The sequence below is a fragment of the Amblyomma americanum genome, chromosome 4, assembly GCF_052857255.1.
Source record: "Amblyomma americanum isolate KBUSLIRL-KWMA chromosome 4, ASM5285725v1, whole genome shotgun sequence".
Classification (NCBI taxonomy): Eukaryota; Metazoa; Arthropoda; class Arachnida; order Ixodida; family Ixodidae; genus Amblyomma; species Amblyomma americanum.
Genome location: NC_135500.1, coordinates 102,308,455 through 102,380,543, shown reverse-complemented (window position 1 = coordinate 102,380,543; position 72,089 = coordinate 102,308,455). Strand labels below are relative to the sequence as shown.

The following is a 72,089-nucleotide window of genomic DNA, read 5'->3' as shown; positions in this document are numbered from 1 at the left end:
AACTGGCTCGAAGCTACCAGCAATGCCTCAACGCCCCCGCCCACACTGGTGGACCCCCTTGACTGGGAGCTACAGGCCCTGCGAGAGGAGGATAGTCGTCTTACCTCTCTCATAAAGACCCCCACCTCTACCCCTCTACCGCTTCCGCCAATAGTCCCTCGCACGCAACCCACACTGCTACCTCAAACACCCACTGAAAACAGAACAATCGGACTCCCAAACCCCCCCTCACTCCCACCCAAGAAAAAACGCACAACAGAGCAACCACCGGTCACCCAAACTTACCTTCAATTCCAAGAGGCACGCATGGATGCTAAACTCGCCGAAATGAGCACGCGTCTAGAGACAAAATTTAATCACCTCGTCGACCACCTGTCCCAATGCTTCGAGCAACAAATTGAAGCGGCATTTACGCGCACGGTGCATACCATTGAGATGAGCCTCGCACGGTACGACACCTGCCTCCAAACAATTGAGCAGGTCCTTCCCTCGCTGCTCCTACCAATCCCCCCATCAATCCCGCCCACCTACCACGCAGAACCCCCTACCCAACCCACCTACCCTCACTCCACCCAAGCCACAGCATGGCGGGGCGACCACCTAATTCCTTATCAATTCTGCAATGGAACTGCCGCCGCTTCCGTGGCAAACGCGCACCCCTCCAACTCCTCCTCTCCATACTTCCCACGCCCCACATCCTCCTCCTTCAGGACACACATGCCCCTGCAACACTTCCCAGCTACACATCCGCTCACTCGGACGCAACGAATACACCCAGGGCTTCCACACTCATACATCGCTCCATTAAACACCAAACGCATCAAATCACCTCCTGCGTGATCACAGAAATCATACAAGAAGCACACTCCACACCATCTATTTTTATTGAAAATATTTATCACACACCGTCTCATGCGATGGCTTCTTTGGAAACGCTACTGCGCGATCTCCATCGTATTGCAGGCAAGCATCCATTGATTATCCGAGGGGACTTCAACAGTCAGCATACTGACTGGGGCTACCGCACCACCACGGGACGAGGAAGGCGACTCTGGTCCTTGGTTCAACAGCTCCGCCTCACAACACACAACTTTAACACTCCCACGAGAATTAGCAGCAGCAGTGTCAGTGCGGACACCAGCCAGGACTTCACACTGAGCCACAACCTTGCGGTTATTACGTGGAACACAACACATCACACAATAGGGAGTGATCATTACATCATCTCCGTTACAGTACCGTACAAAGAACGACCCTTCACCTAACACACAAACTCACCAACTGGGATGCGGTCCGCGCCGCACGGGCGGCCCTTCCTGACGCCCCAATTACAGACATCGACCAGTGGGTGGCATCACTCATGAGCGATGTCTCCGCACATACTCGAACGCTTGACACCACACCAGATACACCCACCCTCGACACTCGCGTGGTCCACCTATGGAAGGCCCACCATAGCATCCTAGAGCGCTGGAAAGGGCAAAAGCTCAATCGGACTCTTAAATTTAAAAGAGGCTAGCCGCACTGCAAACACAAATTACTGAGCACTCTGAGGAGCTCTGCCGATCCCACTGGGGACAGATTTGCGACAGTATGGCTGGCAATCTGTCCTCCAAACGCAGCTGGCAACTCCTCCGTCACTTAATGGACCCCACGAAATCCCCAAAAACCACACAAAACCACGTCACACGCCTTATACACAGGACCGACGTTTCTCCCGACGCACTCATCGACATACATAGGAACACACATACAACTCCCGGTACCTCGAACCCCCTGCCACTTATACCGGCACCCCGAATGCCAATCGCGGCGCGGAGATTATAGAAGCAGAAGTCAGAACGGCCTTCCTGACTCTCCGCTCTAACTCCACTCCAGGAGTTGACCGTATCTCATATAGCATGCTCCGCAATTTGGACATCAGTCGGTTGCCCAGCTCACGGGGTGTTTCAACACATGCTGGCAGGAGGGCACCTTTCCGTAATCCTGGCGTCACGCAAAAACGTATTCATACCCAAGCCCCACAAACCCTTTACACCTGCAAAGTTTCGTCCCATCTCACTAACATCATGACTGGGCAAGCTTTTGGAGCAAGTCGCACTCGCCCGACTCACCCAACACATGAGGGAGCAAGACCTCTATCCGCACAGCATGGTGGGCTTCCGTCCCCACCTGTCGGCTCAGGGCGCCATGCTCCAGCTCACACAGGATATTTTTGACCCCTCATACCGGACCACACAAAAGCTTTCCTCGCCTTGGATCTCTCCAAGGCCTTTGATCGCCTAGACCATAAAGCGATCATGGCGGCGCTCTCCCGCTTGAACATAGGTGAACGTATGTACCCCTATATTCAAGGATGCCTTACTAATCGCACGGCCGAAATTCACTTCTGTCCCCACACATCCCATCCATACACCCTTAGTGGGGTTGGCACCCCCCTGGGATCTGTCCTCTCCCCTTTCCTCTTCAATGTCACACTCATCCCTATTGCCCTGAAGCTACAAACTATCCCTCACCTTCAGCATACACTCTATGCTGATGATATCACTCTATGGACCACCCATGGCAGTGATGGAGACATGGAGAATACTCTGCAGCCGGCAGCTACCCTCATCCAAACATATGCGCAGAGTATCGTACTCTCATGCTCTCCGTAGAAGTCGGGGCTCCTCATACTCCGCACCACAACCCTAAACTGCACCACAGCCCACATAACTGTGGAACTGGAAAACCGGTACATCCCGGAGGTACACACTCTCCGGGTACAGGGCCTCCACATCCAGGACAACAAGAAAAACACTCTCATCATCCAGAAACTCAACCAGACAGCCTATGTCGTGTCATTCATGTCTTCGTCCTCAGCCGCTTTCTCTTCACGCTCCCCTACCTGAAACTCCAGGCCACAGAAATCTCCGCCCTGGATGCCATGATCCGAACAGCATTTATTACAGCACTACACCTACCCCTAAATACCTCAACCGAAAAACTCCTCCAGCTAGGCTTACACAACACGATAGGTGAGCTTATCGAGGCCCGCCGACAGGCAAAATACATGCGTCTCGCGAAAAACACCACCGGCAGACACATCCTACACACCCTCGGCATCAGGATACCAGCCATGGATCCCACACAGCTCCCACCTTTACCACGAACTACTTAATAAACCTCTCCCTAAAAACATGCACCCCACCTGCCACGAACCCCGCCGCAGAGCTCGCGCACGGGCGCTCCACAAAAATTATGGCATGAAACCGGATGCCGTTTGGGTGGATGCCGCATGCACAGGCGAGGACGCGGTTGTAACCATGACGAAATCCTCCCTGCAACCGATTGCTACCCTTCACATATTCCCACTGCCACTTCAGAGGAGGCTGAAGAGGCCGCGATTGCCCTAGCCATCACGCGCACGGAGGCCCGGTATATACTATCGGACTCTAAAACTGCCATACTAAACCTCGCCAGCGGGAGAGTTCACGTCCCTGCATTTCGCATATTGACATCCCTCGCCGTACACCCGCTCCGCAACATGGAGCTCATATGGGTGTCTGCCCACTCTGGGAATCCCGGAAACGAGGCTGCCAACGCTTTAGTCCGAGGTTCTCTCAACCGGGCAACGGCGGCCTCCGATCGGGGGTTCTTACGGGAGCGCATGCATTCCTGCAGTGAACTGACGCAGGCCTGCAAAGCCGAGCGAAGGCTGTACCCCCCCCTCCCCCCCCCCCCCCCCAAATCCCTTCCTCGACAATTATCATCAGACACTTTGGAGGCGGCTCCAAACACGCACCTCACCCCCCCCCCCCCCCTTATATACGCTCGTGCTATCACCAAGTCCACACAAACCCCTCTGCCACCACCCCAAAGCCACTCTCGATCATTTCCTTTTACTCTTCCCGGCGGATCCTCCCACGCGGGGCCTGGAGCACTTTACCACTTGTGAGGCTTGGGACATCCTACTGCGGTCTGAGGACCCGGCCAAGCAAGCCATCGCCACAGGCCGAGCTGCCAGCGTCATGACCCTCCAGGACATGAACGTTTGAGTGCAGTGGGGCAGTGCGGAGGCCCAAGGATCTGTGTGTCTTAAACTCCCCTGTATTTAATAAAGTTTACACCACCAGCCGCGCCGGAATGGAACAGATAAAGGAGGGAGTAAAAGAAAATTGGAAGTGAGAGGTGCCGTATTGGAGGGCTCCGGGATAATTTCGACCACCTGGGTTTCTTTAATGTGCACTGACATCCAACAGCACACGTTAAAGATCCCCAGGTGGTCGAAATTATTCCGCAGGGTAAGGTACATGTTTAGAGCCGCCTCCAAAGTGTGCGATGGTAACTGTCGAGGGAGGAATGAGGTGGAGGGTAGGGACGAGTCTCGGCTTTGCAGGCCTGCGTTTGTTCACTGAATGAATGCATGCGCTCCCGTGAAACTCTAGACCGTGAGAACCCTAGAAGCCACTAAATGTCGAAGCATGATGAGTGAGAGCTAAGGCACTTAAAACCAGTGCACGTGTGAAAGCAGATGTTTACGCTAGTTGGCTCATGGTTTTGCTTTGCGGGGTCGTGTTTTGCTTTGCGGGGTCGGTGTTAGACTAAGGTAGAACTCTGATCGAGGTTAAGCGGATATATGTTCGCGCTGCAGATCGAAGTTGATGAAGACGACTGTGTGCATCAATTTAACTCCGGCCAAACGCCAAAAAAAGGCGTTTGGCCAGAGTTACCTCGTTTTTTAACCAAAAAACGAGGTAAAGAAGAAGAAGAGGAGGTGTGACGTGGCCTATCAACCCTGTCTTCGGGGCAGCGGCTAAGTACCTGGCGGTGTTGCGCTAGCTTCCTAAATTCTCCTTCTTTTTGTCTGGGCCTGCTTGCTCCTGTTCTGGGGTGATCGGGCGCGGGACGAGAGCTTAATGTCTACTTCTCCCGGCCAGGGGTTTTCCCCTTGGTCGGCACCTCTTCCTCAAGACCAGCTGCCAATTGATCTCTTTTTCCGCAGTGGTGTTTCGAGCATTCCGGTCGCATCGGAAGGCACTATATGACTGAACAACCCGGAGGCATTGCAGGCGGCCCTTCAGTCCACATCGAAGCACTTTATGTACATTACCGATGTCCGGTAGTTCAGCAGGGGTGGTATTTTGTGCAGGTGGCCGGATAAAGACTTTATTGAAGACCTGCTAAAGTGCACGACCTTCGCCAAACACCCGGTGAGCGCATTCATTCCGCCTCATCTAGCATGTTCCAAGGGCGTCGACTCTCGATTGAGCCCTGCGGAAACGCTTGAGAACCTCTCGCCTGCAGGAGTGATTGCTGTCCATCGATGCAGCAGGATGGTTGACGGAGTAAAAATTCCTACGGAGTCCGTCATTGCCACATTTCCAGGAATATTTTGCCCGTCAGAGATTAAGGTGTCCTTTGGTTTTTCGAGTAGATGCCTTCAACTCTCGGCCCCTTCAATGTCCTAACTGCTGGCGATTTGGCCACAGCGGCAAAGCCTGCAAATCGGCCTTACGCTGCTGTGCCTGTGGGGAACGTCATTGCAGAGATGAATGTTCTGAACAGCAAGAGAAATGTCGTTTGTGTAACTGTGCTCACCCTGCTGATTCACCTGACTTTCCTGCACGAGCACATAAAGTTCAGGTGCTCGAGGTTATGGACAAGCGCAGATGCACGCGGAGAGAGGCTTTTGCCGCAGTCAAGGAGAGAGCCTCAGGCTACTCTAGTGTGGCCGCCAAATGCCCACCCATAATGGATTCTAGTTGGTCCCAGGCTATTACAACGGCAGTTGAGAAAGCTGTGGCAAATGCAATGGATCGCATTATGGAAACCGTGTCCACGAGCATTTCGCAGGTCATAGCTGCTCAGATGACCAATCTTCTGTAGGCGTCCACCGCTCCGCTCTTGTCTTCTTTGGCTTTGGAAGCTACCCCTCCTTCTGCAGTAATCGATTCCGATCCAGAGGGCCAAAAACAATGTGAGCAACAAAATACCTCTCAGGCCTCTCCTTCGACCAGCATTATGGACGCATCCTCTATGGACTTTATGGATATGGAGACTGATTTCCGCGCCCAGAAACGAAGTGGGTCTCCTCTGAATATTGCAGGCCCATCATGCACCTAGTCAAATGCAAATAAAAGTGACGCAAGTCAAAATGCTAAGACCAGGATTCTAGAGAAGGCAGTCGCAGCTGCGGCACTCCCGCCAAGATAGGGTTCTTAAGTGTACTTCAGTGGAATTGTCGATCTATATTCTCAGCTTTAACAGATTTAAATTGCCTATGCAATCAGCTTCTACCAGATTTAGTTGCTTTACAGGAAACATGGCTAACTTCAAATTTCAATTATCATCTCAAGAATTACCGTCCGTTCTGGCTTGACCGGTCATCACGAGGAGGAGGGTTGTTAGTGCTCATCACAACAAAGGTTTGCCACAGGGTATGCATTTCTTTTTAATACGCGGACAATGAATGTGAAATCTTGCGGTGGACCTCAGTGTCCCAGGTCAACAGCCCTTTACGGTAGCTAATGCATATTTCCCGTCTGGTGTCGTGACACTCGGCCCCTTGACTCACTCATGTCTAGTAGCCGATCTCAGGTTCTATTACTTGGAGACTTCAATTCGCACCATGGGACGTGGGGGTTTAAAACAGACAGCTTCGGTTCTAGACTATTTGATTGGGCTTCTGACAACAACTTGATTTGCAACAATTCCGGATTGCCTACGTTTGTTCGGAGCCAAGGCCGCTCTGCCTTGGATTTCACTTTTTCCTACCCAGGAGTATCTCTCTCAAACGTCGCTGAACACCTGAACCGCGCCATGAGGGAACGGATAAAGGAGAGAGTAAAAGAAGAAAGGGATAGAGAGGTGCCGTAGTGGAGGGCCCCGGTATAATTTCGACCACCTGTGGATCCTAAACGTGCACTGACATTGCACTGCACACAGGCCTACGGTCAAGATAACGCTTGATCGAGGTGGGACGTTCACTTCTTCCAGCAGAACACTCAGGGCAACGTGAAATTCCCCAGTTTTCATCGAAGCGATGGCTTTGTGCGTCGAAAGCGTGATCTGCTTGGATCAGAGATCGATGATCGCCTGATGCTCAATAAGAAAATCCATACCCAAGATCACTTCGCGGGAGCATTGCGGCAGCACAACAAAGGTGGCAGGATAGGTATGCCCTTTGACAGTCACTCGCGCTGTGCATCGTCCTGATGGCGTAATGAGGTGGCCCCCTGCGGAGCGAATTTGTGGGCCGTCCCAAGCCGTTGTGACTTTTCTCAGCTGCGCAGCAAATGTTCCATTAATCACCGAGTAATCGGCTCCTGTGTCGACTAGAGCCGTAACTTTCCGGCCGTCGACAGTCACTTCTAAGTCGGAGGTCCTGGCTCTTGCATTGCCTGTCGCTCTCGGCGTCGGGTCACGACTTCGTCGAGTATGCGGATCATGGGTCGGGCGTGTGGTCGAAACTTTTCTGGGTGGCGGCTTCGTTTTGAAGGCAGTTTGCGTCATGCTCGGGGTTGACATTTTGTGCGGCGTCGGTGCAGCGAGTGTAGGTTCTTCATGCGGCGTCGCGGTTGCAGCGTCTTCATGTGACGTGGTCGGTGGAGGATCTTCGGTGTTTCGCTCGTGAGCAACCTCACCTCCTGAGCAACCTCACCTCCAGCATGCCCGCGAGGCGACGGAGAAGCAACACCTCAATGTCCCCACGTGGGAGACCCAAAGCCCCGTCGGCGAAAGCTCTGCAGGACTTTTAAATAAATTGGTGGCAAACAGCGCAACGACGCGGACAGAGTGGAAGAAAATACAGGACAAGCGCTGACTCACAACTGAAATTTATTTAAGGAAAGCAGTACATTTTATAGACAAAGTGGCCAACTTATCAGCTGGTACCTAGACAAAAGCCAAGTTTCTACGTGGCATCGAGGTATGCAACCTCACTGTCATATAATGAAATAGATGGCTTACTGACACATAACCTTGTTTTTTTCTTCATTTGATATGCTTCCATAATCTCACGTGTTAATCGGGACGGGTGTTGTGAGTCAGCGCTTGTCCTGTATTTTCTTCCACTCTGTCCGCGTCGTTGCGCTGTTTGCCACCAATATGTACCACCAACTCACCCGTTTGGCTATTGTGTTTAAATAAAGTTACCAAACAACTAATCGTTCACTACGGCACCTCTTCCTTTCTTCTCTTAGTCCCTCCTTTATCGCTTCTCATATAGCGCGGTCCAATTCTCAGCCAATATGCGAGACAGATATTGCACCATTCCCCCAAAATCAATTTTTAATTACCAATTTACACCAACGCCGAAACGTACAGCACATGAAAGCGAGGCGGTTCCCACTCAGCGACGACGCAGTTTTGCGCCTTTCCTTTCGCAAAAATGAACTGCCTCTGCAAAGTGGTCAGCGCCAATGAACCCAATGAACGGCGGCGGATCAGTTACATTGGTTTATTGACGAAACAAAACGCAACGGAAACTGTTTCACATATCTCGGTGGACAGCAGAACCACGCCCTAAGGAAAGGAACAATGGAGTTTTTTTGATGAAAAGAAATGCCACAGTAGTCTCACATATCTCGGTGGGCAACTGAGCCGCGCCGTAAGGAAAGGCATAAAGGAGGGCGGGAGAGAAGAAATGAAGAAAGAGGAAATAATAATAATAATAATAATTGGTTTTGGGGGGAAAGGAAATGGCGCAGTATCTGTCTCATATATCGTTGGACACCTGAACCGAATGAAGAAACAGGAAATCGAAAATTTAACATTGAATTTTGAGGAAAGCACTGCGCGGCGCAGCGGTGCAGCACCTGTGGCTCGGTACTAGTGGCGCGTGCCTTTTGTTACTAGGGGCCCTTACCCAAAATGCGCCGCTGACTAGCCTAGTGTAGCTTTCGCTACAAAAACGAGTAAACCCGCGAAAGCATGAGTGGTTGGCTCTTGGTCTTGCTTTGCTGGGTCGTCGGCACGTCTGGCAGCGATGTTAGGCTGAGGTTAAGCTATGAACGACGTTAAGCTGATGTGATCTGTTTGCGCCGCAGATCGAACTTTAGCAAGCCGGCTACGTGCAGAGCACAGGGCGAGAGTGTGCTGCACTTTAACCCTGGCCAATCCCCCGCCGTGGATATGTGCAACTAAGCCTGAGGTTATCATCACCATCTTGAGGCGTGATCGGCTGCGGCGATAGCATAGTGCTTTGGTGCAGTGCCCAGCGAAGCTGATCTGTTCGCGCCGCCGCCGATTCGAAACCCAGCCGCGGCAAAATATTTTTCTGCACCGTCAACCCGCCGTTTACCCGCCGCGGTGGCTCAGCGGTTAGTGCGCTCGGCTATTGATCCGGAGTTCTTAGGTTCGAACCCGACCGCGGCGGCTGCGTTTTTATGGAGGAAAAACGCTTAGGTGCTCGTGCTGTGCGATGCCAGTGCACGTTAAAGATCCCCCAGGTAACGAAATGAGACAGATACTGCGCCATTTCCTTTCCCCAAAACCAATTATTATTATGCAGTATCTGTCTCATATATCGTCGGACACCTGAACCGCGCCGTAAGAGAACGGATAAAGGGGGAGTGAAGGAAGAAAGAGGCGCCGTAGTGGAGGGCTCCGGAATGATATCGACCACCTGGGGATCTTTAACGTGCACTGACATCGCACAGCACACGGGCGCCGCGGCGACTGCGTTTTTATGGAGGAAAAACGGCAAGGTGCCCGTGCCATTTCCTTTCCCCAGAAACAAATTGTATATTATGCAGCGTCAAGGCCACAGACTCCAAAAGATTCGTGGTTGGGTTTGGACCCTTTGAAACAGTGCTTTCGGAGTAAAAAGACACTTTAAAATCGCTTTGTTTTTATGCACATCATTGCATACCAATATTTTTAAATCAAGCCCTAACGTGAAAGCAGGTATTGCTATAAAAGCCAGAACAGCAATTCTTCTACAGCTCGTTGATATTCCATGAAACACGCTTAGGAGCACTGGTTTTGTGTCTGATTGTTTAAAAAATTTTCGCAACAATATCTGGCCATGCTAAATCGGCGAGAAATAATTTTATTACGCAGCAATCGCGAATGAAGCATTTAGCCAAGTTTCATATTAAATGAATATTCACTCAAGCTCATAAGAACCAGGTTTCGTTTTTGACATCTTGGTTCCAGAAACACCCGTTCATTTCGCAGCCACGTGGAAATGTTAATTATGAGAAAATGCTCTCTCAATTCTCGGTGGGCACCTCAACCACACCGTGAGGCAGGTTATGAAGGAACAAATAATGGCTGCTGGTCGCTTAGCTCTGGTTAACCCTGGTCGAAATAATATTAATAATAATTGGTTTTGGGGGAAAGGAAATGGCGCAGTATCTGTCTCATATATCGTTGGACACCTGAACCGCGCCGTAAGGGAAGGGATAAAGGAGGGAGTGAAAGAAGAAAGGAAGAATGAGGTCCCGTAGTGGAGGGCTCCGGAATAATTTCGACCACCTGGGGATCTTTAAAGTGCACTGACATCGCACAGCACACGGGCGCCTTAGCGTTTTGCCTCCATAAAAACGCAGCCGCCGCGGTCGGGTTCGAACCCGGGAACTCCGGATCAGTAGTCGAGCGCCCGAACCACTGAGCCACCGCGAAAGCGAAAAGCTGTTTTTCCCTGGCTACGCTTGTGGGCGAGCGACTGGCGGTATCCACTGCAGGCGTCGCATCGAACACACCTAGTGTTAGGCTGAACGCATCACTGACTGACTAATGTTGCTGAAAGGAAGTAGAAAAAGGAAAGAGTATGGGCCTGCATACTGGCACAAGCCGATCCACGCTAACTGCCCCGTGCTGAAAGTAGGAGACTTAAAGGATATGAGTGAAAGATAGATAGAAAAGTCGCCGCGTGCTAATAGGCCCATAGGGCTCGGGCCGATCCCGGAGGCAGTGCAATACCGGGCCGACCGGTGCCAGAGTGCGTCTAGCACTCCATCATATTACAAAAATAAGTTTAATACCTTGAGTCCAAGGGCCAGCAGCAGATATTAAACCAAGTATAGGTATTGGCACGAAGTATCTGGTATTGGTATCAGGTATTGATATTGGGCTCGGTCAGTACTTGGGAGGGAGACCACCGTAACGCATCAAAGCGCACCTGCCTTTTTATGCAGAACCCACTTAGATGCCCTGCGCATGCGATTCTAGCGGGAGCTTTCCCGCTCCGCTCGGTCAATGCTCCGCTCGGCCAATTAATATGAATTACTGAACATGTTAAATCGTCCACCATTTTTTGTACACCTTCCCATCTGTTGGATTATGCAGTTAGCTTTGTCCATAACAAAAAGGAAATATACTTTGTTTATCTTAGTCGGTGGCCCGGGTTAAAAAATTAATGTGGATTAGCTCAGCTAATCCAGGATATACAAAGCAAAAGATGTCGGCGTTCACTTTGTTTATTAGCGTTGGCGTTCACAATGTTGACGGCGATGAATTTGATCAAAGGAATGGCGCACAACTGGCTGCCTGGATATATGCGGACGCCTCATTCGTGCTTTGATACATGTGCCGGTGTTGAGAAAGAGATGTGGCTTGAATGCATTAGCGTTGACAGCGTCGTGACTGACATGCTGCACTGCAGCAATAGGTAGGCCGCAGCGTTGATTTTGTGATCAATCTCTCGCTATCAGCCATTAACTGCATGCCACCTCCCAGGGCGGCAGTGTGGGTGCGCTGCTTATCCAGTGTTCACAGCGCAATCAAATCATGCTTCTGCAGTTGGACTCCAACGCCATATACATGAAAGTCAGATTGTCTCCAATGTCCCACACAGCTGGTTGTGTCCCTTTCTTTTCATGAAAATGAACGGCGTTTGCGAGCTTGCCAACGCCAATGAACTCGATGAGCGCCGTCGGGTCACTTGTTTTGTTTGGTTTTTGAGGAAAGGAAATGCCATTGTAACCGTCTCTCATATCTCGGTGGACACCCAAACCAAGCCGTAAAGGAAGAGATAAAGGAGGGAAGGAAAGAAGAAAGAGAAAACTGAAAATTGAAATTTGGACTTTGAGGAAAGGCGCGGCACTGCGCAGCGGCGGAACACCTGTGGCTAGGTGCATACGCAGTAGTGACGAGGTATTGAGAGAGAAAGAAATATCCGCGATTGGGCGCGCGTTTTGACGTCATGTGACCCCTCGGAACAACGCCACGGCGAAATCGCATGTTCGCGGCCAGTAAAGCTTTCGCTTTAAAATCCACCAGTGTTCTTTTTTTAACTGCGAAAAATTTGAGCGAACTGCGTAGATTTCATTTGAAGATGTGTAAACAAGATAGCGTGTATGCTGGTGAGTAATTGCTTACGCACACACACACACACACGCAGACAGACAGACACCGCTCACCTACAGGGTAGGACGAGCGGCTAGCGCGAGCTGATTCGTGCACTGGTGGTGCAGGCGCATGCATTGTGAGCTTACGGCGGTTGATCTTTTTTCTGGCAGCGGCACATTGGCCTCAGGTCATTTCAAAAACGTGCACCCGAGTGTAATTTTGCGGGCGGTTGTTTTGTCATTGATTACTGAACTAAGGTATATATTACGCTATCTGATAGGTTCTGCAGTTTTTTAGGGGTCTAGACTTTTTCATTGCATGTCAGCACTGAACAGTTTGCGCCATATACCGTTTATGTTCAGGACGATAGAACGATCTTTGCAAAAGCTCCCTAGTGGCAAATTTTGAGACTTGACCTGCCGGTTGGCTTTTGCCCGTTTTGCAGCGATACGTTGGAAGACATGTAGACGGCAACAAGTATGATCCCGGCAGAAATATGGACTGCACAGATGTCACCGATGCCAGACAAGCTTTCTGAGATGGCGAGGCAGATAAGCGTGGCTGGCACAGAATTTGCGCAGCAGATATCGACCACACGCGATAACAGTTCCCGGAATCTGTGTCCTGACCACGCATGTGTAGCCGATGATCTCGGAGGGGGGGGGGGGGGGGGGGGGGGTGAGAGGGTGACCGCGCGGCCCACCCGATGACGAGACGGCTGCGAGTGCTGAGTCAATAGACCGTTTTAGTTTCACGTATGTACGCAGAAGCCTCACGTAGGTAGATCTCTTACGGCTGACCGGTGCGCATGCGCTGAACGCAAAGGGTCTACGTGAGTCTCACGGACGTACGTGAGATTCGGATTCTTACGTTACGGTCTTTGCGTTGCTTGCGTACGTGGCGTTGACAACATGGCGGCGCCATGCCCTCCCGCTTCGCAGCGATAACAGCTTCTTCGGTAATCGCTCGATGCGATATCGTGTTTGATACTGTTGTATCCGCCTTCAATATGCCAATTCTTACCCTCGCATAAAGTTTCGAGCGAGAAACAGCTTTTCTTTTCCAGATATAAAGGCGATTTGCCAGCTCTGAAGCATAACGAAGCAGCTCTCCGACGCTATGGTGGCTAGAATTTTTTGAGGTATGTAAAGCGGCTGCCTGAAGCTGCCGCCCCCCCAAAACGCACCAATGCCACGCGGGGGCGCTGAAGACATGGGCGCCGTCAGAGCGGGCAGCCAGAAGCGAGTCACCGGAGCATCGCGCGCAGCAAGAAAGCATCGCTCGGGCTGATTTTTGCTTTCCGAAGCAGGTAAAGTTAAGGTGCATGAGCCACAAGATGCGTCATTTCTGCTGCGAGCTTTGAGAATGCCACCAACAGCAAAAGAAAAAAAAAGACCCAGCCCTGGTGCTTCGTGCCTAAGTTTTACTGCTTATAGTACGCGTTCACTTTTTTTAAAGGAGTAAATCAAAAGGAAGACGAAAGAAAGGAAAAACCGTTAAGCCAAGCGTTCCTTAGCGGGCTTATCATGCTGTTGCGTAAGTACGTGGATGAACAACTGAAAACAAGTGTTCTTCCAGAAACGCGTCTTTTTCTCACTCTGCTGTTTGTGCGGGGAAGGGCCCTCGTCACACCTCTATGCTTCATGAGCTGCACTTCTTGGAAGCGTCTCGATCTTTGAAAACGGAATTCTCGTCGCATGAAATTGCAACGCATGTAACAACTCCACGGGGCGGAAAATTTTTCCGGAGCCCTCCACTAAATTTTACATTGCTTTTCGGGCTCGGCAAGTAAAAACCCATTATATCTTTCAAGGTATGAACGTGTATGCGACCCAATGTAGCCTTCACATATAATGGTCTAAAGAGAGGAAGAAAAGCCTCCAACGGTGTTCGAATATGTTCAAATTTTTCGCAGAGTAGCAGCGCAAATCTGCATGGTTTGTATAGAGCATTTGGGCTTCAAATTCAAGCGCTTGCGAGGCAAATCTAGTCGCGGTTGTTATCCACTGCTACTCGACGTGTGTGCATTAACGAACTCGATCGCAGGAGGCAAGAAAAGGTGCTGACACAAAACACTCGTGTTTCAGTTCATATAGACACCGTAGAGAAGGACTCCGGAAATTTCATCCACCTGCGGTTCTTTAACGTCGACTGGCATTGCACAGTACAGGGGCCTATTGAATTTTGCCTTCATCCAAATTCGACCGCCGCGGCCGGAATCGAACCCTCGTCTTTCGAGTCAGCAGCTGAGTATCACAACCACGGAGCCACCATGGCGGCTGCTGACGCAGAACAAAAATACCACACATTAATGAGGAAGCCCAGCTGAAAGCAAAATAATTTACTAAAACTCAAAAGAAAAAGCAGCGGGAGCGATCGCTCTAGCGGCGCGGAAAAAGAAGGGATGGGGATGAGCAAATTTTTGGCACTCCTTTTCGTGATACAAACGAACAACCCAGCGCGCCGTTCGAGCGCCTTCTTCAAAAGCGTGTGTACGTATGCGCAGCAGCTCTTCATGCCAGCCAGCTTCAGTTCCCTTTCAATCAAACCTTCGCAGGTATTCTGCTGAAGAAACAAAAAAAAAAACGAAATGATTCCAGAAACTGTTTATCGTCTGCAGCGCAAGAAAGTGGTTCTGCTTGGTGAATATTTCTTCTGAACGCGGAGCTCATAACTGCATCGTGAACACAAACCACCATCGGGGAGCCATTTTTCACCATCAGCGGCATCCCAAAAGCACTGCACAGCGCGCAAATCACGCATTTAAACGCGGTCCTCACGCTTTCCATCGTGCATGATCAGCGACCGCGCTACAGTGAACTAGAATTACTTTCTAAACTTTCTATCTAGTTCACTGTAACCGCGCAGCGGAGCCTTTAGCATCAGCGCCCCTGGCGACATCGGTGAGCAGCGGTGCCACTTCCGGCAAGGGAAACGCGCCGCGCTTTTCCAGCTTCAATACTCCCTCCTCTATCCCTTCCCTTACGGCCCGGTTCCGGTGTTCAACGTTATATGAGACAGATACTGCGCTATTTTCCCCAAATCCAAATATTATTATTATTGTTAAACGTTAAGGCGCCCGTGTGCTATCCGATGTCAGTGCACGTTCAAGATCCCCAGGCAGTCAAAATTATGCCGGAGCCCTCTCCTACGCCACCACTTTCTTCATTTCTTCTTTCACTGCCTCCTTTATTCCTTCGCTTACAGCGCGGTTCAGGTGTTCGCCAATATATATGAGACAAATATGGCGCGATTTCCTTACCCAAAAAGTAATTTTCATTTTCTATTTACCATTGCTAACCGCCTCACGCCGAGTTTGAGGTGTCCACTGAGAAGTGAGACAGCCTTTTCTCATGAACCATATTTCCACGAGACTTCAAAATGAACGTGTGTCTGAAACCATGGTGTCAGACGTGAAGACTGGTTCATATGCTCTTGAGCGAATGTTGAATTAGAGACTTTGCTTAATGATTCAATGCAGGTTGCTGAGAAGTAAAATTGTTGCTCGCTGTTTTAGCACGGCAACATATTTTTTCTGTTGTTTTTGAAACAAGCGGGCACAAATGGAGGGCTCCTAAGCGTATTTCATGGAATATCAACCACCTGCTACAGCATCGTGCCTCTGTGGCTTTTACAGTAATACCTGCTTTCATGTGAGGCCTTAATTCATGGCCGTAAAGAACGCAATCCCCGCTGTCTTGTTGGAGCTTCACCCATCGCCTTAATGAATTTTAGCCGATGATTGTTCTTTATACGCCGACGTTCGTGTGAGTAATTCGATTACGCAAGGTATTTTTGCCGAAAGCTCAGTTTCCGTGGTCTGAACCTACCCTAGAATCCTGCGGCGTCTGCAACCTTGAATGTGCAGCAATAGATTTTGCTGCGGCAGCGTGAACACATCAGCTTCGCTGGGAACTGCACGGGAGCACTATGCTATTGCCGCAGCCGATCTCGCCTCATAATAAAGATGATGACCTCAGACTTAGTGGCACATACTCTCGACGGGCGTTTGGACGGGGTTAAACTGCATTGTACAAAGTCGTCTTCATCAACTTCGATCTGCCGCGCGAACATATCAGATTAGGTTAACCTCGATCAGAGCTTAACTTTGGTCCAACGCCGCCGTCATACGTGCCGACGACCCCGCAAAGCAAAGCATAAGCCAACTAGGGTAAACATATGCTTTCGCACGTGTTCTGGTTTTAAGAGTGTTAGCTCGCACTCATCACGTTTTGAGACTTAGTGGGGTCTGCTACCACCCTTGATCACAGCGCCATCGGTGGCAGCAACTACTTATCACGTTTCGATATTTCTTGAGGTCTCCTTCCTTCCCTTCTTCTCTCAGTTCATCATATATTCCTACCTTTACGGCGCGGTTCGGATGCCCACTGAGATTTGTTAGGCAGTTACTGCGTATTTTAAAACCAATTTTCATTTTCCTTTTTTTAATTTCGACCACTCGGTAATCGAACAAACCTTTTTCGAGACTTTTGCAAAATTTCTGCCTTCAGGAACTCCATCTTGTCTACTGTAGGATGTGGCTGCTATAGAGCGAACGTATAAAGCGCAGGTATATAGGTTGCATCTGGCTGTACAAATAGGCTGCAAAGCGACAAAACTTTTATTCCTGTAGTCCACCTTGCTACCCTCTCAAGCTGATTTAGTAGACGGCGCAGTTTTCTTTTTTTTTCGGCGGGCGCTCGAAGCGAGCGGACGTGTTTTTTAGCTCTCTGCTCCTTCGGACGCTGGGTCTAAGGCTTCGCGGCGCTGCGGGGTCTCCCCATGGAGGCCACAGACACCTTGAACGAGTGAAGGCCTGTGTTAGGCGGTGACAATGAGCAACGCAGGGCAGGCCGCTCCCGCTCACGATCACGGAGCCGAACGCCATCCAGAGCAAGGTCGTCCAGCACCACTCGTCGAATGCAGGCCGAGATCGCTGATCTGCGGGACACGGTGAGGTGCCTGACGGCGGCCCTCATCACCACCTCGGAGAACCTCGAGTCCGTCATCGGGACCTTGGACGTGTCGCCGGCGGACTCACGCGTTCTAGCCTTGAGGGACACCATGGCGCTCGCTCACCAGACGCAAAACTCCATGGCGGCTCTCTCCCCGCCATTTCTGGCCACTCCTGCGCTTCCTGCCGCCATTGCTACACCTGGGGAACCACCTGTGATGCCCTCTCCCCCTGGTGCTGCAGCTGCGGGCTCACAGCGGACAGCTGCAGCCGAGGAGAGCATGTGCACCCCGATGTACGCGTCTGTTCTCTGAAAACGGCGTCGCTCAACGGGGTCCGAGGAGGTGAGGGGCTCGGAAACCAAAAGGGACATCGCGGTGGCAAAGCGGGAAGCACGAAGCCCCCAACCGTCACTGTTCCCTCTCCCTACACACTCGTAGGAGCAGGGACTTCCCAGCACGAGCCCCATGGAGCCCACCCCCAGCCTGCTGCTGATGCTGCTGGGGCGACGGCGTCCGGAAGAAAACCGGGTGCGACCTCATCAAATCCCACCGTACGAGATCAGGCTGCGGCTGGGGCTTCGTATGCTGGCAGCGAGCGCGCCCAACTCCGCGGCGCGCCGCAGCAATGTGCCTCAGACAGCGGCGACGCTGATGCTGGGGCCAGCCTGATCCCGTGGCGCATTATCACTAGCAAGGCGCAGCGGCGTCGGAGAGGTGCCCTAGAGGGAGCCGCGACTGCCGTGGAGGTCCCGTCCAGATTGGTGCGGACGGTGCTGTTTCGGCCGGCGAACCGGGCCACCGCCTTCACCAGGGAACAGGGCTGGGAGTTGGCCGAGGAGATCGCATCCCGCCCGGGCGTCCTCGCCGTCCGAGTAAACATGCGGTGGCATGTGGTGGCAGTGGACGCGAGGAGCAGCAATGCTCTCCAGGCCCTGCTAGCCACAGCCGTCATCCGCGGAGAGCAAGTCTGCGCCAAGGAGCCTCCTCCTCGGAACCAAAGCTCCGGCCTGGTCTTCGGTGTGGACGGGCGCAGGACGGCGGAGGAGCTGCTATCCGCGGCGGAGTCAACGGTACCGATGGTGTCAGCGTCTCTGTCGGGCAGCACACTCGCTCTCCGTTTTGTGGCGCCGACAGCCCCGGCGTTCATCACCATATTCAAGCGCAGGCTCGCGGTCCACCCCTGCCTTCCCCGGCCGCTCCAGTGAGCAAAGTGCGCCAGCTTGGGGCATGCCACTGAGATGTGTCGTGCTCCTGCTCGATGCACGCGCTGCGGCGGGCCGCACGAGCCTGGTACCTGCGTGAGCAAGCCCCGCTGCATTAACCGCGGGGGGCGGCACGAAGCCATTGACCCAGCGTGCCCGCACTGGCAGCGAGAGCGTACGTCACGTGGCCACTTTAATGGCCACATCCATGGTACCGATGTCCAGGCGGGTTGTCCGAGGCGTCGCCCAGGCCAAAACAGCGGCCCCAGTCCAGCAACATCAGCATACGCCGGGAGCGCTTTCTAATGCGCAGGTCGTCTGGGGGCCACCCCAGCAGCAGCAGCCATCCAAGCAACGGCAGCGCCGGCAGCGGCAGCGGCGATCCGGTTGCCATCGCGCAGAGCGACGGGCGCGACGGACTGACAGAGCCGCCGACAGGACTGTCTACAACCGCTTGGACGCAGCAGCGCGCCGCCCCGCCAACAAGCTATACCGCCGGCAGTGGGCTTCACTATGCCAAAGGATGGAGGAAGATGTCAGCTCGCGGAGGCTGTTTGACACCCTGCGGCGCATCACCGAACCACAGGCAAACCGTCAACCGCTGGCCGCCCTCGCAATCGCTACCCTCACAAGCTAAGTTCGTAGACGGCGCAGTTTTCTGTATGACACAGCTGTAAGGATTCCGACTGCGTAACTTTCTAGCAATGCGGGGCATGATTTTTATGGTGTTATATGCAGCTATGCACTGATCAGCGCAAAAGGTAACATTAAACTCAGGGGAACAGAGGTTGCGTCCTTGCATTTAGCCCTGTATCAGTAGGTTACATTCTGCCGTCGTGCTTTCAGTGCAACATTTTTAACACCAATCTGTAGCCCCAGGGAGCAGTTTACTACCCGTGTAAACGTAAAATATAGCTCTCTTACTAGTACGTTGTGAGCAGTCGTGAACGTAATCCTTCGTCGCAGCTACCGTACTCTTCACTATTCGTAACCACAGTGACACGCTGAACATTACGAAGCATTTCCCACATAGGGTCACTAGTGTTTGCCCTGACAAATAAAAACTGACTGAGCGTTGTACGCGCCCCATCTCCCCTCTTTCAGACGGTCTTCTCTCAGGACCACATGATAAAATGGCCACTGGTGGAAAATTCGTTTATTTACGAACATTCGAATAGTTCACTTTCATATAATAGAAGGTTTTAACTTTACTCCCAGTGCTACGGCAAAGACCAAGGCGCAATAAAATAGTAAAGCCTACCTGGTGCATCCATCTCTCAACTGATTTACACCAACAGGTGTGCCAGTTAACGCTGCTACCCATATAAATTACTCCTAGGCACCACCTAAAAAGCTGGAGTGAAAGCCACCCGTGGGCGGGGCACGATGCAAACGGCATCGTCATTGATGCCACACTTGAAATACTGTCATCATATTTTGGACTCAAGTCACAAAGTTTCCCTTAGGTATCAGTTACACCTGACAGGAAGGTACGTTGACGCCACGCCACTGGTTACAGCCAACGCAGCGATAGCCCAGCAATCCGGCAGTCCGGCGGTGCACGACATACGTGTAACATGCATCTGGTTCTTTTTCACTAGGCTGAAGACGGTATCTCAGAAGGAGCGTAAAGACGGACTACGGAAGCGCACGACGAGTTTCATCGTCCGGTCAACCAATCAGCAGAGGCGATTCTCAATACGTCACACCCATGGAAAAGTTATAAGCAGCGACGAGGCAGACAACAGATGCAGTCCGGCGGTGCACGACATACGTGTAACATGCATCTGGTTCTTTTTCACTAGGCTGAAGACGGTATCTCGGAAGGAGCGTAAAGACGGACTACGGAAGCGCACGACGAGTTTCATCGTCCGGTCAACCAATCAGCAGAGGCGATTCTCAATACGTCACACCCATGGAAAAGTTATAAGCAGCGACGAGGCAGACAACAGATGCAGTCCGGCGGTGCACGACATACGTGTAACATGCATCTGGTTCTTTTTCACTAGGTAAGAACCCGGACATTTTCAAACGGTGCATTTTCCTCAGTTGTATTTTCCATACCGCTGGACTGCCTCTTTACGTGTGTGAAAAGATGTCGAAAGTTGATTGTTTGGCGTGGATGAAACCTTTATCTCCTGAGCAAGGAAGAATGCAATGTTCCGAGTGTACAAACCAATACCATGTAGGGAAATGCTTAGGCGTCACAAAAACCGCATTCAAGGCAATGAAATTTGAAGAAATAGCAGACTGGATTTGTTCTACGTGCCGAGTGCACAGCGATAGACAGTATTCAGCGGAAAAAGCAGACAAGAGTGCTAAAAAGGGACAGCATATCAGATCTGAGGTTCTTAAGGAAATACGAAAACTTGCCGAAGCAGTCAAAGTGATAACTGATAAGGTGAATGCGATAGAGAAGGTTCTAGAAATGCAGGCACTAAAGGCCGACACACTGGAAACTAAACTAGATACGGCAGTGGAAACGACTAAAGAAATTGAGAGGTCTGTAGATTACATTTCAAAGCAGTACGACGAAATGCTGCAGAAAGTAGACGATCAGAGCAAGACAATCGAAGGAATGCAAGACAAGATTGGGGGCTTGGAAACCATGATATCGGAGCGAGAGACCGTGATTAAGGAGCTACAGCTGGCAGTCGATCGAACAGAACAGTATTCCAGACGAAACAACATTGAAATACAAGGCATTCCAAAACAGGATCTGATGGCACGTATTCAATTGTATTGTGATGTCCCTGCGTCCTCTTGCCCATCTCGTAAAGCAGCTGCTTGCCCTCGGGTCCCTGGCTGCACATGTTCAGCACTGGCAAGTTGGTGCCCACTTTTCGCCCTCAAGGCTGGCCTGCTATGGTGGGGTCGTCGTCCGAAAGCATGCAGGCGATGAAATGCAGTAGCTGCGTGTGAGGGTGGACGTATTTACCTGCGCCCGTCTGGACCTCGTTGACGTAGCATTCTGTGGGCAGTGCTGATACGTGAAAATGACGGTACCGTTCACGACTTTCATCTGGGTAGTGCCGAACGGCAAAAGGTCGAGGGTGATGTAGTCTTCCAGGCTGTCGTAAGTGGGACGCAGTTGATTCAGGATGAAACTGTGACAACCCTCGCAGAGACCTTCGTAAAAAAGCGTTATTTTGGCACGAGCTCCTCCTCCTGTTGGTCAATTGAGTGGATTGGGCGGAGAGAATGCGCAAGCGAGGACGACGGCTGCAGAGATGGCCAAGAGATGCAACTACTGCATTACTGCTGTGTTGATAACCCTGCGGAGGACAAACGCTGACTTGGTGACCGTACGTTCCGACGGTTGACGAATGGTCTGAAACGCATTGTTCAGCTTGGCTGATAATGACGTTGGCTATCGGTGCTGATGCTTAAGGTGGACACGTTGTCAGGCCGTTTTTTTTTTTTGATAAGATGGAGTGTTCTCCCAGAGAAGAAAAGAGGCATTGAACCACTTATCTTCTTTGCGCTATATGTTAAGAATATTTGTTACTCCCAAGATATTTTTTCAATTCTATTTTGTTTTTTGCTCATAATGAGATCATTAAATTCTGCGCCACTAAAGCGTCACTGCACTTATACGTGGCACAGGCGGTCTTTGATATTTGGCTGCAGAAAACATAGTCTGACATAACGCCTGATAATTAGAAAAATATACTACAAGCACCTTTAGGCTGCGATTACTTGCACAGAAAAGAATAGTTTAATTTGCCTAAAAAAGACAGTATACGCAACAAGTCCTTCCGACAGAGCTGTGACCCAGCCCTGGATTTACCTATAAAGACAAAGAAAATTATGTAAGATTCAGCGTATCTTCTTTCTTCTCTAAGCATAAAAATAAAGCAGCTGTTGATACCACTAGGCTAGCGCAAAACAAAACATTCATATTTTACAGGTACCGTATAATCTTAATAATTAGAGGCCTAACGGCTTCAGTAGTCAAACGTGAAGGTTATACAAGGAAAGTACCGTAAAAGCGTAATTTCTCGAACATTTCTAAATGAAGACAACAATCTTTTAGACACTCTCAATGCAAATTATCTTCAAAATTTGCTCGACGTTTGAAACGATGGCACAATAGTGTATTCGACCTAAAAATGTGAGGTATTCTGTTCCCGACTGTTTTCTGTAATTATCACCCATTTTTTTTTGTTTTAGCTGTTAATGTTGCTGTAGCAGTAGTGCTTATATAGTAAAATGTAATATATTTATCGCTTTTATGACAAGGTACCTAATTTTTAGCCAATTCTTTTTGACATCATTTCTGGTGTATTGATCGTTTCACAGATTTTTAACACATTAAAAAAAAAAAACAGGTTTTAATTGTTTCCTCACTATGGCGATACAAAACCGATATAATGTTGTACGATACTTAGCACCGATTTTCTTAGTGCACTCTACTCTTTTTTCGTTATCAGTTGTCTATTAACGGCTTGCATTTATTGGTTTCAACCATGAAATAAATGGCAATGAAAATAATAATGATAATATTAATAGTATTGCCACAACATATTGTGATAAATACAGACTGAGGCATGTAAAGCCAAGAGGAGGCTTGCAGGAGTAAGCCCGGCAACAACGGCGAGCGAAAAGTAAAGCAACTTATTAGGTCTTGAAGGCAGGGTTCCGAAACTAACATTTTAAAGTATAACAATTTGTTCATATAAACATCCAAATGACGGAAGGGCAGAATGTTAAAAGAGTTTACTTGAGGGGGAAAGGAATGTTCATAAGCGGTACTTGTCAACATGCTTTTTAAAAGAACATCTACCTGAACGTGTCACCGTTGCGAATGATAATAATCGAATAACGTTGTTTTGATATTGAGGAAAGTAAAAGTGCAGTTGCTGCCTGAATCTCGGGGGAACTAGAACCGCGTCGGGAGGAAAGGGATGCGGAATATAGTGAAGTGCACATCAGGTTTCGTTTTTCAAGGGGGCGATCGGCTGCTTTGACTTGAGATTGCTGGTCGGCTTTTGATATTCTAGATTTGGCCGATTAAATAAACTTCATCGCCATAGGGATTTACGATTAAACGTTGCAATTCTGATTTGCTGAGATTGCTGGGCTATCGCTGCGTTGGCTGTAACCAGTGGCGTGGCGTCAACGTACCTTCCTGTCAGGTGTAACTGATACCTAAGGGAAGCTTTTGTGACTTGAGTCCAATCCAAAATATGATGACAGTATTTCAAGTGTGGCATCAATGACGATGCCGTTTGCATCGTGCCCCGCCCACGGGTGGCTGTCACTCCAGCTTTTTAGGTGGTGCCTAGGAGTAATTTATATGGGTAGCAGCGTTAACTGGCACACCTGTTGGTGTAAATCAGTTGAGAGATGGATGCACCGGTAGGCTTTACTATTTTATTGCGCCTTGGTCTTTGCCGTAGCACTGGGAGTAGCCCATCTGTCAAAAGAAAACCTGAACGACGCCATTGCATCAGTGTCAAGTTAAACCATTCTGCTATTTGAAAATGAACTATTCGAATGTTCGTAAATAGGCGAATTTGCAACCAGTGGCCATTTTATCATGTGGTCTTGAGAGAAGACCTACTGAAAGAGAGGAGATGCGGCGCGTACAACGCTCAGTCAGTTTTTATTTGTCAGGGCAAACACTAGTGACCCTATGTGGGAAATGCTTCGTAATGTTCAGCGTGTCACTGTGGCTACGAATAGTGAAGAGTACGGTAGCTGCGACGAAGGATTACGTTCACGACTGCTCACAACGTACTAGTAAGAGAGCTATATTTTACGTTTACACGGGTAGTAAACTGCTCCCTGGGGCTACAGATTGGTGTTAAAAATGTTGCACTGAAAGCACGACGGCAGAATGTAACCTACTGATACAGGGCTAAATGCAAGGACGCAACCTCTGTTCCCCTGAGTTTAATGTTACCTTTTGCGCTGATCAGTGCATAGCTGCATATAACACCATAAAAATCATGCCCCGCATTGCTAGAAAGTTACGCAGTCGGAATCCTTACAGCTGTGTCATACAGAAAACTGCGCCGTCTACGAACTTAGCTTGTGAGGGTATCGATTGCGAGGGCGGCCAGCGGTTGACGGTTTGCCTGTGGTTCTGTGATGCGCCGCAGGGTGTCAAACAGCCTCCGCGAGCTGACATCTTCCTCCATCCTTTGGCATAGTGAAGCCAACTGCCGGTGGTATAGCTTGTTGGCGGGGCGGCGCGCTGCTGCGTCCAAGCGGTTGTAGACAGTCCTGTCGGCGGCTCTGTCAGTCCGTCGCGCCCGTCGCTCTGCGCGATGGCAACCGGATCGCCGCTGCCAGCGCTGCCGTTGCTTGGATGGCTGCTGCTGCTGGGGTGGCCCCCAGACGACCTGCGCATTAGAAAGCGCTCCCTGCGTATGCTGATGTTGCTGGGCTGGGGCCGCTGTTTTGGCCTGGGCGACGCCTCGGACAACCCGCCTGGACATCGCTACCATGTGGCCATTAAAGTGGCCACGTGACGTACGCTCTCGCTGCCAGTGCGGGCACGCTTGGTCAATGGCTGCGTGCCGCCCCCCGCAGTTAATGCAGCGGGGCTTGCTCGCGCAGGTACCAGGCTCGTGCGGCCCGCCGCAGCGCGTGCATCGGGCAGGAGAATGACACACCTCAGTGGCATGCCCCAGGCTGGCGCACTTGGCACACTGGAGTGGCCGGGGACGGCAGGGGCGGATCGCGAGCCTGCGCTTGAATATGGTGATGAACGCCGGGGGTGTCGGCGCCGCAAAACGGAGAGCGAGTGCGCTGCCCGACAGAGACGCTGACACCATCGGTACCGTTGACTCCGCCGCGGATAGCAGCTCCGCCGCCGTCCTGCGCCCGTCCACACCGAAGACCAGGCCGGAGCTTTGGTTCTGAGGAGGAGGCTCCTTGGCGCAGACTTGCTCTCCGCGGATGACGGCTGTGGCTAGCAGGGCCTGGAGAGCATTGCTGCTCCCCGCGTCCACTGCCACCACATTCCGCCGCATGTTTACCCGGACGGCGAGGACGCCCGGGCGGGATCCGATCTCCTCGGCCAACTCCCAGCCCTGTTCCCTGGTGAAGGCGGTGCCCCGGTTCGCCGGCCGAAACAGCACCGTCCCCACCAATCTGGACGGGACCTCCACGGCAGCCGCGGCTCCCTCTAGGGCACCTCTCCGACGCCGCTGCGCCTTGGTAGTGATAATACGCCACGGGACCAGGCTGACCCCAGCATCAGCGTCGCAGCTTTCTGTGGCACATTGCTGCGGCGCGCCGCGGAGTTGGGCGCGCTCGCTGCCAGCATACGAAGCCCCAGCCGCAGCCTGATCTCGTGCGGCGGAATTTGATGAGGTCGCATCCGGTTTTCTTCCGGACGCCGTCGCCCCAGCAGCATTAGCAGCAGGCTGGGGGTGGGCTCCATGGGGCTCGTGCTGAGAAGTCCCTGCTCCTACGAGTGTGTAGGGAGAGGGAACAGTGACGGTGGGGGGCTTCGTGCTTCCCGCTTTGCCACCGCGATGTCCCTTTTGGTTTCCGAGCCCCTCACCTCCTCGGACCCCGTTGAGAGTCGCCGTTTTCTGAGAACAGACTCGTACATCGGGGTGCACATGCTCTCCTCGGCTGCAGCTGTCCGCTGTGAGCCCGCAGCAGCAGCATCAGGGGGAACCGCATCAAAAGCGGTTCCCCAGGTGTAGGAATGGCGGCAGGAAGCGCAGGGGTGGCCAGAAATGGCGGGGAGGGAGCCGCCATGGAGTTTTGCGTCTGGTGAGCGAGCGCCACGGCGTCCCTCAAGGCTATAACGCGCGGGTCCGCCGTCGACACGTACAAGGTCCCGATGACGGACTCGAGGTTCTCCGAGGTGGTGATGAGCGCCGCCGTCAGGCACCTCACCGTGTCCCGCAGATCAGCGATCTCGGCCTGCATTCGCCGAGTGGTGCTGGACGACCTTGCTCTGGATGGCGTTCGTCTCCGTGATCGTGAGTGGAAGCGGCCTGCCCTGCGTTGCTCATTGTCACCGCCTAACACAGGCCTTCACTCGTTCAAGGTGTCTGTGGCCTCCATGGGGAGACCCCGCAGCGCCGCGAAGCCTTAGGCCCAGCGTCCGAAGGAGCAGAGAGCTAAAAGAGACGTCCTCTCGCTTCGAGCGCCCGCCGAAAAAAAAAGAAAACTGCGCCGTCTACTAACTCAGCTTGAGAGGGTAGCAAGGTGGACTACAGGAATAAAAGTTTTGTCGCTTTGCAGCCTATTTGTACAGCCAGATGCAACGTATATACCTGCGCTTTATACGTTCGCTCTATAGCAGCCACATCCTACAGTAGACAAGATAGAGTTTCTGAGGGCAGAAATTTTGCAAAAGTCTCGAAAAAAGTTTGTTCGATTACCGAGTGGTCGAAATTAAAAAAAGGAAAATGAAAATTGGTTTTAAAATACTCAGTAACTGTCTAACATATCTCAGTGGGCACCCGAACCGCACAGTAAAGGTAGGAATATATGATGAACTGAGAGAAGAAGGGAAGGAAGGAGACCTCAAGAAATATCGAAACGTGATAAGTAGTTGCTGCCACCGATGGCGCTGTGATCAAGGGTGGTAGCAGACCCCACTAAATCTCAAAACGTGATGAGTGCGAGGTAGGTAGGTAAACTCTTTTATTGCGCCCAAAAACAGGGGACCAATCAAAGGACCGGTTGCGCTGACTTAGAGGAGGTCGGCGGGGATCCTTTGGGATGCCGCGGCCTCCACCGCGCGCTGGATAAGCCAGCGTTGGTCTGCTGGCTCGGAAGTACACAGGAGAGACTCCCACGTCTCTGGGGTGTTTGCGTTGTCTGTGTTGTAATGTGTACAAGTCCACACCATGTGTATGAGTGTGGCCGGAGTTGAGCAGTGTTTACACATGGAGGCTATCTGTTCCGGAAAGATCCTGCTGTATAAGAGGGGGTGTGGGAAGCTGCCAGTTTGTAGTTTGCGCCATTGGACGGCCTCGCGTCTTGTTAGATCGCGGTGTGCGGGAGGATATGTGCACCTTTCGAGTCGGTAGTGCTGGAGTATGTCCGTGTAAGTGGTGAGTAGAGAAGCGCGTGGGATATTAGTGTCAGCGGAAGCAGGGTGGCTGATCATACTCTCGGCTCGGCAGCTGAGATCTCGAGCGAGAGTGTGTGCCTGGGCGTTTCCGCTGAGCGACTCGTGGGCTGGAGCCCAAAGAAGTAAGCGAGATGTGGAAGAGGGTGCTGTAGAACGTAGAATGTGTAACGCCTGGCAAGAGATACGGCCAGCATCGTAATTGCGAATAGCCTGTTGAGAGTCACTGATGACGACTTTGGTAATAGGGTCGGCTAGCGCGAGCGCAATGGCAACCTCCTCAGCTGCGGTGACTGTTTCTGCATTGCGAATGCTGCAGGCTGTGTACCAGCTGCGCTGAGGGGCGAGAGCTACCGCCACCATCGCTGGCCTCGATGGATGGTGAGAGGCGTCCGTATACGTGACGTCCGGACGTCCGCTGAAGCGTTTCTCGAACTGACGAGCCCGGTCGGCCCGTCTCTCGGCGTGGTGTTCCGGGTGCATCCGTTTGGGAATGGGAGGAATGTGGAGATTTAGGCGATATTCCGATGTAAGTTCAGCGTAACTTGGGGCCGATCTCGACGGGGAGATCCCAACTTGCTGCAGTACCGCTCGGCCAGCGTGTGTGAGTGAGAGCCGCTCATACTGGGCGGTGAGGGTTGCTTCGATCAGTCGCTCACGGTATTGGAGATTCCGAGAGCCATGAGCTTATGGGTAGCTGTGGACATGGGAAGACCTAGGGCCGTCTTGTATGCTTTTCGAAGTGACGCGTCTAGCCGTTCGCTTTCGGCACGAGTGAGACGTAAGTAGGGTCCAGAGTAGGTGATGCGGGAGCAGACGAAAGCTTGAACGAGGCGCAGGAGGTTGGACTCTCGCATGCCATGATACTTGTTGGAGATTCGCTTAAGGAGGCGTCCGATCTGCACAACCGACTGGTCGATGCGTTGGATCGTGATGTTGTTGCTGCCGTTGGCCTGTAGATGCAAGCCCAGGATGAGTGCGAGCTAACACTCTTAAAACCAGAACACGTGCGAAAGCATATGTTTACCCTAGTTGGCTTATGCTTTGCTTTGCGGGGTCGTCGGCACGTATGACAGCGGCGTTGGACCAAAGTTAAGCTCTGATCGAGGTTAGCCTAATCTGATATGTTCGCGCAGCAGATCGAAGTTGATGAAGACGACTTTGTGCAATGCAGTTTAACCCCGTCCAAACGCCCGTCGAGAGTATGTGCCACTAAGCCTGAGGTCATCATCTTCATTATGAGGCGAGATCGGCTGCGGCAATAGCATAGTGCTCCCGTGCAGTTCCCAGCGAAGCTGATGTGTTCACGCTGCCGCAGCAAAATCTATTGCTGCACCTTCAAGGTCGCAGACGCCGCAGGATTCTAGGGTAGGTTCAGACAACGGGAAACTGAGCTTTCGGCAAAAATACCTTGCGTAATCGAATTACTCACACGAACGTCGGCGTATAAAGAACAATCATCGGCTGAAATTCATTAAGGCGATGGGTGAAGCTCTAACAAGAAAGCGGGGATTGCGTTCTTTACGGCCATGAATTAATGCCTCACATGAAAGCAGGTATTACTGTAAAAGCCACAGAGGCACGATGCTGTAGCAGGTGGTTGATATTCCATGAAATACGCTTAGGAGCCCTCCATTTGTGCCCGCTTGTTTCAAAAACAACAGAAAAAATATCTTGCCGTGCTAAAACGGCGAGCAATACTTTGACTTCTAAACAACCTGCAATGTAGCAATAAGCAAAGTCTCACATTCAACATTCGCTCAAGCGCATATGAACCAGTTTTCACGTCTGACAATATGGTTCCAGACGCAGGCTCATTTTGCAGTCACGTGGAAATATGGTTCATGAGAAAAGGCTTCCTCACTACTCAGTGGACACCTCAAACTCGGCGTGAGGCGGTTAGCAATGGTAAATAGAAAATGAAAATTACTTTTTGGGTAAGGAAATGGCGCCATATTTGTCTCATATATATTGGCGAACACCTGAACCGCGCTGTAAGCGAAGGAATAAAGGAGGCAGTGAAAGAAGAAATGAAGAAAGTGGTGGAGTAGGAGAGGGCTCCGGCATAATTTTGAACGCCTGGGGATCTTGAACGTGCACTGACATCGGATAGCACACGGGCGCCTTAACGTTTAACAATAAAAATAATATTTGGATTTGGGGAAAATAGCGCAGTATCTGTCTCATATAACGTTGAACACCTGAACCGCGCCGTAAGGGAAGGGATAGAGGAGGGAGTAAAAGAAGAAAGGAAGAGAGAGGTGCCGTAGTGGGGGGGTCCGGAATAATTTTGACCACCTGGGGATCTTTAATGTGCCCTGACATCGCACAGCACCCGTTAAAGGTCCCCAGGTGGTCGAAATTATTCCGGAGGGTAAGGTGCATGTTTGGAGCCGAATCCAAAGTGTCTGGAGATGTCTGAGTGGGCGTGTGAACAGCATCGTGGCACGGTTGCTTGACAGCATGCGTTTGTTCATGCAGATAGCGGGATATCTTCAGATCTACGTGGCATCGACCGCTCCAACAGACACCGCATGGATTGCACCTGCACCTTATTGCTGTTATGCTGACCTGGCTTCATATGACCCGTCCTGGCAACCCTCTTGGACCGTGGCTCCTTCGCAGAAGTTCAGCTCATCGCCTACGATATCACCATTTCCTCTGGATATAAACGAACGCCAGCGGCCCGCGCCTTCCAGTGGGCGTGTGAACAGCATCGTGGCACGGTTGCTTGACAGCATGCGTTTGGTCATGCAGATAGCGGGATATCTTCAGATCTACGTGGCATCGACCGCTCCAACAGACACCGCATGGATTGCACCTGCACCTTATTGCTGTTATGCTGACCTGGCTTCATATGACCCGTCCTGGCAACCCTCTTGGACCGTGGCTCCTTCGCAGAAGTTCAGCTCATCGCCTACGACATCACCATTTCCTCTGGATATAAACGAACGCCAGCGGCCCGCGCCTTCCAGTGGGCGTGTGAACAGCATCGTGGCACGGTTGCTTGACAGCATGCGTTTGTTCATGCAGATAGCGGGATATCTTCAGATCTACGTGGCATCGACCGCTCCAACAGACACCGCATGGATTGCACCTGCACCTTATTGCTGTTATGCTGACCTGGCTTCATATGACCCGTCCTGGCAACCCTCTTGGACCGTGGCTCCTTCGCAGAAGTTCAGCTCATCGCCTACGACATCACCATTTCCTCTGGATATAAACGAACGCCAGCGGCCCGCACCTTCCAGTGGGCGTGTGAACAGCATCGTGGCACGGTTGCTTGACAGCATGCGTTTGTTCATGCAGGTTAGTAATGACGTTCCTATGTTTGCAAAGAAATCTAGCAATGTTTGTCTTGTGCTGTTCCCACGCCCACAAGTGCTATTAGGTTTGCTTGTGCAGTCATTTGATGTGTGTGCTCAGCTGGTTCTGCAGTCGGGTGATGTCGAACTTAACCCTGGCCCTGGTACGCGTTCTAAGAACAGTGAAACGGATGACTCTGTACAGGAAAAGCTTAATGACGTGTTAACTTTATTACAGAACGTTAACTCACGCACTGCTAGAATGGAAACCGAAAAGTTACGCTTAATTGCTTCCATATCTGAAATAAAGGAAAATCAGGAATCTATGAAAAAGAATATCTCCGATATCGATGCGAGGCTGTCGGCAGTTGAACTTCAAGCTTCTGCTTCTGACGCAGCTCAACAAGAGCTGCTGACCCTGCGCGAACTCGCTGATAACCTGATTAGCGAGAATGCCAAATTGCGGCTTAGTCAGTCACAGCTTGAAGACAGGCAGCGAAGAGACAATCTATTGTTTTTTGGCTTACGTGACAGTCCAACGGAAACATGGGAAGGAACGGAAGACAAGCTTTTGAGCGTTATCTCTAACTGCTTCAGTCCGGCGCTTATGAAGGATGCGTTTGAACGTACCCATAGGATTGGTATATTTACGGATGATAAATGTCGCCCGGTCATCGTGAAGTTCTCCTCCTTTAAAACAAAGCAACAAATTCTATCCCAGTCAGCGAAACTTAAAGATGAAGGTATCACCGTAAGTGAAGATTACTCGTTGGAAACGCGTCAGGCCAGGAAAAAGCTGCTTCAATTCGCTAAGGGTCAGGACTCATTTTACAAGCTTAGGCACAACAAACTGTACATTAAGAACAAATGCTACAGTTATAACCCTGCTCGCGACTGCGTTTTCATGGAGGCTAATCTTGGGGCATCAGCAACTTCTCTTGATAGTAACTCAAGTCACGGTATCGCTGCTTCATCACATGCTGAGCCTACTGATCGATTGTCTCCTTCGCCAGTCCACAATCAGCAGTCAAATGACGGTACCTCTGGCTCGACCTACGCGCCGTAGGGCTGCGCGAGGGGCAGTGGGCCAGTGTCCGATACTGGCAACTCGCTTTCTTTTCTTTTTTCCAACATACGAAGCTTACTACCCAAGCGCGATGAACTTAATCCTATCATTGATTCGTGTGATGCTGATGTCGTCTTACTAACCGAAACATGGCTTTCTTCCAAGATAGCGGACATTGAACTATTTGACTGCAAAAAACGCTATAACGTGTTTAGATCTGACGGAAGTGAGAGATCTGGAGGAGGTGTTTTAATAGCTGTCGCGAATAATTTTGTAGCATCGCCTATTAATATTCCAACTAGCCTGGAACTGGTTTGGGTGGAACTTAGTGTACGTTTTAAGAGAATGATTTTGGGTATATGTTACCGTCCCCCGTCCTCGAGCCATACATTCGTTGATGAATTGCATGATTCCCTTAACATGATCACTGTACGATTTCCGAGTACACCTATTGTCTTAGCTGGTGACTTTAACTACCCTAGTATCGTGTGGACTAGTACATCACCTTATCTCAGCTCTTTTTCTACTGAGTGTAAAAAGTTTTTGTCAACTTGTATGGATTTCAATCTTTCGCAGTCAGTCTCTAAACCTACTCGAACTACTTTATCCTCATCGAATGTTTTAGATCTTGTCCTAACTAACGTGCCTGATCATATCCCTTCGATTTTTTACCTACCTGGTCTCAGTGATCATTCTTTGCTGCATTTTGATGTACAAATTCCTGTATCTATCCGAGTTAGTCAGACTAAACACATTAGAGATTATAAACGGGCTGACTTTAATGCTATTAACTGCGAACTAGCTGGTTTTTTGGATGATTACTTACCAGGCTTTTCACAGCGTTCTCTTTACGCTAACTGGGATTTGTTCAAGGATATCGTTGAACATCTCATTAACACTTTTGTACCATTAAGATCTTTGAAGTGCGATCGGGAATCACCTTGATTTAATAATGTTTTAAAAAGACTCTCCAATAAAAAGAAGCGCTTGTTCCACTCTGCGAAGTTGTTGAATTCTAAACAACGATGGGAGGCCTACTTTTCCGCAGCTGCAGAGTAGAAAGGTGCGCTAAAAAACGCAAAGGACACATTTTTTAACCACACACTGCCTGCTATGCTGGTCAATAATCCAAAACAATTTTGGAATGTAGTTAACAAGAAAGACCCTTCCACAATACTACTTACTTCTTCTGATGGTGTTGCCTTTCCTCCATACGAATGTGCTTCTGTTCTAAACAATATATTTGCTGCGGCATTTTCTACCAACGTTTCTCTTGTTCATCGCGTGTGCCCTGTTTTTGATGCTCTTCCTATGGATCCAGTTATATTCGACGCGTCAGGCATCCAGTGCATCATAGAAAATCTTAAGGTTTCCTCTTCCTGCGGTGTTGACAACATTAATTCGAAGTTTTTAATTAATACAAAGTACTATTGTTTCATAATTCTTACTAAATTGTTTGAGCAGTCTCTTGCAACAGGTTGTATTCCCAATGATTGGAAAATTGGGAAGGTGATTCCACTGCATAAGTCCGGAAGTAAACATTCTCCTGATAACTTTAGACCTATATCACTCACTAGTATTCCGTGCAAGATCATGGAACACGTCATATATTCTCATCTCATCTCTTTTTTAGAATCTAACTCCTTTTTCAGCATTGCCCAGCATGGTTTTCGTAAGTCTTTTTCATGCGAAACTCAGCTTATATGTTTCACACATGACCTTCATTGCATCCTTGACCACGGCTCTCAGGCAGATCGCATATTTCTGGACTTCTCGAAAGCGTTTGACACTGTTTCACATGAGCTTCTCTTTCTTAAATTATGCAATCTTAACATAGACCCTAATGTCCTTGCCTGGCTACAATGCTTTCTTTCTAACCGTTCACAATTCGTAACAGCGAACAATATAAACTCTCATTCTTTGCCTGTCCGTTCCGGCGTGCCTCAGGGGTCAGTTCTTGGACCCCTCCTTTTTCTCATCTATATAAATGACTTACCGGCTAACATTTCTTCTTCAATTAATCTTTTTGCCGATGATTGTGTTATTTACCGCGAAATTAAAGATGGTAATGATGTCTCTTGTCTTCAATCCGATATTAACAAGGTTCTTGACTGGTGTTTTACTTGGAACATGCAACTAAACATTAATAAGTGTAAACATGTACGCATTTCTCGTCTCTCTAATGCCCCTTCTTCTTATCACATTAACAACGTGTCTCTCGAAACCGTGTCATGTTATAAATATCTGGGCGTTTACGTTTCTTGTAACCTGTCTTGGAAAACTCACGTTGAATACATAATAAATAACGCTGATCGCATGCTTGGGTACCTTCGCAGAAATTTCTCACGTTCATCTACTTCAATAAAATTATTACTTTATAAAACATTCGTTCGGTCCAAGTTAGAATATGCTGCATCTGTCTGGAGCCCTGGCATCGATTCACTCGTTTCAGATTTGGAAGCTGTACAGAACCGCGCATGCCGTTTCATTCTTTCTAATTATCACCGAACAAGCAGCGTAACCGCCATGAAATCAAGTTTGTCCCTACCACTTCTTTCCCACCGCAGATCAATAGCCTCATTGTGTCTCTTTCATAAAATTTACCACAACAGCTTTCTCAATCCTAAGTTACTGTCTAGACCATGTTACATATCAGCACGCGTTGATCACCGTCATAAAGTTGGAATCCCATCTTGTCACACCAAATGTTTTCATGACTCATTCATACCCCGAACTTGTGTCAGCTGGAATCACCTTCCCCACGACATCGCAGGTTTTTCCGATAACAATGCATTTCGTAAAGTCCTTAATGTTTCTTTCTGAGTATGTGTCGTTTATTACAGTATAAAAATTGCCTTTTTACTGTCTACACACTGTTTTAATATATCCCCACTGCATTCTAATCTTATTGCCTTCCTGTGTTTTCACTTTTTATGTATTCCTGGTTTATTTTTGTTTTCCCTCCTTGTTGTTGCTGTTTAGGCTGAATTTTTATGTATTCCCACTCCCCTCTGTAATGCCTTCGGGCCCTGAGGGTACAATAAATAAATAAATAAATAAATAAATAAATAAATAAATAAATAAATAAATAAATAAATTGTCGGGGGATGGATGAGGTGGAGGGTGAGCCGACGCTCGGCTTTGCAGGCCTGCGTGTGTTCACTGAATGAATGCATGCGCTCCCGTGAGAGCCCTAGACCGTGGGAACCCTAGAACCCACTACATGTGGAAACGTGATGAGTGAGAGCTAAGGCACTTAAAACCAGTACACGCGCGAAAGCATATGTTTGCCCTAGCTGGCTCATGGTTTTGCTTTGCGGGGTCGTCGGCACGTATGGCGGCGGTGTTAGACTAAGGTTGAGCTCTGATCGAGGTCAGCGGATGTGATATGTTCGCGCAGAAGATCGAAGTTGATGAAGACGACTGTGTGCATCAGTTTATTTCCGGCCAAACTCCCGCCGTGCGTATGTGCCACTAAGCCTCAGGTCTTCATCTTCATAATGTGGCGAGATCGGCTGGGGCAATAGCAAAGTGCTCCCATGTAGTGCTCAGCAAAGCTGATGTGTTCATGCCGCAGCAGCAAAACGCATTGCTGAACCGTCAAGGTCACAGACGCCAAAGGATTCTTGGGCGGGTTTGCACCCCGCGAAACAATGCTTTCGGCGTCAAAATACATTGTGTAAACGAATTACTGACACGAACTGCGGCGTATAACGAACAATAATCGGCTATAAATTCTTTCAGGCGATGGGTGAAGCCCTAACACGAAAGCAGGCATAGCGATCTTTACGGCCGTGAGTGAAGCCGTGGCATCAAAGCAGGTATTGCTGTAAAACAGACAGAGGCACGATGCTGTAGCAGGTCGATGATATCCCAGGAACCACGCTTAGGAACACTTCATTTGTGTCCGATTGTTTCAAAAACGCCGGAAAAATTATATTGCCCTGATAAAACTGCGAGCAACAATTTTACTTCTCAGCAACCTGCATTGAATCATTAAGCAAAGTCTCTAATTCAACATTCGCTCAAGAGCATATGAACCAGTCTTCACGTCTGACACCATGGTTTCAGACACACGTTCATTTTGAAGTCTCGTGGAAATATTCATGAGAAAAGGCTGTCTTACTTTCTAGACGACGCCTGAACCTCGGCGTGAGGCAGGTTAGAAATTGTAAAAGGATAATAATAATAATAATAATAATAATAATAATAATAATAATAATAATAATAATAATAATAATAATAATAATAATAATAATAATAATAATAATAATAATAATAATAATAATAATAATAAGGAAAGAAAATGGCGCATATTTGTCTCATATATCGTTGCACGCCTGAACGCGCCATAACGGAAGGATTAAAAGAGGGAGTGAAAGAAGAAAAGATGAATATGTGCTGTAGTGGAGGGCTCCGAAATAATTTCAACCACCTGGGGATCTTCAATGTGCACTGAAATCACGCCAGCAGACGGGCGCCTTAGCGTTTTTCCTCCATAACAACGCAGCCGCCGCGGTCTGGTTAAAAAGAAATGAATATGAAAATTAGTTTTGGGGGAAAGGAAATGGCGCTTTATTTCCTCATATATCGGCGAACACCTGAACAGCGCTGTAAGTGAAGGGATAATGGAGGGAGTGAAGGCAGAAAGGAAGAAAGGTACCGTAGGAGAGGGCTCCGGCCTAGTTTCGACCGCCTGGAAAACTTTAACGTGCACTGACATCAGATAGGACACGGGCGCCTTAGCGTTTAATATTATTATTAATAATAATTTGTTTTTAAGGAAAGGAAATGGCGCAGAATCTGTCTCATATCGTTGGACACCTGAACCACTCCGTAAGAGAAGGAATAAAGGCGGGAGTGAAAGAAGGAAGGAAGAGATAGGTGCCCTAGTAGTGGGCTATATAATTGGTTTTTGGGGAAAGGAAATGGCGCAGTATCTGTCTCATATATCTTTGGACACCTGAACCGCACCGTAAGGGAAGGAATGAGGGAGTGAAAGAAGAAAGGAAGAAGGAGGTGCCATAGTGGAGGCCTCCGGAATAATTTCGACCGCCTGGGGATCTTTAACGTGCACTGACATCGCACAGCACACGGGCGCCTTAGCGTTTTTCCTCCATAAAAACGCAGCCGCCGCGGTCGGGTTCGAACCCGGGAACTCCGGATCAGTAGTCGAGCGCCCTAACCACTGAGCCACCGCGGCGGGTTAGTAGTGGGCTCAGGAATGATTTCTGCTACCTGGGGATCGTTAACGTGCACTGACATCGCACACCACACGGGTGCCTTAGCGTTTTGGCCCCATAAAAACGCAGCCGCCGCTTTTTTACGGAGGAGAAACGCTAAGGCGCCCGTGTCCTGTGCGATGTCAGTGCATGTTGCGCCTCCATCGAAACACAGCCGCTGCGGTCGGGTTTGAACCCGGGAATCCCGACCAGTAGCCGAGCGCCCTAACCGCTGATCCACCACGTAAATTCTAAATTGGTTTTTGTGGAAAGGAAATGGCGCAGTATCTCTTTCACATCTCGGCGACACCTGAACCACGCCGTAAGAGAACGGATAAAGGAGAGGCTGAAGAAAGAAAGGACAAAAGAGGTGCCGTGGTGGCGGGCTCTGAAAAAATTTTGACCAGATTGGCATCTAATGTGCAGTGATATCGGCAGCACACTGGCGCCTTTGCGTTTCGCCTTTATATGCAGGTTAGGAAGGAAGAAGCAGGTTAGGATGGTGGTGGTGGTTGTGAAAACATTAATGGACAAACGGGAGCTTAGGACATGCAGGTCTTTGACCCCCTCCACCCCCGTACCCCACTGCACCAAAACGTTAATGTCCCAGTATCATGACGCTGGCAGGGCGGCCGGTTGCGATGGCTTGCTTGGCCGGGTCCTCTGAGCGTAGTAGGGTGTCCCAAGCCTCCCAAGTTGCTTAAGGTGCTCCAAGCCCCGCGGTGGAGGGTCCGTCGGGCGGAAGAAAAAGATATGATGTATTAGTAAGTGGTTTTAATATTATAATAAAAAAGGAAGGAAAATATTTTTCTAGCCCCGGCATCTGCAATCGATACTGACGCAACTGAGCTGGGGCAGCGGAAATAAAGGATAGCAGGCATAATAGAGAAATGAAATGAAAGAGGTGAGGGGACAGGAAGAGAGGATAGGGGGAGAAGTAACATGTACAAACCATTTACACAATAAGAAATGTGTCCAGGTTGTGCGCGTGATTAGTTCATTAACGCGCACAACCTGGACACATTTTTTATTGTGTAAATAGTTTGTACATATTACTTCTCCCCCTATCCTCTCTTCCTCTTTTGGTTTTTGGAGAAAGCAAATGGCGCATTATCTGTCTCATATATCGTTGAACACCTGAACCGCGCCGGTATGGAACGGATAAAGGAGGGAGTAAAAGAAAAAAGGAAGGGAGAGGTGCCGTAGTGGAGGGCTCCGAGATAATTTCGACCACCTTGGGTTCTTTTTCCTTTTTCCTTTAAAATTTAATATAGGCTCCTTAATAGTTATGACAGGGGGACTTAAACGACCTTCAACCGCGCCAGCTTCGCCTGGCCCTCATAACTGCAGCCAAGGCCCTCCAACTCCCGGACGCCACCAACTTGCGTATCCATCCCCTAAACGACACCTGCACGATGAGTACCCCGCATCAAGCCGACGCGCTACGCCTGGTCGCCATCAAACAAATCTCAATTCAAACCCAAGCCTACACCGTCACCGCCTACATCGCCCCTCTGGATGGTGCAGTAAGAGGAGTAGTCACTAACGCCTATTGGGAAGAAACCCCAGCACAGATTATTGAAGACCTGAGTACGGGCAACCCTGGCGTCCCCATCATTGATGCACGCCACATGGGACAGACCCGTTCGATCCTCATCACCTTTCGGGCTGGTCCTGTTCCCCGAACCACCTCCTACGGAGGCGGACTCCATAACTGCACTTTATATAGAGGACAACTGGATGCTTGCACAAACTGTAGAAAACCAGGGCATCGCGCGGATTTGTGTACCGTTCAGCGTACGCACAACTGTTCAAGAAGCGGTATACCGCACCCCCGAGAGGACACTCCGACTGCATCCCAGCCTTCATACTCTGTGGAGGCGCCCAACACGACGGGTACTAAAGGTCGCAAAGCGAGGGGACGGCGCTCACCGCAACCGCATCCTTCCCGCACACAGGAGCGAGACGCGGACCGCGCCAGAGTTCGGCGCTCTAGCAAGTATGGCGCATCGTCTCGTCGTCGCCAGTACCAACAGCCTCCACAACTTTCCTGGGCAGACAGAGTAGCAGGCAGCTGGCTCAAAGCTACCAGCAAGGCCTCAACCCCCTCGCCCACACTGGTGGACCCCCGTGACCGGGAGCTACAGGCCCTGCGAGAGGAGGTTAGTCGTCTTACCTCTCTCATAAAGACCCCCACCTCTACCCCTCTACCGCTTCCGCCAATAGTCCCTCGCACGCAACCCACGCTGCTACATCAAACACCCACTGAAAACAGAACAATCGGACTCCCAAACTCCCCCTCATCCCCCCCCCCAAGAAAAAACGCACAACAGAGCAAACCACCCGTCACCCAAACTGACCTTCAATTCCAAGAGGCACGCATGGACGCTAAACGCGCCGAAATGAGCACGCGTCTAGAGGCAAAATTTAATCACCTCGTCGACCACCTGTCCCAATGCTTCGAGCAACAAATTGAAGCGGCATTTACGCGCATGGTGCATACCATTGAGATGAGCCTCGCACGGTACGACACCCACCTCCAAACAATTGAGCAGGTCCTTCCCTCGCTGCTCCTACAAAATCCCCCCATCAATCCCGCCCACCTACCACACAGAACCCCCTACCCAACCCACCTACCCTCACTCCACCCAAGCCACAGCATGGCGGGGCGACCACCTAATTCCTTATCAATTCTGCAATGGAACTGCCGCCGCTTCCGTGGTAAACGCGCACCCCTCCACTCCTCCTCTCCACACTTCCCACGCCCCACATCCTCCTCCTTCAGGACACACATGCCCCTGCAACACTTCCCAGCGACACATCCGCTCACTCGGACGCAACGAATACACCCAGGGCTTCCACACTCATACATCGCTCCATTACACACCAAACGCATCAAATCACCTCCTGCGTAATCACAGAAATTATGCCAGAAGCACAGTCCACACCATCTATTTTTATTGAAAATATATATCACACACCGTCTCATGCGATGGTTTCTTTGGAAACACTACTGCGCGATCTCCATCGTATTGCAGGCAAGCATCCATTGATTTTCGGAGGGGACTTCAACAGTCAGCATACTGACTGGGGCTACCGCACCACCACGGGACGAGGAAGGCGACTCTGGTCCTTGGTTCAACAGCTCCGCCTCACAACAGACAACTTTAACACTCCCACGAGATTTAGCAGCAGTGTCAGTGCGGACACCAGCCAGGACTTGACACTGAGCCGCAACCTTGCGGTTATTACGTGGAACACAACACATCACACAATAGGGAGTGATCATTACATCATCTCCGTTACAGTACCGTAGAAAGAACGACCCTTCACCTAACACAAAAACTCACCAACTGGGATGCGGTCCGCGCCGCACGGGCGGCCCTTCCTGACGCCCCAATTACAGACATCGACCAGTGGGTGGCATCACTCATGAACGATGTCTCCGCACATACTCGAACGCTTGACACCACACCAGATACACCCACCCTCGACACTCGCAAGGCCCACCATAGCATCCTAGAGCGCTGGAAAGAGCAAAAGCTCAATCAGACCCTTAAAAAGAGGCTAGCCGCACTGCAAACACAAATTAGTGAGCACTCTGAGGAGCTCTGCCGATCCAACTGGGGACAGATTTGCGACAGTATGGCTGGCAATCTGTCATCCAAACGCAGTTGGCAACTCCTCCGTCACTTAATTGACCCCACGAAATCCAAAACAACCACACAAAACCACGTCACACGCCTGATACACAGGACCGACTTTTCTCCGGACGCACTCATCGACATACTTAGGAACACACATACAACTCCCGGTACCTCGAACCCCCGGCCCCCTATACCGGCACCCCGAATGCCAATCTTGGCGCGGAGATTATGGAAGCAGAAGTCAGAACGGCCTTCCTGATTCTCTGCTCTAATTCCACTCCAGGAGTTGACCGTATCTCATATAGCATGCTCCGCAATTTGGACATCAGTTGATTGCCCAGCTCACGGGGTGTTTCAACACATGCTGGCAGGAGGGCACCCTTCCGTAATCCTGGCGTCACGCAAAAATCTTATTCATACCCAAGCCCCACAAACCACTTACACCTGCAAATTTTCGTCCCATCTCACTAACATCATGTCTGGGGAAGCTTTTGGAGCATGTCGCACTCGCCCGACTCACCCAACACATGACGGAGCAAGACCTCTATCCGCACAGCATGGTGGGCTTCCGTCCCCACCTGTCGGCTCAGGGCGCCATGCTCCAGCTCACACAGGCTATTTTTGACTCCTCATACCGGACCACACAAAAGCTGTCCTCGCCACGGATCTCTCCAAGGCCTTTGATCGCCTAGACCATTAAGCGATCATGGCGGCGCTCTCCCGCTTTTACATAGGTGAACGTATGTACTCCTATATTCAAGGATTCCTTACTAATCGCACGGCCGAAATTCACTTCTGTCCCCACACATCCCATCCATACACCCTTAGTGGGGTTGGCACCCCCCAGGAATCTGTCCTCTCCCCTTTCCTCTTCAATGTCACACTCATCCCTCCTGGCCGCAAGCTACAAACTATCCCTCACCTTCGGCATACACTCTATGCTGATGATATCACTATATGGACCACCCATGGCAGTGATGGAGACATAGAGAATACTCTGCAGCCGGCAGCTACCCTCACCCAAACACATGCGCGGAGTATCGGACTCTCATGCTCTCCGTAGAAGTCGGGGCTCCTCATACTCCGCACCACAACCCGAAACGGCCCCACAGCCCACATAACTGTGAAACTGGAAAACCGGTACATCCCGGAGGAACACACTCTCCGGGAACTGGGCCTCCACATCCAGAACAACAAGAAAAACACTCTCATCATCCAGAAACTCACCCAGACGGCGGTGTCGATATCCCACCTAATCCGCCGAGTTTCTGGACACCTCCAGGGCATGAATGAGCAAGACCTATGTCGTCTCATTCATGCCTTCGTCCTCAGCCGCTTTCTATTCACGCTCCCCTACCTGAAACTCCAGGCCACAGAAATCTCCACCCTGGATGCCATGATCCGAACAGCATTTAATACAGCACTACACCTACCCCTAAATACCTCAACCGAAAAACTCCTCCAGCTAGGCTTACACAACACGATAGGTGAGCTTATCGAGGCCCGCCGACAGTTACAATACATGCGTCTCGCGAGAAACACCACCGGCAGACACATCCTATACACCCTCGGCATCAGGATACCAGCCACGGATCCCACACAGCTCCTACCTTCACCGCGAACTACTTATTAAACCTCTCCCTAAAAACATGCACCCCACCTGCTACGAACCCCGCCGCAGAGCTCGCGCACGGGCGCTCCACAAAAATTATGGCATGGAACCGGATGCCGTTTGGGTGGATGCCGCATGCACAGGCGAGGACGCGGTTGTAGCCATGACGAACCCCTCCCTACAACCGATTGCCACCCTTCACATATCCCCACTGCCACTTCAGAGGAGGCTGAAGAGGCCGCTATTGCCCTAGCCATCACACGCACGGAGGCCCGGTATATACTATCGGACTCTAAAACTGCCATACTAAATCTCGCCAGCGCGAGAGTTCACGTCCTTGCATTTCGCATATTGAACTCCCTCGCCGCACACCCGCTCCGAAACATGGAGCTCATATTTGTGTCTGCCCACTCTGGGAATCCCGGGAACGAGGCTGCCAACGCTTTAGTCCGAGGTTCTCTCAACCGGGCAACGGCGGCCTCCGATCGGGGGTTCTTACGGGAGCGCATGCATTCCTTCAGTGAACTGACGCAGGCCTGCAAAGCCGAGCGAAGGCTGTACCCCCCCCCCCCCCAACCCCCCCCCCCCCCAATCCCTTCCTCGATAATTATCATCAGACACTTTGGAGGCGGCTCCAAACACGCACCTTACCCTCCCCTTATATACGCTCGCGCTATCACCAAGTCCACACAAACCCCTCCTGTACCCTCTGCCACCACCCCAAAGCCACTCTCGATCATGTCTTTTTCCTCTTCCCGGCGGATCCTACCACGCGTGGCCTGGAGCACTTTACCACTTTTGAGGCTTGGGACATCCTACTGCGGTCTGAGGACCCGGCCAAGCAAGCCATCGCCACAGGCCGGGCTGCCAGCGTCATGACCCTCCGGGACATGAACGTTTGAGTGCAGTGGGGCAGTGCGGAGGCCCAAGGACCTGTGTGTCTTAAACTCCTCTGTATGCAATAAAGTTTACACCACCAGCCGCGCCGGAATGGAACGGATAAAGGAGGGAGTAAAAGAAAATTGGAAGGGAGAGGTGCCGTATTGGAGGGCTCCAGGATAATTTCGACCACCTGGGTTTCTTTAATGTGCACTGACATCCAACAGCACACGTTAAAGATCCCCAGGTGGTCGAAATTATTCCGCAGGGTAAGGTACATGTTTATAGCCGCCTCCAAAGTGTGCGATGGTAACTGTCGTGGGAGGGATGAGGTGGAGGGTAGGGACGACTCTCAGCTTTTCAGGCCTGCGTTTGTTCACTGAATGAATGCATGCGCTCCCGGGAAACTCTAGACCGTGAGAACCCTAGAAGCCACTAAATGTCGAAGCATGATAAGTGAGAGCTAAGGCACTTAAAACCAGTGCACGTGCGAAAGCATATGTTTACGCTAGTTGGCTCATGGTTTTGCTTTTCGGGGTCGTGTTTTGCTTTGCGGGGTCGGTGTTAGACAAAGGTTGAGCTCTGATCGAGGTTAAGCGGATATATGTTCGCGCAGCAGATCGAAGTTGATGAAGACGACTGTGTGCACCAATTTAACTCCGGCCAAACGCCAAAAAAGGCGTTTGGCCGGAGTTACCTCGTTTTTTAACCAAAAAACGAGGTAAAGAAGAAGAAGAGGAGGTGTGACGTGGCCTATCAACCCAGGCTTCGGGGCAGCGGCTAAGTACCTGGCGGTGTTGCGCTAGCTTCCTAAATTCTCCTTCTTTTTGTCTGGGCCTGCTTGCTCCTGTTCTGGGGTGATCGGGCGCGGGACGAGAGCTTAATGTCTACTTCTTCTCCCGGCCATAGGTTTTCCCCTCAGTCGGCACCTCTTCCTCAAGACCAGCTCCCAATTGATCTCTTTTTCTGCAGTGGTGTTTCGAGCATTCCGGTCGCTTTAGTGCCTTCCGATGGAGGCGCTATATGACTGAACAACCCGAAGGCAGGGCAGGCGGCCCTTCAGTCCACATCGAGGTACTTTATGTACATTACCGATGTCCGGCGGTTCAGCAGGGGTGGTCACAGCGTCAAAGCCTGCAGATCGGCCTTACGCAGCTGTGCCTGTGGGAAACGTCATTGCAGAGATGAATGTTCTGAACAGCAAGAGAAATGTCGTTTGTGTAACTGTGCTCACCCTGCTGATTCACCTGACTTTCATGCACGAGCACATAAAGTTCAGGTGCTCGAGGTTATAGACAAGCGCAGATGCACGCGGAGAGAGGCTTTTGCCGCAGTCAAGGAGAGAGCGTCAGGCTACTCTAGTGTGGCCGCCAAATGCCCACCCATAATGGATTCTAGTTGGTTCCAGGCTATTACCTCGGCAGTTGAGAAAGCTGTGGCAAATGCAATGGATCACATTATAGAAACCGTGTCCACGAGCATTTCGCAGGTCATAGCTGCTCAGATGACCAATCTTCTGCAGGCGTCCACCGCTCCGCTCTTGTCTCCTTTGGCTTCGGAAGCTACCCCTCCTTCTGCAGTAATCGATTCCGATCCAGAGGGCCAAAATCAATGTGAGCAACAAAAGACCTCTCAGGCCTCTCCTTCGACCAGCATTATGGACGCATCATCTATGGACATTATGGATATGGAGTCTGATTTCCGCGCCCAGAAACGAAGTGGGTCTCCTCTGAATTTTGCAGGCCCATCATGCACCTAGTCAAAGGCAAAGAAAAGTGACGCAAGTCAAAATGCTAAGACCAGGATTCTAGAGAAGGCAGTCGCGGCTGCGGCACTCCCGCCAAGATAGGGTTCTTAAGTGTACTTCAGTGGAATTGTCGATCTATATTCTCAGCTTTAACAGATTTAGATTGCCTATGCAATCAGCTTCTACCAGATTTAGTTGCTTTACAGGAAACATGGCTAACTTCAAATTTCAATTATCATATCAAGAATTACCGTCCGTTCTGGCTTGAGCGGTCATCACGAGGAGGAGGGTTGTTAGTGCTCATCACTACAAAGTTTTGCCACAGGGTATGCATTTCTTTTTAATATGCGGACAATGAATGTGAAATCTTGCGGTTGACCTCAGCGTCCCAGGTCAACAGCCATTTACTGTAGCTAATGCATATTTCCCGTCTGGTGTGCGTGACACTCGGCCCCTTGACTCACTCATGTCTAGTAGCCGATCTCAGGTTCTATTACTTGGAGACTTCAATTCGCACCATGTGACGTGGGGGTTTAAAACAGACAGCTTCGATTCTAGACTATTTGATTGGGCTTCTGACAACAACTTGATTTGCAACAATTCCGGATTGCCTACGTTTCTTTGGAGCCAATGCCGCTCTGCCTTGGATTTCACTTTTTCCTCCACAGGAGTATCTCTCTCAAATGTCGTTGAACACCTGAACCGCGCCATAAGGGAACGGATAAAGGAGGAAATAAAAGAAGAAAGGGATAGAGAGGTGCCGTAGTGGAGGGCCCCGGTATAATTTCGACCACCTGTGGATCCTAAACGTGCACTGACATTGCACAGCACACAGGCCTACGGTCAAGATAACGCTTGATCGAGGTGGGACCTTCGCTTTCGGAGTAAAAAGACACTTTAAAATCGCTTTGTTTTTATGCACATCATTGCATACCAATATTTTTAAATCAAGCCCTAACGTGAAAGCAGGTATTGCTGTAAAAGCCAAAACAGCAATTCTTCTACAGCTCGTTGATATTCCATGAAACACGCTTAGGAGCACTGGTTTTGTGTCTGATTGTTTAAATATTTTCGCAAAAATATCTGGCCATGCTAAATCGGCGAGAAATAATTTTATTACGCAGCAATCGCGAATGAAGCATTTAGCCAAGTTTCATATTAAATGAATATTCACTCAAGCTCATAAGAACCAGGTTTCGTTTTTGACATCTTGGTTCCAGAAACACCCGTTCATTTCGCAGCCACGTGGAAATGTTAATTATGATACAATGCTCTCTCAATTCTCGGTGGACACCTCAACCACACCGTGAGGCAGGTTATGAAGGAACAAATAATGGCTGCTGGTCGCTTAGCTCTGGTTAACCCTGGTCGAAATAATATTAATAATAACTGGTTTTGGGGGAAAGGAAATGGCGCAGTATCTGTCTCATATATCGTTGGACACCTGAACCGCGCCGTAAGTGAAGGGATAAAGGAGGGAGTGAAAGAAGAAAGGAAGAATGAGGTCCCGTAGTGGAGGGCTCCGGAATAATTTCAACCACCTGGGGATCTTTAACGTGCACTGACATCGCACAGCACACGGGCGCCTTAGCGTTTTGCCTCCATAAAAACGCAGCCGCCGCGGTCGGATTCGAACCCGGGAACTCCGGATCAGTAGTCGAGCGGCCTACCACTGAGCCACCGCGGCGGGGCCTGGTCGAAAGGTGGTGGTAGTGGTTTTATTAAAATAATAGTAAAAAGGAAGGAAAAGATTTTTGCTAGCCCCGGCATCTGCTATCGATACTGAAGCACCTGAGCTAGGGCAGCGGAAATAAAGGACAGCAGGCAGAGTGGAGAAATGAAATGAAAGAGGTGAGGGGACAGGAATAGAGGACAGGGGGAGAAGTAATATGTACAAACTATTTACAAAATAAGAAATGTGTCCAGGTTGTGCGCGTGATTAGTTCATTTTAGAGGAATTAAATCACACACGCGCACAGCACTGTGTAGGTTACAACTGGAGTGGGGCGTCCAGTTATTAATCGTTCAAGGTAGAACTCGCGGAGCGTTCGGAAACTGCGTTTAACTACCTGACGGAGAACAGACGGGACGTCAAGCCCTGGCTACGCTTGTGGGCGAGCGACTGGCGGTATCTACTGCAGGCGTCGCATCGAACACACCTAGTGTTAGGCTGAACGCATCACTGACTGAATAATGTTGCTGAGAGGAAGTAGAAAAAGGAAAGAGTATGGGCCTGCATACTGGCACAAGCCGAGCCGCGCTCACTGCTCCGTGCTGAAAGTAGGAGACTTAAAGGATAGGAGTGAAAGATATAGAAAAGGCGCCGCGTGCTAATAGGCCCATAGGCCCCGGGCCGATCCCGGAGGCAGTGCAATACCGAGCCGACCGGTGCCAGAGTGCGTCTAGCACTCCGCCATATTCCAAAAATAAGTTTAATACCTTGCTAAGGCGCCCGTGTGCTGTACGATGTCAGTGCACTTAAAGATCCCCAGGTGGTCGAAATTATTCCAGAGCCCTCCACTACGGCACCTCCTTCTTCCTTTCTTCTTTCACTCCCTCCTTTATCCCTTCCCTTACGGCGCGGTTCAGGTGTCCAACGATATATGAGACAGATACTGCGCCATTTCCTTTCCCAAAAAACCAATTAATATGAATAACTGAACACGGTAAATTGTCCGCCATTTTTTCTACACCTTCCCATCTGTTGGATTATGCAGTTAGCTTTGTCCATAACAAAAAGGAAATATACTTTGTTTATCTTAGTCGGTGGATGAGCTGCCTGGAGCTGAAGTGGCCCGGGTTAAAAAATTAATGTGGATTAGCTCAGCTAATCCAGGATATACAAATCAAAAGATGTCGGCGTTCACTTTGTTTATTGGCGTTGGCGTTCATTATGTTCTTGTCGGCGATGACTTTGATCAAAGGAAGGGCACACAACTGGCTGCCTTAATATATGCGGACGCCTCATTCGTGCTTTGATACATGTGCCGGTGTTGAGAAAGAGATGTTGCTTGAATGCATTAGCGTTTACAGCGTCGTGACTGAGATGCTGTACTGCAGCAATAGGTAGGCCGCAGCGTTGATTTCGTGATCAATCTCTCGCGATCAGCCATTAACTGCATGCCACCTCCCAGGGCGGCAGGGTGGGTGCGCTGCTTATCCAGTGTTCAGAGCGCAATCAAATCGGGCTTCTGCAGTTGGACTCCAAAGCCATAGACATGAAAGTGAGATTGTCTCCAACGTCCCACAGAGCTGGTTGTGCGCCTTTCTTTTCATGAAAATGAACGGCGTTTGCGAGCTTGTCAACGCAATGAACTCGATGAGCGCCGTCGGGTCACTTGTTTTGTTTGGTTTTTGAGGAAAGGAAATGCCATTGTAACCGTCTCCCATATCTCGGTGGACACCCAAACCAAGCCGTAAAGGAAGAGATAAAGGAGGGAAGGAAAGAAGAAAGAGAAAACTGAAAATTGAAATTTGGACTCTGAGGAAAGGCGCGGCGCTGCGCAGCAGCGGAACACCTGGGGCTAGGTGCTACTAGTGGCGCATACGCAGTAGTGACGAGGGACTGAGAGAGAAAGAAATATCCGCGATTGGGCGCGCGTTTTGACGTCATGTAACCCCTCGGAACAACGCCACGGCGAAAACGCATGTTCGCGGCCAGTAAAGCTTTCGCTTTAAAATGCACCACTGTTCTTTTTTAACTGCGAAAAATTTGAGCGAACTGCGTAGATTTCATTTGAAGCTGTGTAAACAAGATAGCGTTGATGCTGGTGAGTAATTGCTTACGCACACACACACACACGCAGACAGACAGACACCGCTCACCTACAGGGTAGGACGAGCGGCTAGCGCGAGCTGATTCGTGCACTGGTGGTGCAGGCGCATGCATTGTGGGCTTACGGGTGTTGACCTTTTTTCTAGGCAGCGGCACATTGGCCTAAGCCCATTTCAAAAACGTGTACCCGAGTGTAATTTTGCGGGTGGTTGTTTTGTCATTGATTACTGAACTAAGGTATATATTGCGCTATCTGATAGGTTCTGCAGTTTTTTAAGGGTCTAGACTTTTTCATGGCATGTCAGCACTGAACAGTTTGCGCCATATACCGTTTATGTTCAGGACGATAGAACGATCTTTGCAAAAGCTTCCTAGTGGCAAATTTTGAGACTTGACCTGCCGGTTGGCTTTTGCCCGTTTTCCAGCGATACGTTGGAAGACATGTAGACGGCAACAAGTATGCTCCCGGCAGAAATATGGACTGCACAGATGTCACCGATGCCAGACAAGCTTTCTGGGATGGCGATGCAGATAAGCGTGGCTGGCACAGCATTTGCGCAGCAGATATCGACCACGCGCGATAACAGTTTCCAGAATCTGTGTCCTGACCACATATGTGTAGCCGATGATTTCGGGGGGGGGGGGGGGGGGGGAACCGTCTGCTCCACATTGCGAGAGTGACCGCGCGGCCCGCCCGATGACGCAGAAGGCTGTAAGAGACGGCTTAGAGCGCTGAGTCAATAGACAGTTTTAGTTTCACGCATGTACGTAGAAGCTTCACGTATGTAGAGCTCTTACGGGTGACCGGTGCGCATGCATAGAAGCAAAGGGTCTACGTGAGTCTCACGGACGTACGTGAGATTCGGAATCTTACGTTACGGTCTTTGCGTTGCTTGCGTACGTGGCGTTGACAACAGGGCGGCGCCCTGCCCTCCCGCTTCGCAGCGATAACAGCTTCTTCGCTAATTGCTCGATGCGATATCGTGTTTGATACTGTTGTATCCGCCTTCAATATGCCAATTCTTACCGTCGCATAAAGTTTCGAGCGAGAAACAGCTTTTCTTTTCTAGATATAAAGGCGATTTGCCATCTCTGAAGCCTAACGAAGCAGCTCTCCGACGCTATGGTGGCTACAACTTTTTGAGGTATGTAAAGCGGCTGCCGGAAGCTGCTCCCCCCCCCCCCCCCCCTCCCCCTAACGCACCAATGCCGCGCAGCGGCGCTGAAGACATGGGCGCCGTCAGAGCGAGCAGCCAGAAGCGAGCCACCGGAGCATTCCGCGCAGCAAGAAAGCATCGCTCGCGCGGATTTTTGCTTTCCGAAGCAGGTAAAATTAAGGTGCATGAGCCACTAGATGCGTCATTTCTGACGCGAGCTTTGAGAATGCCACCAACAGCAAAAGAAAAAAAAAAGACCAAGCGCTGGTACTTCGTGCCCCAAGTTTTACTGCTTATAGTACGGGTTTACTTTTTTTTAAAGGAGTAAATCAAAAGGAAGACAAAAGGAAGGGAAAACCGTTAAGCCACGCGTTCCTGAGCGGGCTTATCATGCTGTTGCATAAGTAAGTGGATGAACAACTGAAAATAAGCGTACTTCCAGAAACGCGTATTTTTCTCACTCTGCTGTTTTGGGGGGGAAGTGCCCTCGTCACACCTCTATGCTTCATGAGCTGCACTTCTTGGAAGCGTCTCGATCTTTGAAAAGGGAATTCTCGTCTGCTGAATATTAATACTAATTGGTTTTTGGGGAAAGGAAATGGCGCAGTATCTGTCTCATATATCGTTGGGCACCTGAACCGCGCCGTAAGGAAAGGGATAAGGGAGGGGGTGAAAGAAGAAAGGAAGAGGTGCCGTAGTGGAGGGCTCCGGAATAATTTCGACCACCTGGGGATCTTTAACGTGCACTGACATCGCACAGCACACGGGCGCCTTAGCGTTTTTCCTCCATAAAAACGCAGCCGCCGCGGTCGGGTTCGAACCCGCGAATTCCAGATCAGTAGTCGAGCGCCCTAACCACTGAGCCACCGCGGCGGGTCAACTGAAATTGAAACACATGTAAAGACTTCACCCGGCGCAAAATTATTCCGGAGCCCTACACTAAATTTTTACTATTGCTTTTCGCCCTCGGCAAGTAAAAACCTATTATATCTTTCACGGTATGAACGTGTATGCGACCCAATGTAGTCTTCACATATAATGGTCAAAAGAGCAGAAGAAAGGCCTCCAACGCTGTCCGAATATGTTAAATATTTTCGCAAAGTAGCAGCGCAAATCTTCATGGTTTGTATAGAGCATTTGGGCTTCAAATGCCCGCGCTTGCGAGGCAAACCTAGTCGCTGTTGTTATCCACTGCTACTCGACGTGTGTGCAAAAACGAACTCCATCGCAGGAGGCAAGAAAAGGTGCTGACGCAAAACACTCGCCTTTCAGTTCATATAGTTTTTTGTCTCAAATCGACTCAGGCCATGAGGGACACCGTAGAGAAGGGCTCCGAAAATTTCATCCACTTGCGGTTCTTTAACGTGGACTGGCATTGCACAGTACAGGGGCCTATAGAATTTCGCCCCCATCCAAATTCGACCGCCGCTGCCGGAATTGAACCGTCGGCTTTCGCGTCAGCAGCTGAGTATTATAACCACTGAGCCACCATTGCGGCTCCTGACGCAGAACAAAAATACCACACTTTATTGAGGAAGCCCAGCTGAAAGCAAAATAATTTACTAAAACTCAAAGGAAAAAGAGCAGCGGGTGCGATCGCTCCAGCTGCGCGGAAAAGAAGGGAGGGGGAGGAGAAAAATTTGGCACTCCTTTTCGTGTTACAAACGATCAACCCAGCTCGCCGTTCGAGCGCCTTCTTCAAAAGCGTGTGGACGTATGCGCAGCAGCTCTTCATGCAAGCTTCAGTTCCCTTTCAATCAAACGTCTGCAGGTATTCTGCTGAAGAAACAAAAAAATAAAATTATTACAGAAACTGCTTGTCTGCAGCGCAAGAAAGCGCTTCTGCTTGGCGAATATTTCTTCTGAACGCGGAGCTCATAACTGCATAGTGTGCACAAACCACCATCGCGGGATAATAATAATAATAATAATAATAATAATAATAATAATAATAATAATATTAATGGTTTTGAAGGAAAGGAAATGGTGCAGTATCTGTCTGATATATAGTTGGGCACCTGAACCGCGTCATAATGGGATAAAGAAGGGGGTGAAAGAACACAGGAAGAAAGAGGTACCCGTAGTGGAGGGCTCCGGAATAATTTCGACCACCTAAGGATCTTTAACGTGCACTGACATCGCACAGCACACGGGCGCCTTAGCGTTTTGAGCCGCCGCTGTCGGGTTCAAGCCTTCAAACTCCGGATCAGTAGCCCAGCGCTCTAACCACTGAGCCACGGAAGCGGGTCAATGTATTATGTGGAAAGTACCCTTTCAATACATTGCCAACATTCAAAGGCCATTTCCCGAAACCCGATTTCGAGCACTACATTGTTCTACGGGAGCTAAAAGTGTGCTTCAAATTTGCTGATAAGGAATTTCCGTTGGGTAAAATTGAAGTATGCATATGAAGAATTAATTTCATATTTACGATAGTACACTTTTAATACATTGACAACATGGTAAAACCGCATACATATTTTTTCACGGGTTCGAAACGGGCTCGAAAAATGTTTAAGTGACGTATCCGTCGAATTGATTAATTTCATAGTTGCGAAAGTACGCTTTTAGTACATTGACAAGGTGTAATATTTTCCACGTATTCGAAACGTGCTCGAAACATGCTTTAAGAGATGCATACTTCGAACGCATTAATTTTATGTTTACGAAAGTATACATTTCATATGTTGACAAGATGCTAAAACCGCATTCATAATTTTGCACGTGTTTGGAACATGTTTGAAGCATGCATGTCTTTTTTTGCAAATTTTAAGAATATATTTCGAATACCAAGCATCACATTTCAGGACCCTTTTTACGGCATATTTTTAGTGCATTCATAAACCCAAAATTAGTTTAAAATACATTATAAATATCCCTAAGTATATTCCAATCCAAACGCATTAGTTTTCGCTAAGCGATCCTGAATCAACTGATACGCCTCACTTATTTCGATAAACAGTTTAATTATTCTCCTGTATAATTCAATCTCTCAGCCGAGTGCGCGAATCCGTATTGCATATTAGGCCTCACATCGCTTTACAAGGTTCACGGGACCATCTGGGCGGTAAAACGGTTTATAAGATATGAAGACAAGTACAAAACTACAAACAAACAGGATTGTGATTCCGGCTATAACGTAACTTATTACCGAATTTATGCTTGACGAAAGCTGCAGTATACGAGACCTGTGGTTGTGCTTCTCTGCTTTAATCGTCTACCTCTGGTTGTGGTCAGAACTACGAAGTTTGCAGTTAAACTTCAAGCATTCATAGTGTGAAAATTCTATAGGACGGGCGAACTGCGCTAAAGATGCGTAAGTTGGTTTTCCGCGTTTAAAATTACCCTTAAGTAGCCGCATAATCTGGAATACTATAGATAGGCTGGGTCTGGCTTCACTTACTATAAAATGAAAAAAAAGCATATGTATGATGCAGCAAAAGAAGTTAACAGTTAGCTTGGCTGATATTGATGTTGGCTATCGGTGCTGATGCTTAAGGCAGATACGTTGTCAGGCTGTCTTGTTTTGATAAGATGGAGTGTTCTCCCAAGAGAAGTAAAGAGGCATTGAACCACTTATCTTCTTTGCGCTATATGTTAAGAATATTTGTTACTCCCAAGCTATTTTTTCAATTCTATTTTGTTATTTGCTCGTAATCAGATCATCAAATTCTGCGCCACTTAAGCGTCATTGCACTTATACGTGGCACAGGCGGTCTTCGATGTTTGGCTGCAGAAAACATTGTCTGAAAGAACACCTGATACATAAAAAAAATATTCTACAAGCACATTTAGGCTGCGATTACTCGCACAGAAAAGAATAGTTTAATTTGCCCACAAAAAGACAATATAGGTAACAAGTTCTTCCGACAGAGCTGTGACCCAGCCATGGATTTACCTAAAAAGACAAAGAAAATTATGTAAGATTCAGCGTATCTTCTTTCTTCTCTAAGCATAAAAAATAAAGCAGCTTTTGCTACCATTAGGCGAGCGCAAAATAAAACATTCATATTTTAAAGGTACCAAGTAATCTTAATAATTAGAGCACTAACTGCTTCAGTAGTCAAACGTGAAGGTTATGCAAGGAAACTACCGTAAAAGCGTAATATCTCGAACATTTCTAAATGAAGACAACAATCTTTTAGACATTCTCAATGTAAATAATCTTCAAAATTTGCTCGACGTTTGAAACGATGGCACGCTAGTGTATTCGACCCAAAAATGCGTGGTATTTTGTTCCCGACTGTTTTCTGTAATTATATCCTCTTTTTTGTTTTAGCTGTTAAAGTTGCTGTCGCAGTAGTGCGTATATAGTAAAATGTAATATCTTTATCGCTCGTATGACAAGGTACCTAATTTTTAGCCTATTCTTTTTTGACATTATTTCTGGTGTATTGATCGTTTCACAAATTTTTAACACATTTGAAAAAAAAAACAGGTTCTAATTGTTTCCTCCCTATGCCGGTACAAAACCGATATAATGTTGTACGATACTTAGCACCGATTCTCTGAGTGCACTCTACTCTTTTTTCGTTATCAGTTGTCTATTACGGCTTGCATTTATTGGTTTCAAGCATGAAATAAATACCAATGAAAATAATAATAATAATTATAATATTATTGCCACAACATATTGCAATACACACAGACTGAGGCATGTAACGCCAAGAGGGGGCTTGCAGGAGTAAGTCCGGTAACATCGGCGAGCGAAAAGTAAAGGCACTACAAATATCATGATAAGTGTACACGCACTGAAACACAAATTGTGAGGAAACTACACAGTGGAAAAGAAAAAAACGAATAACGTGTTTTCTGAATTATTTGGCATTAAAATATTCAAATTTTGACACCCGTTTTAAGGTCGTTTTAAGTAGCGCACAATACATGATCATGAAGACTACTAAATATTGTGAAGACATATGCACCTGGTCTTGCTTTGTCGTATCTGGTTGAGCATTTAAGAAGAATGTGGCGCTGACCTTAACGTAGTGTTCTGGCAGCAACTTATTTAGTCTTGAAGGCAGGGTGCCGAAAGTGTCAGAGTATAACACTTTGTTCATATAAATTTTCAAAGGACCGAAGGGCAGAATGTTAAAGAGTTAACTTGAGGGGGAAAGGAATGTTCATAGGCGGTACTTTTCAACATGCTTTTTAGAAGAACATCTACCTGAACGTGTCACCGTTGCGAATGATAATAATCGAATAACGTTGTTTTGATATTGAGGAAAGTAAAAGTGCTGTTGCTGCCTGAATCTCGGGGGAACTAGAACCGCGTCGGGAGGGAAGGGATGCGGAAGGTAGTGAAGTGCATTTCAGGTTTCGTCTTTCAAGGGGGCGATCAGCTGCTTTAATTTTGAGATTGCCGGTCGGCTTTTGATGTTCTAGATTTGGCCGATTAAATAAACTCCATCGCCAGAGGGATTTATGATTAAACGTTGCAATTCTGATTAGCTGAAATTGCGGGGCTATCGCTGCGTTGGCTGTAACGAGTGGCGTGGCGTCAACGTACCTTCCTGTCATGTGTAACTGATACCTAAGGGAAGCTTTTGTGACTTGAGACCAAAATATGATGACAGTATTTCAAGTGTGGCATCAATGACGATGCCATTTTCATCGTGCCCCGCCCACGGGTGGCTGTCACTCCAGCTTTTTAGGTGGTGCCTAGGAGTAATTTATATAGGTAGCAGCGTTAACTGGCACACCTGTTGGTGTAAATCAGTTGAGAGATGAATGCACCAGGTAGGCTTTACAATTTTATTGCGCCTTGGTCTTTGCCGTGACACTGGGAGTAGCCCATCTGTCAAAAGAAAACCTGAACGACGTCAAGTTAAACCATTCTGCTATTTGAAAATGAACTATTCGAATGTTCGTAAATAGGCGAATTTGCAACCAGTGGCCATTTTGTCATGTGGTCTTGAGAGAAGACCTTCTGAAAGAGGGGAGATGGGGCGCGCACAATGCTCATTCAGTTTTTATTTGTCAGGGCAAACACTAGTGACCCTATGTGGGAAGTGCTTCGTAATGTTCAGCGTGTCACTGTGGCTACGAATAGTGAAGAATACGGTAGCTGCGACGAAGGATTACGTTCACGACTGCTCTCTACGTACTAGTAACAGAGCTATATTTTACGTTTACTCGGGTAGTAAACTGCTCCCCGGGGCTACAGATTGGTGTTAAAAATGTAGCACTTTAAGCACGACGGCAGAATGTAACCTACTGATACAGGGCTAAATGCAAGGAAGCAACCACTGTTCCCCTGAGTTTAATGTTACCTTTCGCGCTGATCAGTACGTAGCTGCATATAACACCATAAAAATCATGCCCCGCATTGCTAGAAAGCTACGCTGTCGGAATCCTTACAGCTGTGTCATGGTGATAATTGTGCATGGTGATAATTGTCGGAAGAGGGATGAGGTGGAGGGTAGAGCCGACGCTCGGCTTTGCAGGCCTGCGTCTGTTCACTGAATGAATGCATGCACGCCCGTGAGAACGCTAGACCGTGGGAAACCAAGAACCCAATAAATCTCGAAACGTGATGAGTGAGAGCTAGCGCTCTTAAAACCAGTACACGTGCGAAAGCATATGTTTACACTAGTTGGCTCATGGTTTTGCTTTGCGGGGTCGTCGGCACGTATGGCGGCGGTGTTAGACTAAGGTTAATCTCTGATCGAGGTTAAGATGATCTGATATGTTCGCGCCTAGCAAAGCGGATGTGTTCATGCCGCCGCAGCAAAACCCATTGGTCCACCGTCAAGGTCACAGACGCCACAGGATACTCGGGCGGGTTTGCACCCCGCTAAACAATGCTTTCGGCGTCAAAATACATTGCGTAATCGAATTACCGACACGAACTTCGGTGTATAAGAACAATCATCGGCTATAAATTCTTTCAGGCGATGGGTGAAGCTGAAGCCCTAACACGAAAGCAGGCATCGCGACCTTTACGGCCATGAGTGAAGCCGTAGCATCAAAGCAGGTATTGCTGTAAAAGACACAGAGGCACGATGCTGCCGCAGGTCGTTGATATCCCAGGAAACACGCTTAGGAGCACTTCATTTGTGTCCGATTGTTTAAAAAACGCCGGAAAAAATATAAAACAGCGAGCAACAATTTTACTTCTCAGCAACCTGCAATGAATCATTAAGCAAAGTCTCACCTTCAACATTCGCTCAAGAGCATATGAACCAGTCTTCACGTCTGACACCACGGTTTCAGACACACGTTCATTTTGAAGTCGCGTGGAAATATAATTCAGAACAGGCTGTCTTACTTTTTAGACGACGCCACAACCTCAGCGTGAGGCAGGTTAGGAACTGTAAAAGGATAATAATAATAATATTGTTTTTTTTATGAAAGGAAATGGCGAGTATCTGTCTCTTATATCGTTGGGCACCTCAACCGCGCCGTAAGGGAAGGAATAAAGGAGGCAGTGAAAGAAGAAAAGAAGAAGAGGTGACGTAATGGAGGGCTCCGGAATAATTTAGACCCCCCGGGGATCTTCCACGTGCACTGAAATCGCACCAGCAGACGGGCGCCTTAGCGTTTTTCCACCACAAAAACGCAGCCGCCGCGGTCGGGTTAATAAAAATGAAAATGAAAATTAGTTTTTAAAGAAAGGAAATGGCGCTTTATTTCCTCATATATCGGCGAACACCTGAACAGCGCTGTGAGGGAGGGGATAAAGGAGGTAGTGAAAGCTGAAAGGAAGAAAGAGGTGCCGTAGGAGAGGGCTCTGGCATAGTTTCGACCGCCTGGGAATCTTTAACGTGCACTGACATCAGATAGGACACGGGCGCCTTAGCGTTTAATATTATTACTAATAATAATTGGTTTTTAAGGAAATGAAATGCGCAGAATCTGTCCCTTATATCGTTGGACACCTGAACCACTCCACTAGAGAAAAAATAAAGGCGGGAGTGAAAGAAGGAAGGAAAAGATAGGTGCTGTAGTAGTGGGCTCACGAATAATTTCTAAAACTTGGGGATCTTTAACGTACACTGACATCGCACACCACACAGGCGCCTTAGTGTTTTGGCGCAATAAAAACGCAGCTGCCGCTTTTTTGTGGAGGAGAAACGCTATGGCGCCCGTGTGCTGTGCGATGTCAGTGCACGTTGCGCCTCCATCGAAACAAAGCCGCTGCGGCCGGGTTCGAACCCGGGAACTCCGTATCAGTAGCCGAGCGCCCTAACCGCTGAGCCACCACGTAAATTCTAAATTGGTTTTTGTGGAAAGGAAATGGCGCAGAATCCCTCTCACATCTGGGCGACACCTGAACCACGCCGTAAGAGAAGGGATAAAGGAAGGGCTGAATAAAGAATGAACAAAAGAGGTGTCGTGGTGGCGGGCTCTGAAAAAATTACGACCACATTGGCATCTAACGTGCAGTGATATCGGCAGCACACTGGCGCCATTGCGTTTCGCATCCATATGCAGGTTAAAATGGAAGAAACAGGTTAGGAAGGTGGAAGTGGTTGTGAAAACATTAATGGACACACGGGAGCTTAGGACAGGCAGGTCTTTGACCCCCCCCCCCCCCCCCGGGCCCCTCTGCACCAAAACGCTAATGTCCCAGTATCATGACGCCGTCGGGGCGGCCGTTGCGATGGCTTGCTTGGCCGGGTCCTCTGAGCGCAGTAGGGTGTCCCAAGCCTCCCAAGTTGCTTAAGGTGCTCCCGGCCCCGCGGTGGAGGATCCGTCGGGCGGAAGAAGATATGATGTATTAGTAAGTGGTTTTAATATTATAATAAAAAAGTAAGGAAAATATTTTTCTAGCCCCGGCATCTGCAATCGATACTGAGGCACCTTAGCTGGGGCAGCGGAAGTAAAGGATAGCAGGCAGAATGAAGAAATGAAATGAAAGAGGTGAAGTGACAGAGAGGATGGCAAAAAGAGGTGTTCGAGAGTGGCTTGGGGGTTTGGGGTAGTGGCAGAGAGTAGAGGAGGGGTTTGTGTGGATTTGGTGATAGCGCGAGAGTGTATAAAGAGAGGGTAATAATGTTAGGTTTTTGGAGAAAGCAAATGGCGCATTATCAGTCTCATATATCGTTGAACATCTGAACCGCGCCGGAATGGAATGGATAAAGGAGGCGGTAAAAAAAAATGGAAGGGAGTGGTGCCGTATTAAAGGGCTCCGAGATAATTTCGACCACCTGCGGTTCTTCAATGTGCACTGACATCCAACAGCACACGTTACAGATCCCCAGGTGGTGAAAATTATTTCGCGGGGTTAGGTACATGTTTGGAGCCGCCTCCAAAGTGTGTGATGGTAATTGTCGAGGGAGGGATGAGGTGGAAGGTAAGGACGACTCGCGGCTTTGCAGGCCTGCGTCTGTTCACTGAATGAATGCAAGCGCTCCCGTGAAACTCTACACCGTGAGAACCCTAGAACCTACTACGTGTCGAAACGTGATGAGTCAGAGCTAAGGCACTTAAAACCAGTACACGTGCGAAAGCATATGTTTACCCTAGCTGGCTCATGGTTTTGCTTTTCGGGGTCGTCGGCACGTATGGCGGCGGTGTTAGACTAAGGTTGAGCTCTGATCCAGGTTAAGCGGATATGACATGTTCGCGCAGGAGATCTAAGTTGATGTAGCCGACTGTGTGCATCAGTTGAACTTCGGCCAAACGCCCGCCGTGGGTACGTGCCACTAAGCCTCAGGTCATCATCTTCATATTGTGACAAGATCGGCTGGGGCGATAGCATAGTGCTCCCATGCAGTGCCCAGCGAAACTGATATGTTCATGCCGCAGCAGCAAAACGCATTGCTGAACTGTCAAGGTCACAGACGCTACAGGATTCTTGGGCGGGTTTGCACCCTGCGAAACAATGCTTTCGGCGTCAAAATACATTGCGTAATCGAATTACCGACACGAACTATGGCGTATAAAGAACAATAATCTGCTATAAATTTTTCAGGCTATGGGTGAAGCCCTAACACGAAAGCAGGTATCCCGTTCTTTACAGCCATGGGTGAAGCCGTAGCAGGAAAGACTATATTGCTGTAAGAGCCACAGAGGCACGGTGGTTGATATTCCACGAAAAACGCTTAGGAACAATCTATTTGTGTCCGATTGTATCAAAAACGCCCGAAAAATATCTTGCCGTACTAAAACAGCGTTAAGCAAAGTCTCACATTCAACATTCACTCAAGAGCTTATGAACCAGTCTTCACATCTGACGCCATGTTTCCAGACACACGTTCACTTCGCAGTCACGTGGAAATATGATTCATGAGAAAAGGCTGTCTCACTTCTCAGTGGAAACCTCAAACCCAGCCTGAGGTAGGTTAGGAATTTCAAATAGAAAATGAAAATTAATTTGGGGGGAAAAATGGCGCTTTATTTTTCTCTTATATCGGAGAACACCTGAACCGCACTGCAAAAGAAGGGAGAAGGAGGGAGTGAAAGCAGAAAGCAAGAAAGCGGTGCCGTAGGAGAGGACTGTGGCATAATTTCGACCGCCTGGTGATCTTTAACGTGCACTGACATCGTATAGCACACGGGCGCCTTAGTGTTTTCGCTATATGTTGTTTGTCTTACCCCCCTCACGCAATACTCCAGTGGGAGCCTGTGAGGTATGTGTATAAATAAATAAATAAATAAATAAATAAATAAATAAATAAATAAATAAATAAATAAATAAATAAATAAATAATAATAAATGGTTTTAGGCAAAGGAAATGGCGCCGTATCTCTCTCTTATATCGTTGGACACCTGAACCGCGCCGTAAGATAAGAGATAAATGAGGTTGTGAATGAAGAAAGGTAGAGATAGGTGCCGTAGTGGAGGGCTCCGGAATAATTTCGACCTACTGGGGATCTTTAACGTGCACGGACATCGCACTGCACACGGGCGCCTTTGAGTTTTGCCTCCATGTAAACGCAGCTGCCGCGTTTTTATGGAGGAAAAACGTTACGGCGCCCGTGTGCTACGCGATGTCAGTGCTCGTTTCGCCTACATCGAAACTCAGTCGCCCCGGTCGGTTTCGGACCAAGGTACTACGGATCACTAGCCGACCGCCCTAACCGCTGAGCCACGCCTAGATAATAATAATAATAATTGGTTTTTGGGGAAAGGAAATGGCGCAGTATCTGTCTCATATATCGTTGGACACCTGAACCGCGCCGTAAGGGAAGGTATAAAGGAGGGAGTGAAAGAAGAAAGGAAGGAGCAGGTGCCGTAGTGGAGGGCTCCGGAATAATTTTGACCACCTGGGCATCTTTAACGTGCACTGACATCGCACAGCACACGGGCGCCTTGGCGTTTTTCCTCCATAGAAACGCAGCCGCCGCGGTCGGGTTCAAACCAGGGAACTCCGGATCAGTAGTCGAGCGCCCTAACCACTGAGCCACCGCGGCGGGTAGATCCTAAATCGCCGCGTAGATCCTAAATTGGTTTTTGGGTAAACGAAATGGCGCAGTATGTCACATCTCGGCGACACCTGACCGACGCCCTAAAATAAGGGATAAAGGAGGGATTGATAGAAGAAGGGAAGAAAGAGATACCGTAGTGGAGTGTTCCGAAAAAAATTTCGACCACATTGGGATCTAACGTGCACAGATATCGCCAGCACACTGGCGCCGTTGCGTTTCGCCTCCATGCAGCTTAGGAAGGAAGAAACAGGTTAGGAAGGTGATGGTGGTTGTGAAAACGTTATTGGACACACGGGAGCTTAGAACATGCAGGTCTTTGGCCGCCCCCTTCCTTCCGGGCCCCACTACACCCAAACGTTAATGTCCAAGTATCATGACGCCGGCAGGCCGGCCTGTGTCGATGGTTTGCTTGGTCGGGTCCTCTGAGCACCTGAGCTAGGACAGCGGAAATAAAGGATAGCAGGCAGAATGGAGAAACGAAATGAAAGACGTGAAGGGACAGAAAGAGAGGATGGCAAATGGATATGTTCGAGAGTGGCTTTGGGGTTTGCGGTAGTGGCTGAGGATACAGGAGGGGTTTGTGTGGATTTGGTGACAGCGCGAGAGTGTATTGCCGCGAATATTTGCAGTGTTTGTTCGTTTTTCAAATCTGCCGCCACACCACTTTATCGCTTTGTTTGCGACGAAAGAGGCGACTACATTTATATCGATTGATCGCAGCCAGGCAGAGCTGATTTAACGTTGTTCCGGAATGTTCTAGTAACTTTGCACGCTTTATCTCCAAAGTTCGCTATCAGCTTTATATTGAGCACGGCCGATAGCGGCAGGCATTCTGTTGGACGACCGCCGAGCGCGCTTGTCGCTTTGCCGCCGCCGAGTTATTCAGTCAATTGTGGCCGCAAGTCAGCCCAATAAACAGTTTTCTTTTAGAAGTTTTGTACGTCTTCATTGCTCCTTCGGCGGCCGTCACCGTTACTACCTGACATCTGGTGGAGGTGCTGCGTAGCCTTCCATGTTCCGGACGCCCCCTTCAAGTCGTGACGCCAGCCCTCAGCGCTTCGCACTCCAGGACGAGCCAGCAGATCAGCGAGCCAGCCGACGTCTCCAGGGAGATGAGCCTGAGTTTAAGACCCTGGCGGACCGCACCAGGCAGAGAAAACACGCTACTACGAGCGCCGCAACCTCGCCCAAGATGTCGATACCGATCATACTGCAGCAGCCGCGGGTGCAGCCAACTTTCAATGGATCCCTACGCCAAGATCCGAAGAATCGTTGGACTAATTTGAGCGCGTGGCATCATTCAACAAGTGGGATGATGCGGTAAAAATTGCACACGTATTTTTCTCATTTTATGGCTCCGCACGCACGTGGTACGAAAACTACGAGTCGTCCCTTAAGACATGGGAGCTATTCAAGAGAGAACTATTGAAGGTATTCACCACTGTCGTGAGGAAAGAAAGAGCTGAACGCCTCCTCGAGTCCAGGATCCAGCTTCCGAATGAGCCCGTCCGCGGTTACGTCGAGGAGATGAAGCGCCTATTTCGCCGCGCTGATCCCCAGATGACCGAGGAAAAGTTCACTTTTTAGTGCGCGGCGTAAAGGAACAGCTGTTTGGCAGCCTCGTCCGCCAGCTGCAAAAACAGTCGAGGAATTCATGCAAGAAGCCTGCACGGTCGAAAAGACCCTCGACGTCCAAGCGCGGCAGTACAACCGCCCTTCCTCAGTCTGCGCAATGTGTCCGGACACGACGACCACCAGCAGCGACAACTTGCGGGAAGTTATCCGCGAAATCGTCCGCGATGAGCTACGCCGATTACTGCCATCCTCCCCCCAGCCACAAGCAGTGACTCTCAAGGATGTGGTACGGGAAGAAGTGCAACAAGCACTTGGCACCCCGACGGCCACTGAACCTCAGGCTGTGACCTACGCCGCTGCAGTACGCACTCCTCAGCACGGGCGACAACCCCCTATATGCTGTCCGACATGAACAACTTGTTCCCGAACGCCGCCACCCTGCCCCCGCTCGCCCAGCCTAGGACCGACGCTCAAGCCCAAGGAAATGTGACGCCTGGAGGACTTCCGACAACCAGCCGTTGTGCTTCCATTGCGGTGAGGCCGGCCATATTCTTCGTCACTGCCCGTAGCGCCGTATCAGTCTTCGAGGATTTGCCATTAATGCCTTACGACCACGCTTCGGCGAACGCCCGTAGGAAATCGACGAGTACCTGCGTCGAGAGGAGTACACGCCGATCCGCCTTTCCCGCTCACCATCGCGGTCAACCTCGCGCTTAGCGTCGCCACGCCGCAGCTACGCAGTGGCGGTACAAGGACGGTCTCCCAGCACCATAGGGAAACTAAAGACAGCAATCTCTGTAGGTGAGATTGCTCACGAGCGAAACGCCAATTTCCTCCACCGACCACGTCACATGAAGACGCTAAAACCGCGACGCCGCATGAAGAACCTACACTCGCTGCACCGACGCCGCATAAAATGACAACCCCGAGCACGACGCAAACTGCCTTCAAAACGAAGCGACCACCCAGGAAAGTTTCGACCACACGCCCGACCCGCGATTCGCATACGCGACGAAGCCGTGACCCGATGCCGAGAGCGACAGGCAATGCAAGAGCCAGGACCTCCGACTTAGAATTGACTATCGACGGCCGGAAGGTTACCGCTCTAGTCGACACAGGAGCCGATTACTCGGTGATGAATGGAACATTCGCTGTGCAGCTGAGAAAAGTCACAACGGCTTGGAACGGCCCACAAATTCGCACCGCAGGAAGCCTCCTCATTACGCCATCAGGACGATGCACAGCGCGAGTGACTGTCAAAGGGCATACCTATCCTGCCACCTTTGTTGTGCTACCGCAATGCTCCCGCGAAGTTATCTTGGGTATGGATTTCGTTTATGAGCATCAGACGATCATCCACCTCCGATTCAAGCAGATCACGCTTTCGACGCACAAAGCCATCGCTTCGATGAAAACTGGGGGAATTCACGTTGCCCTGAGTATCCTGGAGGAAGAAGTTGACGTCCCACCCCGTTCAAGCGTTATCTTGACAGTAGGCCTGTGTGCTGTGCGATGTCAGTGCACGTTAAAGATCCACAGGTGGTCGAAATTATCCCGGGGCCCTCCACTATGGCACCTCATATCCCTTTCTTCTTTTACTCCCTTCTTTATTCATTCCCTTACGGCGCGGTTCAAGTGTTCAACGACATTTGAGAGAGATACTCCTGGGGAGGAAAAAGTGAAATCCAAGGCAGAGCGGCATTGGCTCCGAACAAACGTAGGCAATCCGGAATTGTTGCAAATCAAGTTGTTGTCAGAAGCCCAATCAAATAGTCTAGAACCGAAGCTGTCTGTTTTAAACCCCCACGTCACATGGTGCGAATTGAAGTCTCCAAGTAATAGAACCTGAGATCGGCTACTAGACATGAGTGAGTCAAGGGGCCGAGTGTCACGCACACCAGACGGGAAATATGCATTAGCTACCGTAAAGGGCTGTTGACCTGGGACGCTGAGTTCAACCGCAAGGATTTCACATTCATTGTCCGCATATTGGAAAGAAATGCATACCCTGTGGCAAAACTTTGTAGAGGTGAGCACTAGCAACCCTCCTCCTCGTGATGACCGGTCAAGCCGGAACGGACGGTAATTCTTGAGATGATAATTGAAATTTGAAGTTAGCGATGTTGAATGTAAAGCAACTAAATCTAGTAGAAGCTGATTGCATAGGCGATTTAAATCTGTTGAAGCTGAGAATATAGGTCGACAATTCCACTGTAGTACACTTAAGAACCCTATCTTGGTGGGAGTGCCGCAGCCGCGACTGCCTTCTCTAGAATCCTGGTCTTAGCATTTTGACTTGCGTCACATTTCTTTGCCTTTGACTGGGTGCATGATGGGCCTGTAATATTCAGAGAAGACCCACTTCGCTTCTGGGCGCGGAGATCAGACTCCATATCCATAAAGTCCATAGAGGATGCGTCCATAACGCTGGTCGAAGGAGAGGCCTGAGAGGTCGTTTGTTGCTCACATTGTTTTTGGCCCTGTGGAGCGGAATCGATTACTGCAGAAGGAGGGGTAGCTTGCGAAGCCAAAGAAGACAAGAGCGGAGCGGTGGACGCCTGCAGAAGATTGGTCATCTGAGCAGCTATGACCTGCGAAATGCACGTGGACACGGTTTCCATAATGCGATCCATTGCATTTGCCACAGCTCTCTCAACTGCCGTTGTAATAGCCTGGGACCAACTAGAATCCATTATGGGTGGGCATTTGGCGGCCACACTAGAGCAGCCTGAGGCTCTCTGCTTGACTGCGGCAAAAGCCTCTCTCCGCGTGCATCTGCGCTTGTCTATAACCTCGAGTACCTGAACTTCTTGTGCTCGTGCAGGAAAGTCAGGTGAATCAGCAGGGTGAGCACCGTTACACAAACGACATTTCTCTTGCTGTTCAGGACATTCCTCTCTGCAATGACGTTTCCCACAGGCACAGCAGCGTAAGGCCGATTTGCAGGCTTTGCCGCTGTGGCCAAATCGCCAGCAGTTTGGACACTGAAGGGGCCGAGAGTTAAAGGCATCTGCTCGAAAAACCAATTGCCACACCTTAATCTCTGACGGGAAAATTATTCCTGCAAATGTGGCAATGACGGACTCCGTAGGAATCGATGGACAGCAATCACTCCTGCAGGCGAGAGGTTCTCAAGCGTTTCCACAGGGCTCAATCAAGAGTCGACGCCCTTGGAACATTCTAAATGAGGCGGAATGAATGCGATCACCGGGTGGTTGGCAAAGGTCGTACACTTTAGCAGGTCTTCAATAGTCTTTATCCGGCGACCTGCACAAAATACCACCCCTGCTGAGCTGCCGGAGATCGGTGATGTACATAAAGTGCTTCGATGTGGACTGAAGGGCCGCCTGCACTGCCTCCGGGTTGTTCATTGGATAGCGCCACCAACAGAAGGCACTAAAGCGACCGCAATGCTCGAAACACCACTGCGGAAAAAGAGATCAATTGAGAGCTGCTCTTGAGGAAGAGATGCCGACCAAGGGGAAAACCCCTGGCCGGGAGAAGAAGTAGACATTAAGTTCTCGTCCCGCGCCCGATCACCCCTGAACAGGAGCAAGCAGGAACAGACAAAAAGGAGAATTTAGGAAGCTAGCGCAACACCGCCAGGTACTTAGCCGCTGCCCCGAAGCCTGGGTTGATGGGCCACGTCACACCTCCTCTTCTTCCTCTTTACCTCGTTTTTTTGGTTAAAAAACAAGGTAACTCCGGCCAAACGCCTTTTTTGGCGTTCGGCCGGAGTTAAACTGATGCACACAGTAGTCTTCATCAACTTCGATCTGCTGCGCGAACATATATCCGCTTAACCTCGATCAGAGCTCAACCTTAGTCTAACACCGACCCCGCAAAGCAAAACACGACCCCGAAAAGCAAAACCATGAGCCAACTAGCGCTAACATATGCTTTCGCACGTGCACTGGTTTTAAGTGCCTTAGCTCTCACTCATCATGCTTCGACATTTAGTGGGTGTTAAGGTTCTCACGGTCTAGATTTCTCACGGCAAAGCCGAGAGTCGTCCCTACCTTCCACCTCATCCCTCCCTCGACAATTACAATCACACACTTTGGAGGCGGCTCCAAACATGTACCTTACCCTCCGGAATAATTTCGACCACCTGGGGATCTTTAACGTGTGCTGTTGGATGTCAGTGCACATTAAAGAAACCCTGGTGGTCGAAATTATCCTGGAGCCCTCCAATACGGCACCTCTCCCTTCCAATTTTCTTTTACTCCCTCCTTTATCCGTTCCGGCGCGGTTGGTGGTGTAAACTTTATTACATAAAGGCGAGTTTAGGACACGCAGGTCCATGCTCCTCCGCACTGCCCCAGTGCACTCAAACGTTCATGTCCCGGAGGCTCATGACGCTGGCAGCCCGGCCTGTGGCGATCGATGGCTTGCTTGGCCGGATCCTCAGGGCGCAATAGGGTCTCCCAAGCCTCCCAAGTGGTAATGTGCTCCAGGCCCCGCGTGGGAGGATCCGCCGGGAAGAGGAAAAGGAAATGATCGAGAGTGGCTTCGGGGTGGTGGCAGAGGGTACAGTAGGAGTTTGTGTGGACTTGGTGAAAGTGCGACGCGTATATAAGGGGAGGGTAAGGTAAGTGTTTGGAGCTGCCTCCAAAGTGTCTGATGATAATTGTCGAGGGAGTAATGGGGTGGGGGGTACAGCCGACGCTCGGCTTTGCAGGCCTGCGTCAGTTCACTGAAGGAATGCATGCGCTCTCGTGAGAACCCCAGATCGGAGGCCGCCTGTGCGCGGTTGAGAGAACCTCGGGCTAAAGCGTTGGCAGCCTCGTTTCCGCGATTCCAGGAGTGGGCAGGCACCCATATGAGCTGCATGTGGCGGGGCGGGTGTGCGGCGAGGGACTTCAATATGCGAAATGCAGGGACGTGAACTCTCCCGCTGGCGAAATTTAGTATGGCAGTTTTAGAGTGCGATAGTATATACCGGGCCTCCGTGCGCGTGATGGCTAGGGCAATAGCGGCCTCTTCAGCCTCCTCTGAAGCGGCAGTGGGGGATATGTGACGGGTAGCAATCGGTGGTAGGGAGGAGTCCGTCAATGGCTACAACCGCGTCCTCGCCTGTGCATGCGGCATCCACCCAAACGGCATCCGGTTCCATGCCCTATTTTTTGTGGAGCGCCCGTGCGCGAGCTCTGCGGCGGGGTTCGTCGAAGGTGGGATGCATGTTTTTAGGGAGAGGTTTAATAAGTAGTTCGCGGGGAATGTATTGGGGGACCGGGAGCTGTGTGGGATCCGTGGCTGGTATCCTGATGCCGAGGGTGTGTAGGATGTGTCTGCCAGGCGTGGTTCTCGCGAGACGCATGTATTGTCTGTCGGTGGGCCTCGATAAGCTCACCTATCGTGTTGTGTAGGCCTAGCTGGAGGAGTTTTTCGGTTAAGGTATTTAGGGGTAGGTGTAGTGCTGTCTTAAATGCTGTTCGGATCATGGCATCCAGGGTGTAGATTTCTGTGGCCTGGAGTTTCAGGTAGGGGAGCGTGAAAAGAAAGCGGCTGAGGACGAAGGCATGAATGACACGACATAGCTCATGCTCCTTCATGCCCCGGTGGTGTCCAGAAACTCGGCGGGTTAGGTGGGATATCGACACCGCCGTCTGCTTGAGTTTCTGGATGGTGAGTGTTTTTCTTGTTGTTCTGGATGTGGAGGCCCAGTACCCGGAGAGTGTATACCTCCGGGATGTACTGGTTTTCCAGTTCCACGGTTATGGGGGCTGTGGGGCAGTTTCGGGTTGTGATGCGGAGTATGAGGAGCTCCGACTTCTACGGAGAGCATGAGAGTCCGATACTCCGCACATGTGTTTGGCTGAGGGTAACTGCCGGCTGCAGAGTATTCTCTATGTCTCCATCACTGCCATAGGTGGTCCATAGAGTGATATCATCAGCATAGAGTGTATGCCGAAGGTGAAGGATAGTTTGTAGCTTCCGGGCAAGAGGGATGAGTGTGATATTGAAGAGGAAAGGGAAGAGGACAGATCCCTGGGGGGTGCCAACCTCACTAAGGGTGTATGGATGGGATGTGTGGGGAATGAATGAATTTCGGCCGTGCGGTTAGTAAGGAATGCTTGAATACAGGTGTACATACGTTCACCTATGTTCAAGCGGGAGAGCGCCCCCATGATCGCTTTATGGTCTTGGCGATCAAAGGCCTTGGAGAGAACCAAGGCAAGGACAGCTTTTGTGTGGTCCGGTATGAGGGGTCAAAATATCCTGTGTGAGCTGGAGCATGGCGTCCTGGGCCGACAGGTGAGGACGGAAGCCCACCATGCTGTGCGGATAGAGGTCTTGCTCCGTCATGTGTTGGGTGAGTCGGGCGAGTGCGACATAAGCTTGCCAAGACATGATGTTAGTGTGATGGGACGAAGATTTGCAGGTGTAATTGGTTTGTGGGGCTGGGGTATAAATAAGATTTTTGCGTGATGCCAGGATTGCGGAAGGGTGCCCTCCTGCCAGCATTTGTTGAAACACCCCGTGAGCTGGGCAATCAACTGATGTCAAAATTGCGGAGCATGCTATATGAGATACGGTCAACTCCTGGAGTTGAGTTAGAGCGGAGTCAGGAAGGCTGCTCTGACTTCTGCTTCCGTAATCTCCGCGTCGAGATTGGCATTCGGGGTGCCGGCACAGGGGGGCAGGTGGTTCGAGGTACCGGGAATTGTATGTGTGTTCCTAAGTATGTCGTTGAGTGCGTCGGGAGAAAGGTCGGTCCTGTGTATAAGGCGTCTGAAGTGGTGTTGTGTGGCTGTTTTGGATTTCATGGGGTCAATTATGTGACAGAGGAGTTAATAATAATAATAATTGGTTTTTTGGGGGAAGGAAATGGCGAAGTATCTGTCTCATATATCGTTGGACACCTGAACTTCGCCGTAAGGGAAGGGTAAAGGAGGGAGTCAAAGAAGAAAGGAAGAGAGAGGTGCCGTAGTGGAGGGCTCCGGAATAATTTCGACCACCTGGGGATCTTTAACGTGCACTGACATCGCACAGCACACGGGCGCCTTAGCGTTTTTCCTCCATAAAAACGATGCCGCCGCGGTCGGGTTTGAACCCGGGAACTCCGGATCAGTAGTCGAGCGCCCTAACCACTGAGCCACCGCGGTGGGGCACGGAGGAGTTGCCAACTGCGTTTGGAGGACAGATTGCCAGCCATACTGTCACAAATCTGTCCCCAGTTGGATCGGGAGAGCTCCTCAGAGTGCTCAGTAATTTGTGTTTGCAGTGCGGCTAGCCTCTTTTTAAGGGTCCGATTGAGCGTTTGCCCTTTCCAGCGCTCTGGGATGCTATGGTGGGCCTCCAATAGGTGGGCCAGGCGAGTGTCGAGGGTGGGTGTACCTGGTGTGGTGTCAAGCGTTCGAGTATTTGCGGAGACATCGTTCATGAGTGATGCCACCCACTGGTGGATGTCTGTAATTGGGGCGTCAGGAAGGGCCGCCCGTTCAGCGCGGACCGCATCCCAGTTGGTGAGTTTGTGTGTTAGGTGAAGGGTCGTTCTTTGTTTGTATGGTACTGTAATGGAGAGGATGTAATGATCACTCCCTATTGTGTGATGTGCTGTGTTCCACGTAATAACAGCTAGGTTGCGGCTCAGTGTCAAGTCCGGGCTGGTGTCCGCACTGACACTGTTGCTAATTCTCGTGGGAGTGTTAAAGTTGTTGTGTATTGTGAGGCGGAGCTGTTGTACCAAGGACCAGAGTCGCCTTCCTCGTCCCGTGGTGGTGCGGTAGCCCCAGTCAGTATGCTGCCTGTTGAAGTCCCCTCCGATAATCAATGGATGCTTGCCTGCAATACGATGGAGATCGCGCAGTAACGTTTCCAATGAAGCCATCGAATGAGACGGTGTGTGATAAATATTTGCAATAAAAATAGATGGTGTGGGGTGTGCATCTAGTATGATTTCTGTATATCACGCAGGGCGTCTCGGAGGTGATCTGATGCGTTTCGTGTGTAATGGAGCGATGTATGAGTGTGGAAGCCCTGGGTGTATTCGTTGCATCCTAGTGAGCGGATGTGTAGCTGGGAAGTGTTGCAGGGGTATGTGTGTCCTGAAGGAGGAGGATCTGGGGCGTGGGAAGCGTGGGGAGGAGGAGTTGGAGGGGTGCGCGTTTGCCACGGAAGCGGCGGCAGTTCCATTGCAGAATTGATAAGGAATTAGGTGGTCGCCCCGCCATGCTGTGGATTGGGTGCAGTGAGGGTAGGTGGGTTGGGTAGGGGATTCTGTGGGGTAGGTGGGCGGGATTGATGGGGGGATTGGGTAGGTGCAGCGAGGGAAGGACCTGCTCTATTGTTTGGAGGCGGGTGTCGTACCGTGCGAGGCTCATCTCAATGGTATGCACCATGCGCGTAAATGCTGCTTCAATTTGGTGCTCGAAGTGTTGGGACAGGTGGTCGACGAGGTGATTAAAATGTGCCTCTAGACGCGTGCTCATTTCGGCGAGTTTAGCGTCCATGTGCGTCTCTAGGAATTGAAGGTCAGTTTGGGTGACAGGTGGTTGCTCTGTTGTGCGTTTTTTCTTGGGTGGGGGTGACGGGGGGGTTTGGGAGTCCGATTGTTCTATGTCTTCAGTGGGTGTTTGAGGTAGCAGTGTGGGTTGCGTGGGAGGGACTATTGGCGGAAGCGGTAGAGGGGTAGAGCTGGGGGTCTTGATGAGAGAGGTAAGACGACTAACCTCCTCTCGCAGGGCCTGTAGCTCCCGGTCACGAAGGTCCACATGTGTGGGCGGGGGGTTGAGGGCTTCCTGGTAGCTTTGAGCCTGTTGCCTTCTACTCTGTCTGCCCAGGAAAGTTGTGGAGGCTGTTGGTCCTGGCGACGACGAGACGATGAGCCAGACTTGCTAGAGCGACGAACGCTGGCGCGGTCCGCGTCTCGCTCCGGTGTGCGGGATGTATGCGGTTGTGGTGAGCGCCGTCCCCTCGCTTTGCGACATTTAGTACCCGTCATGTTGGTCGCCTCCACAGAGTATGCAGGCTGGGGTGCATGTCGGAGTGTCCTCTCGGGGGTGCGGTATACCGCATCTTGAACAGTTGTGCGTACGCTGAACGGTACACACATCCGCGCGATGTCCTGGTTTTCTACAGTTTGTGCAAGCATCCAGGTGTCCTCTATATAAAGTGCAGTCATGGAGTCCGCCTCCGTTGGAGATGGTTCGGGGCACAGGACCTGCCCGAAAGGTGATGAGGACCGAACGAGTCTGTCCCATGCGGCGTGCATTAATGATGGGGACGCCAGGGTTGCCCAT

At 49.8% G+C, this 72,089-nt stretch overlaps 1 pseudogene; it reads right to left on the bottom strand.

Moving 5' to 3' along the window:
- Positions 1-19,247: 19,247 nt before the first annotated feature.
- LOC144129722 (gamma-interferon-inducible lysosomal thiol reductase-like) lies at positions 19,248-68,975 on the bottom strand (annotated as a pseudogene).
- Between the last annotated feature and the right edge of the window lie 3,114 nt (positions 68,976-72,089).